The 72,089-nt window shown below is 42.1% G+C and overlaps 2 protein-coding genes and 1 long non-coding RNA gene across 3 annotated transcripts; all 3 read right to left on the bottom strand.

The window, feature by feature from the left end:
- Positions 1 to 20,470: 20,470 nt before the first annotated feature.
- On the bottom strand, positions 20,471 to 32,874 carry NUP35 (nucleoporin 35). Its single transcript, XM_073306098.1, has 9 exons — positions 32,705 to 32,874; positions 31,644 to 31,814; positions 27,662 to 27,789; positions 24,865 to 24,925; positions 24,051 to 24,192; positions 23,436 to 23,505; positions 23,213 to 23,341; positions 21,271 to 21,435; positions 20,471 to 20,801 (listed from the first exon to the last, which is right to left on the bottom strand). Exons 1-9 carry the CDS (start codon positions 32,736 to 32,738, stop codon positions 20,724 to 20,726), a joined length of 978 nt encoding a protein of 325 aa, XP_073162199.1. The 5' UTR covers positions 32,739 to 32,874; the 3' UTR covers positions 20,471 to 20,723.
- Positions 32,875 to 35,914: 3,040 nt separating this feature from the next.
- Positions 35,915 to 45,897, bottom strand: DUSP19 (dual specificity phosphatase 19). Its single transcript, XM_073306097.1, has 4 exons — positions 45,489 to 45,897; positions 44,979 to 45,025; positions 43,061 to 43,213; positions 35,915 to 36,632 (listed from the first exon to the last, which is right to left on the bottom strand). Exons 1-4 carry the CDS (start codon positions 45,712 to 45,714, stop codon positions 36,411 to 36,413), a joined length of 648 nt encoding a protein of 215 aa, XP_073162198.1. The 5' UTR covers positions 45,715 to 45,897; the 3' UTR covers positions 35,915 to 36,410.
- A 9,487-nt stretch (positions 45,898 to 55,384) lies between these two features.
- LOC140895711 (uncharacterized) lies at positions 55,385 to 60,384 on the bottom strand. Its single transcript, XR_012154317.1, has 2 exons — positions 59,958 to 60,384; positions 55,385 to 57,961 (listed from the first exon to the last, which is right to left on the bottom strand). It is a non-coding gene; the product is annotated as an uncharacterized lncRNA (long non-coding RNA).
- Positions 60,385 to 72,089: the final 11,705 nt, after the last annotated feature.

Genomic DNA, 72,089 nt, shown 5'->3' with positions numbered 1-72,089 from the left:
CTTGAGCAGAGCTAGCATATGCATGTCTACCAGTGCTGGGAATTACACCTCCCACCTGCTATGTAGCCATACCTTTAGCGTCAGTTTGCTTTGATCGTTTACATCATCTTACATTTCATGGCTGTTGTGATAAATGAAGGTGGGGGGGAGGGGAACTCCCTTTTATAGACACCCAGCCAGCCAGTTAGCTACAAAATTCCTGTTAGTAGCTGTTCTCTACTTGCTTTACCTGTAAAGGGTTAAAAAAGCCCCTAGGTAATAGGAAGGGAGTGGGCACCTGACCAAAAGAATCATAGAATCTCAGGGTTGGAAGGGACCTCAGGAGATCATCTAGTCCAACCCCCTGCTCAAAGCAGGACCAATCCCCAATTTTTGCCCCAGATCCCAAATGGCCCCCTCAAGGATTGGGCTCACAACCCTGGGTTTAGCAGGCCAATGCTCAAACCACTAAGCTATCCCTCCCCCCGAGCAGCTTGGAGAATGCGGGTATCAATCCCGCTACTTCTTACATGCTAAGTGAGCGCTCTACCATTTGAGCTAATTCCCCCTCTACCGCCAGTAGAGCCAGTGGGAAGGCTAGAACTTTTTTAAATTGGGAAAAAACTTTGCCTTTGTCTGTCTGTTGTCGTTCTCCAGAGAGAGGAGACACAGAACAGCAATTCTGTAAGAAGCTTTAAACCAGGTATGAAAAATCATCAAATCATACCTCGAAACTACTTATCTAAAACCTCAGCTATGTAAGTAGATCAGGGAATGTCTAGGAAGATGCAATTAGGTTTCTCTTTTATTTCTTTATGGCTTGTGGACTCCTCTATGCTAACCCCAGGTGCTTTTGTTTTGCTTGTAACCTTTCCGCTGAACCTCAAGAGAGTTATCTTGATGCTTAATTTTTGTAATTTTTTTTTAAGATCTAGCAAAAAGCCTAATTTCCAGATTTATTTTCTTCCTTTTGTTTTTTTAATAAAATTTACCTTTTTAAGAACAGGACTGGGTTTTTTTGTGTCCTGAGAGGTTTGTGCATATGTTGTTTAATTAGATGGTGGCAACAGCTGATTTCCTTTGTTTTTTTTCTCAGCTCTTGGGTGGGGGTGAAAGGGCTTGAGGGTACCCTGCAGGAATGAATTCCCAAGTGCGCCTTCCTGGGTTCAATGGGTTTTTTTGCATTTGGGTGGTGACAACATCTACCCATCCAAGGTCAGAGAGAAGGTGTAACCTTGGGAGTTTAATACCAGCCTGGAGTGGCCAGTATTAATTTTTAGAATCCTGTGGGCCGCCACCTTTTGCACTCGAAGTGCCAGAGTGGGGAAATCAGCCTTGACAGCTATCTTCAAAAGGAAAAGGACTAGATGCAGTTTGTTTTTGTTATATGAAAGCTGAAACTCTCTTTTCTGGATGGCAAAGACTGGGTGTGCTGCTATTCCCCTCCAGTTCATCATTAGGCAGTATGGGGATTTTTCTCCTATCAGAGAGAAAATTGGGGAGGAAAGCAGTGGTACCATTCCAGGCAATATAATTTGTAACACTCAGATTGCCAACAGTTCCCATTTGGCACAACACAGACAGTGCTTCAGTGATTGAATCATGTTGCGGTTCTGATTGCACATGGAGCAGAGAAATGAGGATAGAGAGAAAGTTGGGGGGAGTACAGTTATGTCATGTTTGTCCACTTAGAACACTACTCTCTTTCAGCCGATGGCAGGTCTGAAAGCAGACACAATTTTGTCCAACCCCATTCATTATATGTATTATGGTATAATGGTAGCTGTATCCTAGGTAAAGTTTCATTACAAAGTTAAATTTTAACAGAAGCATTAAACCTTTATTTGTAAAAATCTTACTGAAATGCCAAAAAACCAAAATGAAATATAAACTCAGAGCGCTCTTTGAATTTTTCATGGCGGTTTGATGATAAATTAATTGATACAGAGAGAACAAGAGAGAGAACAGAACCTGTCCTTTGGCCATATTCTTGCAGCTCATGTGCTGAGTCCTAGAATATCACACCAATATACAAGGGTAGTCTTTGTCTGTAGAGAATTTTATAACTTTTCATCATAATGGAAAATATGCCCACCAAGCTTATCCTGCTGAACGTTAATGTGACAACAAATCTGCCATAGTGCAAACCCCCTCAATAGCTTCCAGGGACCTAAAAAACCAAGAGAGGCACTTTCATCAAATATTCCTGTAAGTTTGGGGAAAGTTCCTTGACCTAGAAAAGAGGAGACTAAAAACTCAAATATCACCTCTTCTTAATGGGGTTTAAATTCTCATTCAATCCATTACTAACACTCCTTCCTCTATATTATGAGAAACCCCAGGCTTATTCACTACTACACCACACTGCCTTTCAGAACAACAAAGCAAGTTAGATTATCAATCTTTAAAGCCGATGCAGCTGATTCTTCTCCCAAAGCCGGGAATAAATCCAGATTCCTGATCACTTATAGTCTACTGCTAACTAGTAAATAGTTGTGTGATACACAGAAAAAGCATCTCTCAAGACTTCCTGCGGGAGCTGGTGTACAGCAGGGCTAGCAATTACTCCAGCAGCTCAACTAGCACAGAATTGTCTAAAGTGGAAGAGGGTCAAACCCTGCTGATGATGTTTGTGCAGGGAATGATATGGCGTACGTGAGTTGCATAGTGAGAAGGCCTCTTCAAAAGAGGTTCTGTTACTGAAAAACAATCATAATCTGTAAATTCTGATATAAATCACCAAAATGACAATATGAAGGTGGAAAGGCATGCCTAAATCTTTCCCCTTAATTCTTATTTCATTTCTGGCAAGCTTTGGGGTGGGTGGAGTGTGTCTGCCACTAGCCCTTGTTTTTGACTTTTCCCTGCCTTGATGATATTTGGACAGGGACTGTCCTCTTCTGTGGTTGAAAAGGGTGTGGCACATTTTGGGTTCATTGCCATATGGCCACATTTTGGCACATCAGTCTAAATAAATAAATTGTACTATTACTAATAATAATTGCATAGCTATTAAAACAAACTAGTTGCTTCATAGTTAAACTTCCTGCATAATTTTATCTATACATTATCATGATAGTGTATATGGATTTAATCAACATACAAAAATCTAGGTTTCTAGATTTGTGCCTGCCTTCCCCTAGATTCACCATTAGAAAGATGCTGTAGGCCTAGATGTGTTGGGTTGTTTGTTGGTTTTGTTGTTGTTGTGTCACATGCCCCGCCCCCGCCCACAGTACACCTTGAATATAACAATTGCAATAAGAAAAATAATTTCAAACCTCAGGGTTTGATATTTCTTCCTAGCCTAAATGAGAATTGCACTTGCTGGAATAAGGCACAAGGCTTGACAGAAATGTGAATTTGCTGTATATGAATAACATAAAAATGAATGTGTGGATTTGAAGAAGTGAAAGAAGTATTAGTAAACGTGAAGTAATGTCCCATTCGATATGCATAGAAATTCCATTTTTAATAATGTAGTCATTTGAAAACAATAGGGCAATTAATGTTTATTTGACTGTTCTCTAGTCTGTGCATAATGAAGCTGACCCTATGTGCAATTTTCACTTCACTATCTTCAACCTGCAAATGAACATGTTCTTATGTTCATGAGCACAATTCAATTACAAAGAAATAGGCTATTGATTTTAGGGACCATTTTCTATTACAGTACCACTATGATGGGTAATTTCAGCTCCCTTTAATGTACTGAAATATGAGACTACATGCTGTTATACGATGTGCTTGGAAATTCCTATGGGTTTCAGCCTACTCCTTTTGAAATCTATGACAATACTCTTGTCCATTGCAAAGGGAGCAGGATAAAACTGCAGGGGACTAAACCAGTGAGAGACTGATCATCCCAAATTCTCCTTGCCCTTAAATTTAGTTTAGGATGTTTAGTTTAGATCCTAAGTATGGAGGACATGTATTTAGCATGCACAGGCTTAGAATATATAGAGGCAGATGGTTAGAATGTAGAGGAAGGAGATAAAATCATGTAAAACTCAAAAAAGTGAAGGAGACAATATAAAAATCAGAGTTAGAAATATTAAAGATATGTTTAAATATAATTGTAGGATGCGCTATAATCATAATCAAAACACTCTTGGAGGAAAATGTCCAGTTAGACTTCAAACATTATTTCTATTTTATTCAAAATGACAAAGAGAGGAATATGCACATTCATGTAATCTCATCATTTAATTCAAAACAGATGTACATTTCCAATCATTTTTTCATAACTCAGTTTGCTGATCAATTTTGATGTTTTACATACCTAGTTAGTAGATTTAGTGCCAAAAAGATTTTTGAGTCTGGGTTTCTTGAAGACTTTTAGAGTTCCAGTAGAAAATGATAGGATGGTCTTATGAAAATCAATTTTGATCAGATACAGTGAGCAATATTTAAGACTTCTGGCAAAAAGATTCCTCATTTAATATGAACATTCTTCTTTAAGTCAAGACTGGAGGCCACAGGGCTTTTTTTAAAATAGGTATATCGAGCTTGGGGAAAACTGAATAACTTACTGAAACTGAAAGAGAAGTGCAATAAGGGAGTACTGAAAAGAGGAGGTTGCCTAGTGGTCAGAGCAAGCCCACTGTCATTGAAGTCTGTGGCAAAACTTCCACTGATTTCTGTGGGAGCAGGAGGAGGCTCCAAGTTTATTCTACCTAGATTCTTAAAAGCCAGGATTTTCAATTCTACCAAGTTTAACTTAACCCTTCATCTTTCAGTGGAAAATACAATTTAAGGCAGTTTGCTGTGTGGGGGTCTTCAAGATGTCACTAAAATCCAAGTTCCTTTCTTCCCTGCAATGACAAAGGTCAGATGGCACTTTTCATACAAGTAAGAAAGGAAGAAAACAATAGGCCAACATGTTTCCTCTCCAACTAGCATATTGTGGACCAAAAAACCAAAAGAATACATTTCATTACTCATAGTTTGTCAAAAAAGTTTTTGAAAACCTGGGAAAAAATGAAAATACCCAATTGGTTTTGTGAAAATGAATTTTCCAAACAGGCCATTTTGCAACCATAATGTCAACCAACTGTAATCATAGTGAGATGCCACGCATTCCACAGTAAACTGGACCTAAACTCTACAGCAGTCTTTGGATTGCATGGAGCAGACTAGAAATTCTGTGGTACTGTTATTTATTTTTAAAAATGCAGCTTTATAATAAACTAAAAATGAAAATGAGAGGTAGGATTCTGAAGAGTAGCTGTGTTGTTTGCATATTAAATTCAATTTATTATACCTTGTCCAACATTGACGTTCGGTGGACTACAGATTTTGTAGGGACAGTCCATAGCTGCACTCTAGAAGTTGTAAGGAAGAAACTGGTAGGATTGGCATTTGTGCAGAGGACTGGCACCTGAAGAGGAAGTTTGGGATTGTGAGAAGTGCATTAGTGGAATGTTTGTACTAAAATGATCAGCAGTGAAATAGTTAATATTGACCAATATAGTGTCACCATTAGGTTTCAGGGTGAATAACCAATTTCAATTAATGGGGTGGTTCACACATCCGAGCTATTGTTTTAGGCCTTTTACTGGCTCAGACAAATATCAGTGCATCAGTTTATCCTTGGTTCGTGTTTGCTTGATTATGTTTGCAACCATATGAGCTGGAAAGATCTTTTTTAAAAATTTAAAAAGGAAGTTGAGATTCTGGAAAACAATTCTGCAGCAAGGGATTGATTTTGACAGACTATACGAGGCTGTGGTGGTTGTTAACAAGATGTTAATTAAATGGCAGACACACAGGAAAAAGACAATGTCCTTGCAAAGGAGGATTTTTCCTACTGAGGATAAAATTCACCCCTACTATGAGCAAAGCCTGAGTAAATGGGTTTCTGTGGAGAACTACCCTGGAGTTGTTGGGAAGTGAAAACAACCCTAAACCTGAATGTAAGAAAAGACAGCAGGATGAAACTAAAATCTGCTCAAAGTGGCAGTCCCCATGGAGTAAAGTCAAAACTATTGCTTGACTGCTGTGGAGACAGCATAATTGCAATAGGGTGTTTTCCCTAAAAAAAGATATCTGAAGATTTAAAGAAAAAAGGTCTTTCTTTGCTATAAAAAAAATAATAATAATGTGCGCTTCATCTACAAAAAGCCAAATTTGCAATTCCACTTACTTCATTGTCTTTGTATCATTAGGCCAGGAATGAATTTGGCCTATTTAAGGTACAAGTCCATTTATATATTTATGAAACAATGACAAAATCCCTCTCTGGTGGCTCTCAAATAATATCAGGATATCGTCTGCTAAGAGTATTTTAGAAGGTCGGATTCTGATGTCCTTTCCCAGGCAAAACTGCCACTGGCTTCAGTAGGAGTTTTGCCTCGAGCAAGGTGGCAGATTTAGTTTTATCTGAGGAAGCACAGTACATAGGCATCAGGCGATGATATACTTTAGTTGTGTTTAGCAGGAGACGGAAAATGTTTTACAAACTGATTATGTTGATATTATTTATGCATTCATTTTTAAAGGTCATTTCACTAAACTAAAGACTTTCTATCAAACTGTTGTTGCCAGTACTTGGCTCATCATTGTTGAACTTGTAACAACTTGTTTTCCTCCTGGGAGGCAAAAACCTCATTCATAAACATTAATACATACAAGCCTGACAGCCAGTGCTGTTAGTACTTCAATGCTTATTAATAGTTATGTACTACGGTCAAAGGCAGGCCTTTTTTTCTTGTCCGATCATCTAAAAATACAGCTTTACCAAAGATGCACAAATTTGCCTGCGGGCTAACATTTCTACTTTATGGATGAAGAATGCTTATTCCATTGACTGTTCCCATTCAGTTCAAGGTTTATAACCTGGTTCATTAATCTTGTAGTAAAGTTTGTGAAGTAGTTCAATTCATTTTACTTAAATATGAACAGGATGGTAAGGAATCTTGGGATTTTTTCCTGTTAACTGTAAATATGTCTCACTGCTATATGTTGTGATGGCAATAACAATTACTTTGTACACATTCAGTTTTGTCTTGAGGGAGATGTTTTTGAGTTGCCAGATGTTTCTGAGTCTTCCAAATGCAGTGTTTGCCTTCCCGATTCTTATTTCCTCAGAACTAGTACCATCTTGGCTGATGGTACTTCCAAGATATGCAAAATTGTTCACCTTCTCCAGTTTCTCGTCTTCAATTTTGATTTTTGTCCCTGTAGTTCCCCATTAACATGACTTTACATTTCTTTGCATTGTATCTCAAAACTATACATGGCAACTTACCAAGAAAGGTATACAAAAGCGGGATGCATTTCATCACAAACTTCTGAGAAGAATATTGGGAATAACATATAGAGAGAGGAAGACAAATGAAGAAGTGAGAAAAATTACTGGACAAGGCACCCCCAAACAAAACAATCTACAAAAGATGACATCAGTGGCTGAGACATGTGCTGAGAATAGAAAAAGAACACTCACCCAATACCGCCCTTGAATGGAAGACAGAAAACGCAAGAAGAAAGATAGGAAGACCACAGATAACATGGAAACTAACAGTTCTGAATGACATCAAGCACCTCAACATGAAATGGGAAGATTAGGAGAGAAGGGCAGTTGACAGGCAAGGATGGCAAATGTGGGTATCCCAATATGAAGCAAAGCATGGGATGGAGTAAGGTCTAAGGTAAGGTCTAACTGTAAATATATTTGGATGCTAAGTAACTCAGCATGTCTGCAAACTTGTCTTTCTCCTCTGGACATCTGGTACCAAAAATCAGTCTTTGTTTATGATGCAATTGGTCTGAAGTCCAATCCTTTGTGGCTACTTTACATAAATAATTATGACTTAAGTTTATAGAGCATTATTCATCCAGAAGGATCACAAAGCATTTTACAAATTGATTTACAAAGCACTGCATAGGCCAAATCTAACCTTGGTCTTTATGCAAAACTTACACTGTTAGCAATGGAAGTTCTGCAGGAAAAACAATGGAAGAATATGGTGACCTGTGCATGTGCGCAAACATTAATTTATCTACTGCTGAAACACAGTTTCCACTTGTAGGAATGATTGCAAACTAAGAGTGCACAGAAACACTTCACAACTATTTAGGAGAGGATATGAAGAATATTTTATATAACCGAAACTACAAGGAGAACATCTGGAAGATATGGACTACCCGCACTGGAATACTGAGGGTAACACATTCCTAAAGCTTTAAAAAACAAAACAAAACACACACTAAAAAACCTTCAATTCCAAAAGTGCTCAGGCGCTTGGTTTTAGGGCTTACCCAAAAAACAGCACCAGCTGCACAGAGCTCCCTAGGACATTAATTTGATACTGCCAGGAGAGAAAACTGCCACCTGCTTAATCACCAACACTACTTCCTGCAGAAACTAGGTGATTTTTGGAGGTCTCCTATTCACTTATTAACCAAGTTTTGGCCCTGTTTAACATATGAGATCTGGAGAGATCACATTCCAAGATAGAACAACTGCTGCCTATTAAAAACAAAAAAAACAAAAACAACAATAACAGTGGAATAGCAAGGGTGTTACAGGTCATGTCCAAGGTGCTTTCAAAGAACTAATCGGAGAGGCTTACCTTGCCCAGCTAACGCCATTTACTTTCTCAAGCCGGAGCTATCAGTCCCTTGCATCAGAGGCATAGAAAATCCAAATTTTTTTGGAGAGCACATAATCTATGGCCTAATGGTGGCCTGTATGGAAAAATAAACATCCTGATGGCATGTCCTGTTTCTTCTTCCATTACTAATCTTGTAGTGTAGCACAGGTGCCATCTATGTTTTAATGTAGTTTTCCTACACACAAACGTTGTGCTGCTTGAACTGTTACAGGAGGGCCAACACCCCCCACACCAGTATGCATGCAATTATATTGGGATAAATGTGCTTATACTGGTATAGCCATTCCTATACAGACATTCCTGGTATAACAGCATCACTGTGTCCACATTAGGGGTTGTACTGGCATAACTATATCAGTAAAAATATAAATCACACCCCTAACTGGAATAGTTACAGATTACAAAAACTGTGTAGATCATAGAATATCAGGGTTGGCAGGGACCTCAGGAGGTCATCTAGTCCAACCCCCTGCTCAAAGCAGGACCAATCCCGAATTTTTTGCCCCAGATCCCTAAATGGCCCCCTCCAGGATTGAACTCATAACCACCCTGGGTTTAGCAGGCCAGTGCTCAAACCACTGAGCTATCCCTCCCCCTCAAGGATCAGACCTTACTTTGAAACTTGGTATATAAATTCTCAGACTAGGAGTAGTAGTTTAAATCTTTTTCTTCAAATAAGTTTGGCCTATTTTTACCCACTCCTAGGTAGATAGCATATAAAATCCCTCCTAGTAAAAAGTTTTACTTCATTTTAATAGTGAACATTTGCATTCTGCTAGTCAATAATGGGTGCACAAAGGCATACATTTGAACAGCACTTAGCCACATTCGGGCAGCACTAACTGCTAATGCACAGCAGTACTTTTCAGCACATACTATATTGCGAGGCAGTCATAAAATTATAATGGATCCCCCACGTTCATTGCAGGTTATTATTATGTAGGTTGTCAATGCTTAACAGCTGTGCAAAACTGCAAAAGTGCTACATCAAATGGGTGACAGAAGAATCACCAGAGTGATCCTACTCACTTATCAAGTCTAAAAGTTCTAGAGATATTTGGAAAGCTATTGGGGGCGGGGGAGGGGTTGGAGGTTGTTACATTTGTTTAGTGCTGTTAACAATATTTTTAAAAGTAAAATAAATGTAAAAAATATATTAAGATTTTATTTTAAATCCACAAAATTCCAAACTTCAACCTTATCTTGGAATTTCCTCATTCTTCATTGTCAGTTCTTTAACAGTGGTTTTTAAATTGTATTTTCGTACGTAACAAACAAAACAGTATGGGATAAGCTATCCAGACCTATAACCATATCATCAATGATATTCAACAGCCTCCCCATCACACAAACTAGCAATTTCAGTATCATATTCAGGCAGTCTCTCTTCTCCCATTTCTAGGCTCTTACCTGACCCCTGTCACTTCATCCTATATGTCATCTCTAAAATTTGTTCTTTACTTTCCAACTCTATCATTAAAATATAAGACCTTGCCTTTGTCACCTCTAATCTACTGAAACTTTGTCTTCACATCTCATAGTGCCGTACTCCACATAATACAAAATGCTCCTGTTAAATTATCTTCCTCTCCTGCTGTTCTGACTTTCCCATTGCTGTTAGAGGGCTTTCCCTCCCACTTCCCTGGTTCGTGTCACGCAAACAGCAAAAGACCAGAAGTCCTTGCGTGATGTTTACTGGGGTTAATTTCCAGCAAGTATGATTCCAATTTTTTTTCTACCCACTTCCTGTTTGCCCCCAATTTATATAGTAATATTCTCAGCTATACCTTAACCAATCATTTTACCGAAATTTAACGAACCAATCCTAACATACTGTAACAATTTACTGAAATTTAACGAACCAATCCTAACATACTGTAACAATTATCTAACCAGTTATATCCCACTACCCTAAAAAGAACAGGAGTACTTGTAGCACCTTAGAGATTAACAAATTTATTAGAGCATAAGCTTTTGTGGGTTACAGCCCACTTCATCGGATGCCATTCTATGCATCCGATGAAGTGGGCTGTAGCCCACGAAAGCTTATGCTCTAATAAATTTGTTAGTCTCTAAGGTGCCACAAGTACTCCTGTTCTTTTTGCGGATACAGACTAACACAGCTGCTACTCTGAAACAACTACCCTAAATTAACTTACATCTCGCAAAATTAATTATACAGCAGACAAACAATTAGAGAACCAGACAGATTAATGACAACAAAGTGGGGGCCATAAAGATAAAATACAAAAATGAGGGTTTCACAACCATTGATAAGTGATTTCTTGCCAGACAGGATACTATCAAACTAAGTTTTCTTTAACCATCCAAAGATCTCTTTCTTTATCTGGTGATGATGGGCACTATCAGGACAGGATCATCTTCCTAACAGCCCAATACCACCTTATTTCAATGTGACAGGTTTGGAATGTGAGTGTGACCATATGCTTCCCAGTTTATGGCTTCCCCTGCTGCTTAGCCAAAGGCTTTAGCCTAAGAACAAGGCCTCAAACTATCCTAGTGAGACAAGGCCCATACACAGGCGGACTGTGATTTTGATTCTTTCTTTTTATACCCCTGTAACTAGCTAAGTGATAAAAAATACACCTAAGTTCTTAAAGTATAGGCCTTTACAGGCAGGCCTGAATATCAATATTCTAACAATTGCCCCTCTGAATCCTTTCACTGAGGTCCACTCACTATAGGTATTTACATTTCCCATCCTCACCTTCAAGGCTCTGCTAGATCTGCCCTCCCTGTATTTCTGCTTAGATGGAATTCCTTCTCCTCTTGTTGCCTATGCTTGTCTCATGCCCCCTTCTGAGTATGCTTTTGTATTCGTTCCCCACTCATTTTCATGCCTGCTCCCATGCATCTCCCTCCCTTGGGCACCAAACAGCTTCCCTCTCATCATTCAAATCACTGCATGCACACTTCTTGCGTGAGGCCATCAGTTATAATTTGCGGGACACTGTTAATGTCTTTCTTACTTGGTTGCAGCTACATTGAGGGCAGGTAAAAGCACTCAAGGTGCATTTGAACACCTAATGAATGTTATTTCTCTCTTGGCACCTGGCTAAATCTGTATTAATGGCCTTTCTAGTACTTAAAACACGATTTTATAGAACTAAAAGGCTTTTTACCAAGTACTGTGCTTATACTATTTTACATTTATATAAAAAGTCTTCGCCCAAGGCACTTTACAAGCCACACATATACACTACCACAAATGCAGTCTATTTTATTGAGGTAGAGAAGTACTGAGGAGGGAAAAGAATGGGCTAGAAGTGGACAACTCCTTACCTTTACAAAAAGGAATCATGGGAAAATTGATGGGTTTGAACAGTGCCTAGCACAATGGGGCCCTGGTTGGTAGTTGTAGGCACTCCTGCAATACAAATAAATAATGTTCAATAGACAGAAACAGCATCTGAGCATAAGAATCTCTCCAGAAATCTCTCTTCCATCTCACTGATAGAACTTAAGTGAGGTTCCAGACACAAGTTAGTTCAAGCCTAATATTTAGACACACAAGCCATCCCCTTTGTAATTTCTTTGCTACACTGGGTAAGAACATTTCTGCTATATATACTGGCTCTGTATTTTCCTTCTCTTTTGCCTACACCTCTGCTGGTCTAGAGGAAATCTTATTGCATTTTTTTTAAAAGGTGCGCTTTTTTCTCATGGTATTGTTTATGCACATAGGTTTAATAGAGCATCTGTACTGGTAAATCAAGATAAACTTCACACAACAGCAGTTAAACCTCCAATTCAATTATAAAGCTAGCACACCGGACAGTTCTAAAAAGCTGCCACAAGGTGGAGATAGTCTGCAACATGAAGTAGAAATTGTATTTTCGGTTAGAGAAATGAACACATACTACAGTTAAAATAACTTTTGATCATTCATGTTGTGTTCTATAGTTGTCCATCTGGGCAAAAAGTTACCACATTTAAAGTTATCTAAAAGCAGGCTGTAAATTTTGGGATGAGAGGTGGTTATGTTCTCATCTATTATCCAGCAACGAACAACTTGCCAGCAAAAAGGACACTGCCAACTAAATTGTTCATGAAATGGATATGAAATAGCAGAGGCTACAGGACCCTACTAATGAAGAATTTAAAACTGTATAGAATTAGGACATAGGAGTAGATATGACAATCAAGCCTTTGACTAAACTGACTCAGTTGTAGCAGCAGGAAAGATTAAACAATATGTTGAATATTTATGAAAAAAATTGTTTAAAATTATAGCCTTGATCACACGTGGGTAGAGCTCCCAGTCAGCACAAAGGCCCATTGAAGTCAATGGCGCTGAATACATTTCAGTTTGCAGGATTGGGGCCTAGGGGGAAACTGACACTGAATATCGATAAGAACAGATTTTAAAAAATTTATTAAAGATAATGTTAACATTATGTAATACATAGGTTAAGACGAGAGTGTCTGAACATCTGGGCATAATGCTTAAATTATCCAAAAGTACAAAGTGTTGTTTGAAAATCATAAAATACCTATAGTACATAATCCACAATATCCCAGATTAAAGTTAATAAATTCAGTGGTTACATTAAAGTATTAGCATCCAACTATTTGGGTACATCACTCATAAAAAGGTCATACTAAGAGTAGCTTGTAGTAATTTTACAAAATGGCCCCTTAATTACAGGCAAGTCAGCTATCACTGTAACTATACTTTTCCATTATAAAGCAGCAGTACTAAGTAAGTCCACAGGACAGGAACAACTCCTAAATTTCTAATGCCAGTTCTCCCTGTAACTCACCATCTGGCCTTGACAAAATAAGGCTGGAGATATTCAAAAGCACCTGTGGGATTTAGGAGCATAAGTCCCTGGAAGTCTCTTGAGACAAGGTAGGTGAGGTAATATCTTTTATTGGACCAACTTCTGTTGGTGAAAGACACAAGCTTTTGAGTTTACAGAGCTCTTCTGCAGGACTGGAAAAGTACTCAGAATGTCACAGCTAAATACAAGGTGGAACAGAATGTTTAGTATAAGTAGTTAACACACATACCATTCAAGGTAAAGCAGCCCATTAACATCGCTGCAGGACAAAAATAGGACCAAAAAAAAAAAAAAAAAAAGAGCTAGTGGGTTAAAGATTCTTATAATAAGCCATAAATCCTGTGTTTTATTCAGACCATGATTTTTAGAATCTAGCAGAGTTACCAATTTAAGCTCCCAGGCTCATGTTTCGAAGGTGTTGAGCAGATTTCCTTTGAGGAAGGGGACTGAGAGCTCAGATATGGAGTAATTGTTTCGGGAAAAGTGTTCACCCACAGGTAATATAGTGGTTTTGTCTTTTATTTTTCTGAATTAATTCAAGAATGTGGAGATTGTCTGGTTTCACCCACATAACTGTTGGGCATTTAGTGCACTGGGTGAGACACACATGTGGTAACAGGCATGTACAGGACCCATGGATATCAAAAGCTTGTATCTTTCACCAACAGAAGCTGGTCCAGAAAAAGATTCTCTCATCCACTGTCTCTCTAACATCCTGGAACCAACAGGGCTACAACACTTTAAATGCACTTTTGAAAATCCTCCCCTTAGCACTCAGGTTCTTTATTTGTAAACTAGAGATGCTTTCTTTTGCCAACAACATATTTTGAAAATGAGCATTTTGTGTAATGTTTTGGGTGTATAAGACATTAGATAATTCTTACTACATTCATAGTGAGCTAGTCTACAAACAAAATGACTACAGCTACTCAGCACACTATGAGACACGATTTAGAAACACTTATTGTAACAAGCGTGTGATACAAATCCAAGTCACTCCAGGAAGAACCTAGATCAGCAACACAACAGCCAAAGTTAGACAGCAGAAGCAAAGTATATTGATTCTTTGATCCTGAGCATGTTTTCTCCCTGCCTACAGAGAGAAGTGAACCAATATCCAACATTCCTAGGCAGTTTTACTGTACAGACAGCATCAATAAGGAAAAAAAAAAGTGTGTGAAGGTGCCAGTCTGGGCAGGAAAAGTCATCCTAAACTTCATGAGAAGCAAGACAACAGAACAGCAGCAGTCAAGAAATTTAAATCTGGTATTTGGAATGGTGTGAGCCATCAAACTGTTCAGCAGTTTAGTTAGTGAACAAATGATCTTGAGGTCTAAGTTCAGTGAAGGTAGGGAGAGTGAGCAAGAAAGGAGATCAGAAGTGAGCAGCTAAATACAAGTAATACACCAAGAATCCTGTGGAAGTCATTTCGGCTTATAGGAGGAAAGATTGTAATTTGCTAGTTGTCAGAAAATAGTTTCATTACCTGTTTTCTGTATGGGCTCATCGTTTAACAGGCTGTTTGGAAGCACAGGCCAGAGAGAGGGTACTGCATTTTGAGCAGGTGTATTGGGGACTGCAATTAAGGAGCAACTGGAACCCAACATACTGATTAACAGTCAACAGGTGATTGCTTGTCCTATTTAGATTCCAACAAAAGGGCAGCTCTTTACTAAGCACCAGCTATTATACACAATATAACAGTTTCCAAAGGAGCACAGGGCTGGTCTAGTTAAGCAGATGAAACTACTTGTATAAAGGTTATTTAAAACTGATACAGTTAAACTAGTGAACAAAGCTATGTGGGCACTTCATATCAAATTAGCCTGAGTCAATTAAGAACAAGCTGAAGCTAAACCACCATTAGCTACTCTTAAACCAATAGTGTCTGTGCTGGATTTTGCACTGGTTTAAGTCAGTTTAAAAGCCAATTTATCTTAAACTGGTGCAATACATATTTAGACAACGCTTAAGGCTGCACATGTTCCACGCTGTTTTATGTTCCCCACATTGCATAAGATCTAGGATGTACCATGTACAGTTGGTTTCTATTTGGGAGTAAAGACTCATGCACCTTCTTTGATATACTCTGGAACCAAGTACAAACTGCTGGGATACGAATATCAGTGGTGCACTGAGCCACATGCTGCCCCAAGCTACGGAAATGTCCCTCTTGAATCATGTGAGCGAAGGGGTTGCCATCAGCTGTAGAACTGAATTCTGAGGAGTTATTACTAGAGCCCAACACTAATTGAAATACATTAAGCTTATTGAGGGGAGAGAAGTTTCCTCTCAGGTACCTTGAGAAAGGGAAATTTACAGAGTCAGGATGAAGTTTGTAACTGTGTGTGTCAAAATGTGATATTGTCAAATAGCTTGAGTTGGAGGAAGATACTAGAAACAAGGATGTAGGAATAGTAGTGTACGGAGGCAAGATTTTTCCCTTTGAGTATACATGGGGGAAAAAAAATCAGCTGTATTTAGCCATCTCTCAATCTAGGATCATGGATCTCACATAATATAGGATGAAGCCTCCTCAGTCCCGGATAGGCCACCTCTCAGGAAAGTCCTGGGTACTGAAGGAGAGTATGTTGGTAATTCAAAAGACGACACTCTACCCTTTGATTCACTATTCTGCCAACACAGCAGAAATAGCTTCTTCATTAGAAAGTCTTGATGTAAAAGGCTCTGGCCCCTTGCAGCAATTAGCTTAGTCTTTGTTCTGGCCAAGTTACAGTTTAGCCATTTTTTTCCACTTGCAATTAGATATTTTTATCTGCTTGTTTCAAACTGTAGTGTGCTGAACATAGAATCATAGAATCATAGAATATCAGGGTTGGAAGGGACCCCAGAAGGTCATCTAGTCCAACCCCCTGCTCAAAGCAGGACCAATTCCCAGTTAAATCATCCCAGCCAGGGCTTTGTCAAGCCTGACCTTAAAAACCTCTAAGGAAGGAGATTCTACCACCTCCCTAGGTAACGCATTCCAGTGTTTCACCACCCTCTTAGTGAAAAAGTTTTTCCTAATATCCAATCTAAACCTCCCCCACTGCAACTTGAGACCATTACTCCTCGTTCTGTCATCTGCTACCATTGAGAACAGTCTAGAGCCATCCTCTTTGGAACCCCCTTTCAGGTAGTTGAAAGCAGCTATCAAATCCCCCCTCATTCTTCTCTTCTGCAGGCTAAACAATCCCAGCTCCCTCAGCCTCTCCTCATAACTCATGTGTTCCAGTCCCCTAATCATTTTTGTTGCCCTTCGCTGGACTCTCTCCAATTTATCCACATCCTTCTTGAAGTGTGGGGCCCAAAACTGGACACAGTACTCCAGATGAGGCCTCACCAATGTCGAATAGAGGGGAACGATCACGTCCCTCGATCTGCTCGCTATGCCCCTACTTATACATCCCAAAATGCCATTGGCCTTCTTGGCAACAAGGGCACACTGCTGACTCATATCCAGCTTCTCGTCCACTGTCACCCCTAGGTCCTTTTCTGCAGAACTGCTGCCTAGCCATTCGGTCCCTAGTCTGTAGCTGTGCATTGGGTTCTTCCGTCCTAAGTGCAGGACCCTGCACTTATCCTTATTGAACCTCATCAGATTCCTTTTGGCCCAATCTTCCAATTGGTCTAGGTCCTTCTGTATCCTATCCCTCCCCTCCAGCGTATCTACCACTCCTCCCAGTTTAGTATCATCCGCAAATTTGCTGAGAGTGCAATCCACACCATCCTCCAGATCATTTATGAAGATATTGAATAAAACCGGCCCCAGGACCGACCCTTGGGGCACTCCACTTGATACCGGCTGCCAACTAGACATGGAGCCATTGATCACTACCCGTTGAGCCCGACAATTTAGCCAGCTTTCTACCCACCTTATAGTGCATTCATCCAGCCCATACTTCCTTAACTTGCTGACAAGAATACTATGGGAGACCGTGTCAAAAGCTTTGCTAAAGTCAAGAAACAATACATCCACTGCTTTCCCTTCATCCACAGAACCAGTAATCTCATCATAAAAGGCGATTAGATTAGTCAGGCATGACCTTCCCTTGGTGAATCCATGCTGGCTGTTCCTGATCACTTTCCTCTCATGCAAGTGCTTCAGGATTGATTCTTTGAGGACCTGCTCCATGATTTTTCCAGGGACTGAGGTGAGGCTGACTGGCCTGTAGTTCCCAGGATCTTCCTTCTTCCCTTTTTTAAAGATTGGCACTACATTAGCCTTTTTCCAGTCATCCGGGACTTCCCCGGTTCGCCACGAGTTTTCAAAGATAATGGCCAGTGGCTCTGCAATCACAGCCGCCAATTCCTTCAGCACTCTCGGATGCAACTCGTCCGGCCCCATGGACTTGTGCACGTCCAGCTTTTCTAAATAGTCCCTAACCGCCTCTATCTCCACAGAGGGCTGGCCATCTCTTCCGCATTTTGTGATGCCCAGCGCAGCAGTCTGGGAGCTGACCTTGTTAGTGAAAACAGAGGCAAAAAAAGCATTGAGTACATTAGCTTTTTCCACATCCTCTGTCACTAGGTTGCCTCCCTCATTCAGTAAGGGGCCCACACATTCCTTGGCTTTCTTCTTGTTGCCAACATACCTGAAGAAACCCTTCTTGTTACTCTTGACATCTCTGGCTAGCTGCAGCTCCAGGTGCGATTTGGCCCTCCTGATAACATTCCTACATGCCCGAGCAATATTTTTATACTCTTCCCTGGTCATATGTCCAACCTTCCACTTCTTGTAAGCTTCTTTTTTATGTTTAAGATCCGCTAGGATTTCACCATTAAGCCAAGTTGGTCGCCTGCCATATTTACTATTCTTTCGACTCATCGGGATGGTTTGTCCCTGTAACCTCAACAGGGATTCCTTGAAATACAGCCAGCTCTCCTGGACTCCTTTCCCCTTCAAGTTAGTCCCCCAGGGGATCCTGGCCATCCGTTCCCTGAGGGAGTCGAAGTCTGCTTTCCTGAAGTCCAGGGTCCGTATCCTGCTGCTTACCTTTGTTCCCTGCGTCAGGATCCTGAACTCAACCAACTCATGGTCACTGCCTCCCAGATTCCCATCCACTTTTGCTTCCCCCACTAATTCTACCCGGTTTGTGAGCAGCAGGTCAAGAAAAGCACCCCCCCTCGTTGGCTCCTCTAGCACTTGCGCCAGGAAATTGTCCCCTACGCTTTCCAAAAACTTCCTGGATTGTCTATGCACCGCTGTATTGCTCTCCCAGCAGATATCAGGAAAATTAAAGTCACCCATGAGAATCAGGGCATGCGATCTAGTAGCTTCCGTGAGCTGCCGGAAGAAAGCCTCATCCACCTCATCCCCCTGGTCCGGTGGTCTATAGCAGACTCCCACCACTACATCACTCTTGTTGCACACACTTCTAAACTTAATCCAGAGACACTCAGGTTTTTCTGCAGTTTCGTACCGGAGCTCTGAGCAGTCATACTGCTCCCTTACATACAGTGCTACTCCCCCACCTTTTCTGCCCTGCCTGTCCTTCCTGAACAGTTTATAACCATCCATGACAGTACTCCAGTCATATGAGTTATCCCACCAAGTCTGTTATTCCGATCACGTCATAGTTCCTTGACATCACCAGGACCTCCAGTTCTCCCTGCTTGTTTCCAAGGCTTTGTGCATTTGTATATAAGCACTTGAGATAACCTGTTGATCGCCCCTCATTGCCAGTATGAGGCAGGAGCCCTCCCCTCACAGACATTCCTGCCTGTGCTTCCTCCCGGTATCCCGCTTTCCCACTTACCTCAGGGCTTTGGTCTCCTTCCCCCGGTGAACCTAGTTTAAAGCCCTCCTCACTAGGTTAGCCAGCCTGCTGGCAAAGATGCTCTTCCCTCTCTTCGTAAGATGGAGCCCGTCTCTACCCAGCACTCCTCCTTCATGGAACACCATCCCATGGTCAAAGAAACCAAAGCCTTCTCTCCGACACCATCTGCGTAGCCATTCGTTGACTTCCACGATTCGACGCTCCCTACCTAGGCCTTTTCCTTCCACGGGGAGGATGGACGAGACCACCACTTGCGCCTCCAACTCCTTTATTCTTCTTCCTAGAGCCACATAGTCCGCAGTGATCCGCTCAAGGTCATTCTTGGCAGTATCATTGGTGCCCACGTGGAGAAGCAGGAAGGGGTAGCGATCCGAGGGCTTGATGAGTCTCGGCAGTCTCTCCGTCACATCACGAATCTTAGCCCCTGGCAAGCAGCAGACTTCTCGGTTTTCCCGGTCAGGGCGGCAGATAGATGACTCAGTCCCCCGGAGGAGAGAGTCCCCGACCACCACCACCCACCTTCTCCTCTTGGGGGTGGTGCTTAAAAAGCTTAAATGCTTAAAAAGCTTAAAAATGCTTAAAAGCGGGCATGTCCTGTGCACTTAAGTGGAGGATATATTTTAGTCCTGGTGAAACATACACGTTTGTGTCGCATATTTTTGACCTTTTCTAAATAAAGCATAAGGTATTGATAAGTGGCACAGTGCACTACTATGTTAATTTCTTAGTAAGTCCAAATTTAAATCTTAATAGTGTTACCAATTCCAATTCATGCAAATTAAATCCACCCATTTTGTTTGTTTGTTTGACCGACACACTGCTGTGTAAGTTCAGGTGGTACATGCAATACGCCTGAGAGACAAATGGGAAGTTCATGAACACATGGGTCACTCAAGCTTTTAAAAAGAACTCAACTTTGCAAACTCTTAACTTTTATTAAGAAAATTTAAGTTAAAAAGTTTAAAAGGCTGTTATGAAAATTTAGAATGGGACTCCAAGATGAACTTTATATAAACAGAGAAGTATTAAACAGCATCCAAATTAAAATTTAAAACATTCATTTTAAAATTGGTAGCCCAAGAAAAATCCCTTATATTACTAGAATACATAGTGTTCATCCTGCAGAAAAAAAACTTACCATCTTTCCAGAAAAGATTAAGAAACATTGTTACATTATTGGGAAACAGTAAACTGAGTTATCATTTATACATTCTCACTTCACTGGAAAGTATAATTAACACAATTCCATAACTTATAGCAAATCAGGACTGACTTTTTTCCTGAAGTCATGCAATCACTAGAGCACAAACAGCACAAGACCACTTGTATTTACACTGATTAGTTTAAGATTAACATCTTAAAATGCTGTGTACATTGCCATCATTTAAAGTGCAAACAATGTCTGCTGAATTCTCCTCTCAGAAGGCATAACTGGTGTGAAGGGAAGCTGAAATACTGCCATGAGTGGTTATACAACTAACCAGGAAGCTGGCAGTTTATTTGTAGCCCTAACTGTGTTTTAGTGTAATACTTTCCATTGCTTGCTACCAGCCAAACATGTATTCCATAGCTTTAGATACAATACTTTCATCTTTCCTTGGGGTTTGTCTGTCAGAAACCACCTAGAAGAAACAAAAACACTTGGTCAGCCAGCATGCATTCATTCTATTTACACACCCCAGCTCTTAGAATTACTATGACTGTAAAAATGGGCATCTAAGGGCATCTCAACACAAATTCAACTTCTTGGAATGGACAGATGAGGTAAGAAACTGGCTTTCTAAAAAAGTCACTCTGAAAGCTTTTTGACAGATGGATAGGCTATGTTGGCAAGTTTGAAAAAACTGCCTTGACAAGTGGGAAAGGAGCAAACTACAGGTAGAAATGAAAAATGAGTTAAGTCTAGAACAATGTGCTGATGTCCCCACTACTCAGCACAGAAAGTATAAATATGCATTCATCGTGTCTTTTTTGGCTTAGTTGTTTCTTTTGCAGTTTACTTTGAGAAAGTCAAGAAGAATACAAATTCCTTTTTTGGAAATCTGCTTAAGTATTTGGTAACCTTTCTCGCTCTCTACCTTCTCAAAATACCTGATAGTCACTAGTGGAAGCTTTATATGCTGTTGCAAGAGGTCTCATTGTAGAAATCCTTGGAGTACTTGCAGGCTGCATCGGTGTGCCTAAGTTTTTTGTCGGTGGCGTGAAGACTGAAGACATGGAGGATGCAGAGCCTCTGTCAAAACTTTCCATCACACTCTTGAAAGAGGGGGGAAAATAGGCTATTTAAATTTTAATAAATTGGAAGCAAATACTAGGTGCATATCAGTTTAATTCCAGTTACTGCAGTAACTGGATTTGATTTGACAAAAAGTAATATCCCAATAGCTCAAGATGCACCAGGACTCTAATAAAGTTTCCACTATGTATTCAATGAAGAGTATGTAAGATATTTACACAGTATAGCAGACACTGAACTACCAGTACATGTTCTATGATGAACATTAGCGCACAGAGCAGCAGTAAGAAAAATGCTTATGTAAAAGAACTGTATGATGCTAGTATAAGCTAGTGGTGAACTAATGATTTACTAGTCTTCAAGATAATGTCATGACCAAATTTGAAAACAGTACAGACAACATGATTTTAGTGATTTATAAATAAACTAAAAGCAAGTCTCAACAAGCTTGTAGTGGTCCAACCTTGGGCATTAAATACCTAAATTTTTGGATTCAAACCTGGGTAGCGTTACCTCAACCCTTCATCCTTCCATGAGTCTACTGCCAAACAATCCCGGGGTTATCTGTAGAGTTAGTGATCCGATGGCTTTTTCCAGAACAAAGATTTATATTTTGGCTTTCAAAAGATTCCCCCTCCCCATTTTTTGATTCTGCAACACAAGACAAGCTTCTTGACAGCCAGCCCATTAGAGCTGGGGCAAGAATAGGTCTCAGTCCTGTTTACAGGATTTTCCGAGCTGAATCGTTTGTTTGCTTACTCCCATTCAATTGTATTTCCCCAGTCTTATTTTATTCCTGCTCATCCCTCACCCCCTTTAGTCTGGTACGTAGCTTAACCTCTTCCCTTTAGATGTTTTACAGCCACGCTTGAACCGCATTACAGCTGACAGCATAGTCAGCTCAAGCAAGTATATAGATGAGACTGCCAAGATGACCAGAGTGCTGCAGGAATTGGTGTTTTAAACGACCAGGTAGGCATGCTTTCCTCTTAGTGTAGGGGAGACAATTACCAAGTGTTGTGACTGTACTGACTTGGATGGGGAGCTATATACTTGCCGAAGTCTATAAGCTAGCCAAAGACTCAAAGTAATAGCAAAAAAATTTCTATATACACATCAGAAGCAGGAAGCCTGATAAACCACCAGTGGAGCCACTGGATGATCGAGATTCTAAAGGAGCACTTAAGGATGATAAGGCCATCGCAGAGAAACGAAATGAATTCTTTGCATCAGTCTTCGCGGCTGAGGATATAAGGGAGATTCCCAAACCTGAGCCATTCTCTTTAGGTGACAAATCTGAGGAACTGTCCCAGATTGAGGTATCATTAGAGGAGGTTTTGGAACAAACTGATAAACTAAACAGTAATCAGTCACCAGGACCAGATGGTATTCACCCAAGAGTTCTGAAGGAACTCAAATGTGAAATTGCAGAACTACTAACTGTAGTAGTTAGTAACCAGCAAAATGTTAATTTTAGTGAATCAAATTCCAACTCAGGTAAATGCATTCTACCCAGCTACATTTCCCCTACAGTTTTAGATGAACCAGCATACTCCCTTCACAGCCCTAAGTGTGGTGCAGCACTGCTGTACACCGTTATAGTTTCCATGTTAAGTCCTCAGATAACAAAGGACTACTACTGATGTATGCCACCTGATTTAACATATGAACCCTTCCCCACCCCCCACTCCCCATCCCCGTACATGCTTCTGGAAGAGGAAAAGCAAGGGACAGACCAAAACAAAGATACCTTATAAATTAATTTGTTACTCCATACAGAATGGATGGCTAACTTACTTTATCTATACAAGGCTTGACTCCGATCATGATAGATTCACCAAAAATCCTTCCGTCTTTGCTTAAGGCTTTCCGGGCTTGCAGTTTGGACTGATACCGAATATGCATCCAGTTTCCTGTATTGGACATCTGTCTCGGTTTTGGTTGGAAGTAGTGAAATTTAGTATTTGAAGAATGAACAACTTAGCATATGTTTTAGAAGATAAGTCAACATAAGACTTACCACATGCTTTAAAATGTTTCCATACTGTGCAAACTGTAGTAGAATATATGAAGCAGATGCTTGAGGAAACCTGAAAGCAAAAGACAACATACTCAAAATGCTGATCAGTGAGAGACTATTATAGAACACACTAAATATTCTATAATGTTTTGCTGAAACTCCTTGGCAGAGTTCCCAAAAGTGCAAGATCAGCTGAACTGTTCATTAAGCACTGATTCTGAAACAGTATTTAAGATACCAGAATGTCCTAGATCTTATTGGCTCACCATCATCTACACTCTTGCATGAAGATAATGATATGCAGATTCCCCACGGAAGCCACTTTAGCAGATGTATTCACTTGCTGTCTCCTGGCTTTGAGAATCGAGTCCTATGATTGCTAGTACCCCAACACAATGTCCTATTGCTGCTTCTTGCACTCCCCACTCTCACCCACTTCCTAAGAAGCAAGTTAAATTTCAGTGTACTGTAGTCTAGAAAATTAAAGTAATTAAAACTCATGCATTTTTTCAGTGATGTATAGATTGTACATCTCCATGTACAGGTACTCAAACAGAATAGCCAAGTATAAGGACTTTGCCATCAGATTTTAGAAAAATGCTGCAGATCACACACCCAAATACAGTTACCCAGGTGTCATCAAGATGATCTTCTGAGGTTAAGGAATCCCCTTGAGTGTAGAAAGGATCCAGCTGAGCAGGAGACAGTGTAGTCTTTCTGGGCTGTCCAATACTTGCAGGACTAAATACACCTGTGGCTGTTAAATTGAAATAGGATTGGTTTCAATGAATTGCTACTGTAACTAAGCTAGTCAGAGTAGTGTAGAAAGCTAGGCACCTAAGAGTATAAATTTGATATGAAGATTATTTTAGTAGGAAAAATTAGCCGATTTATTTTCATAAACACAGTAAAACAACATTAATTCACACTTCAGACTAGTGAAATTTGCAAACATGTTGCTAAGCTCTGTGACTGAGCTACTTACCACACCTTTGTCTGCTGCTACTAAAAATGGGGCCAAATTCTGATCCTACAACTACTCTGCAGAGCCTATTATGAGAACAAAGAACCCAACAGAAAGCTTTACAAGAAGCTGCTGGGTTCATACAAGGAAATGAGGAGGCTTTAGAATGGTGGCACCATCTGTCATCCTCCATAGCATTCCTTAAGAACAGCCACCTCTGCCTCTGTGTTCAATACAGCATGGAGAAGTTCTACTGCAAGGAACAGATGAATAACTACAGCTCCTTGTTCTATCTGCAGTACTCTAACAAACAAGGCAGTACTTTCCTGCTCACATTTGTCACTTGCAAGCGGAAAGAATGCTACTTATTTGCAAGGCAATTTACAAAAAAAGTGAAAGCTCAGACAGAGTTGGCCCTCTACCATGCTAACAAAAGTATAGCAAGCAGTTTGACAGGATGTCTACCTGTTCCAGGGGTTGCTGGCATAGCTCCAACCAATGGACTCTGCGTTACAGAAAAGCTGGGCTGCATTAAAATACAGAAAAGTAACAAGTCATAGTTGCAGGTACAGTCTTTTCATAGTCAGGAAAGACCGGTTTTAGCCCACTTGATAAAAATCAGGAGAAAAGGTTAAATTTTTGCCCCAGTATCAATTTAAAGCAAACAAACATTCTTCTTCTTGCAGTTAGTGAAACAACTGTGCAAACCCAGTAAGTGGATCCTGACATGCAATAAAGTTACTGAACATTTTGCTTCGGCATTTGTTTAAATTCATATAACTTAGTAATTCCTTGTATATCCAAATAACCCTCAATTGGTAGATAATGAAGAGCTTACTTCACTGTTTATCCTTGTGGAATAAAGTGCAATTGCCTATGGGTCTTCTGACTAAAAGTATCTAACTCCTATTCTTTTACACAGTGAACTCCTCTAGTAACTATTTCACATGGGGGAAACATTATGAACAGCATACTGCTTACAAATTTGTTCAGAAGGCTGTTGTCATTTAGACAGCAACTGATCATCATACAATAGGGACATCTACCCACACCACAGATTTAGGAACCTCTGAACTACTGAAGTAGTCAGCTTTCCTATAAAGTCAGCAATGTTTTGCCAAAAATGAATAAGTATTTTGCATCTATACCCAAAGACCTTTCATTATTTTGAAGAGTAAACATAACTTACCACAACGGCTTAATAAATATTCACAAAGAACAAATGAGAAGCCTCCCTTGTGTCTATCAGTTTTTTAAGTTAGTTATGTCCCCTTCCCCTCACTCAGTTGTAAGCTTCGGCAACAGCTGCGGTATACCAACACTACTCAGTTGCATTACCTACCCTTGAACGACTTTTACCCTATGCTAGCTATTCTCTTCTTTCCCCCTTCCAAACTGAAACAGAGTATTTAGAAGGTTAGGTCTCTTAAAAGGAACTTTCAGTGTTTTAAGTAAAGGCTTCAACAATGCCCTTTCAACATTAAAGCAGCATGTTTTTTCTTAAATATAAAATACGATTAAGAAAACAGAAGTACTTTTAAATTTAACAGGAGCTATTAACTATAGTGACAGAACTAGTACGCATTCTATGAAGTCTCCAGCCCTTCAGTCTACATTAGTGGCTTCTCCCCTTCATAAAATAACTAAGTTTTCAGTTTATAAGATCCTTATGCCAGAAAACATGCCTATGTTCTATGCAGGACCAAGTACACAATCAACAGAGTAAGTCAGTTCTCTTTAGCAATAGAAGAGAATTTTCTAGTGAAAGTATTTGCTCTCTTATCATTATGGATCAAGAGGCTGACTGACAGGTTACTGAATTGACCCTGAAGTCTTACTCTGGCCTGTTAGCATCAGAAACTGAAAGTTTAACCAGGCATTTCACTCAACAGAATTTAATTGAAAAGCATGAAGATGACTTGCTATTGCTGGCAGTGCCCCCAATGCTTTGACAGAATACTGCCATCTCATTTACGCTAACTTTTTGTTGCATTATTGATACCCCCCCCCCAAAAAAAACAAAACAAACCTTAAAATATTTTGTCTTCCTGTATTTTAAGTCTTCATTAAGCTGCGACAGACATATAAAGATATAGGAGGACTTGTGGCACCTTAGAGACTAACCAATTTATTAGAGCATAAGCTTTCGTGAGCTACAGCTCACTTCCTCAGATGCATATCGTGGAAACTGCAGCAGGCTTTATATATACACAGAGAATATGAAATAATACCTATTCCCACCCCACTGTCCTGCTGGTAATAGCTTATCTAAAGTGATTTCCAGCACAAATCCAGGTTTTCTCACCCTCCACCCCCCCACACAAATTCACTCTCCTGCTGGTGATAGCCCATCCAAAGTGACAACTCTTTACACAATGTGCATGACAATCAAGCTGGGCTATTTCCTGCATAAATCCAGGTTCTCACATCCCCCCCACCCCCATACACACACAAACTCACTCTCCTATTACCAGCAGGAGAGTGAGTTTGTGTGTGTATGGGGGTGGGGGGGATGTGAGAACCTGGATTTATGCAGGAAATAGCCCAGCTTGATTGTCATGCACATTGTGTAAAGAGTTGTCACTTTGGATGGGCTATCACCAGCAGGAGAGTGAATTTGTGTGGGGGGATGGAGGGTGAGAAAACCTGGATTTGTGCTGGAAATCACTTTAGATAAGCTATTACCAGCAGGACAGTGGGGTGGGAATAGGTATTGTTTCATATTCTCTGTGTATATATAAAGCCTGCTGCAGTTTCCACGATATGCATCTGAGGAAGTGAGCTGTAGCTCACGAAAGCTTATGCTCTAATAAATTGGTTAGTCTCTAAGGTGCCACAAGTCCTCCTTTTCTTTTTGCGAATACAGACTAACACGGCTGCTACTCTGAAACATATAAAGATATGTAACTTCTGGTCTGACTTGACTGTGTTTTGTTTCAAGAGAAATTCCTTGTTTTTATATTTTAACCTCCAAAGTCATATGGAGGAAGAGGGAAAAAATGAAAGGAGATACATGCTAATATTGCAGTGCTTGTTTGTCAGACTAACCAGCTGTCAACCAGACTGAAGTGAAAATTGAGTTAAGATAAGATTCAGAAGCTGAAGCCCCTCAGTAACCAGAGCATGAGAGGCATTCAACACTGAAATAAAAATTGTATGAATCAAATGCCTGCACCCAACCTGGGAAGTAAAGACATTCACTACCTAGATTAACTCAAATTTTAGTTTAGCTTTGCAACTAACCTTTAAGATTACCACTTACTGGTTTTCTTGAGGTTAGAGGTGTAGATCCAAGTCCTGGACTAGATAATTCATCATATATACTTCTAACAGGGGGAGCACCACTTTTATCCTTATGTGTAGGAACTACTGGTTGTGGAGGAGATCCACCTGCAATGGAAAGGAGCAAGCAGAAAGCCTATCATTTCCATGTACTCCACCAGATTAATTTTGAAACTCTAGTCTTTTGACATTCAAACTGTTAGCAATCATCTGATCATAGACTGCCTAGTTAGTTTTCTAATTGTCCCCCCAAGAACACCTAATATCTATAAACTAAGAACAGACTGTTTAACCACTTTGTTAGACAGTTTTCAGTGCACTTGTTTCAAAATCGGATATATCAGAGGGCCAGATTTTGATACCATCACTCACTCCGAGTAGCACTTCAACTCCTTCAGTTGTCCCTATTGAAGTAAATGGGACATTTTACAGAGGAAAGTACTACTCAACATGAGGAAGGGTATCAGAACCCAGTCCCTAATAATTACACAATGGTCTTCCAGTGAAGTAGTTGGAAATGATTTGCTGCTTATAACATTTAAAGTTATACAGAACACAGCATGAAAAAAATACTGTATGGCACAACACTATAGCAATAGGGGAATAGATACGGTATCTTCAAAGATTATATGATGCGAGTTTTGATTACAATCCACCCGATGGAAGTGAAGTTACTTTAAATTTAGCATTTTGGTTTGCCTTTCTGTGGATGCTGTCGGAGCGTGGTCCATGTAGTTTGTCAGAAAAATAGTATTAATATACACGTTTTAGTATTAAGCTCGTAATACAAACATCCCGACCCTAATTTGTCACATGGTTTCACTGTTGATGCTTGGACAACATATGAAATGCTAGATGCCTAATGCATCTGGACATAGTACAATAGCAGGATTTGAGGACTGTTTGCACTTAGGTTACTATAGTATGAGTGTACAACAGGATAATCACACATTTCTTAAAAAAAAGTCAAAAAAGGTAGGTAGTGAACTACACTACCTAAAGACATAAGACTACTTTCTAGGATCAGTTTACAACAATTGCACTGATTTTTGCAATGTCAAAATTAGAAGGACTTCTAAACCCATCTAACCTAAATCAATTTAGATGTTCCTTTTCATTTTCTTCTGATTTCTAATGTTATTTAACAATTGTTTTTCCACAGTTACCTCTTGCTGTTTTATGGCAGAGTAACAATGTAGTATTCACAACAGTCATTTTATGTTAACCAACTTCACTACAGCATGAAACAGATTTCATGAAAGCTTAACCAACAACAACAAAGGGCCACTGGAGATTAAGACATCTATATGAGTAATCATCAAGGATTTTGAAACATTAAGGTGTGCATGCAATTAAACTCTCTCCTCTCCAATTTGTAATATTTGTGTCATGTCATAAATTAGATTGTACGCTCTTTGGGGCAAAGACTAACTGCCTATGAATTTATACAGCATTAACCAAAACAGGGCCACAAATCTGACTGGAACCTCTGGGTTCCACCATAACACAAGGATATTTAGTAGGAGTAGCTCAAGAAATTAAACTGATTCAAAGAACCTTGATGCACCCAAGAGAACACTTACATGGGCGTGCTCAAGTCAATAATGTCTAAATTAAAAGTTCTCTGGCTATCCAATTCAAATGTATTTCTCAGTCCTGCACTACAAGACTCCCTATATACAAATGAATTATTTGTGAGCCGCAGAAAGCGGGGGTATATCTACATGGCAATTGAGAGTTTTGATGGGGATACATCCCTCAAGATTTAGGCAGAAGCCCTACTTTCACAGTCTAGCGGGGTGTCAAATCTGTGGTAATTTATTCTCTGTTGCAGTAACTCCTAATTTCAGAGGATTAAGTCAAACCTATCTTGTTATTCTAAATTTGTGTTGGTAGAGTTTGTATTTTTAAAAAATCAGGAGCCCCGAGTCCTTAATGGACAATGCAGCATAAACCTCTGCAATTTCTATTTATGAACACTTAAAAAAAGCTAATCAATTAGTTTAATAGCTGAAAGTAACAGCACATTTCAGTCCAAAGTGATATTTAGACAAGTTATACTGAAATATTGACACAATAGCTCAAAGGGGACAGAACATGTCAGTACTGCATTCTGCACCTTTAACCCCCTCCTCCATAATGGAACCTTTGCCCAGTGGCACTAGTGTACTACTCACACTATACCCACAGTTGATTCAGTGAAACAAATACTTCCTACTTCATCTGGGACATTGAATACATTGATTTAGAGATTAGAAGCTGGTAAATGTGTCTAAGGAAGGGAGAAAAGCTGACACAGTATTGCATTCTTCTGGGTAATGCAACCCCCCACCCAGTTATCAGGATGGAGAACAGAATCACACAATTTTCCCAGTAGCCAGGAAAAGTAGATATATATTACTACAGGCCTATGTAATCAAACATTTTCCCATATAGGCCCAATTTAACTTGACAGCCTTCACCTAATGTAGCTAATAGGGACCTCACAAAAACATTCAGAGAGACCCCTGACATATCCTGAAAAGGATTTTTAGTTCTTCCCCAACGACAGTTATATCTACGTACAATTTCTCAGGCAGATTTAATAGTACTGTCTTCCTTAAAAATACTGTATTTTAAATCAAGAGTTTCCAAAAGCTTCATTTTATTCACAACAGACCACTGCTTTCATCGAACAATTTCCCAACAAGCAGAGCAGCTACTTTTACCAGCAATCTACCTGTGGGGAAACCAAACTCCCTTTAGTATAGATTGAATTAGGGATGTAAATATCTTTTAAAACATTAACAATTATATTGTTTAACCAAGGCCACTCCAGACGGCCCAGAGCAGGGTGCTGTTCAGTCCAGCCTGATGTAGGCAGCAGAACTACCTTTTTGACTCCATGATGGTGCCATCTGTAAGTAAGCCTGCTTAAGGTCTTGATCACACATGCCTGGTCTACAATTAAAATTTAGGTTAACACAGCTATGGTGCTTGGTGTTGTGAAAAATCCACCTCCAATGCTGACCATCATAGTTACCTAACCTCTAGTGATGGAGATACTTCCATCGGCCTAGCTCAGGGGTCTCAAACTCAAATAACCACAAGGGCCACATGAGGACTAGTGCATTGGCCCAAGGGCCGCAACACTGACACCCCCCCTTTGTTGCCCCCGGCCCCGCCCCCACTCTACCCCTTCCATGATGCCCCACCCCACCTCTTCCAATCCCTTCCCCGCCCCCATTCTAACCCCTTCCCCAAAGTCCCCACCCCAACTCTGCCCCCAGGGGGTGCAGGGTGCGGCAGGGGCTCAGGGCAGGGAGTTGAGGTGCAGGAGGTGTGCAGGGTGCGGTAGGGGGCTCGGGCAGGGAGTTAAGCCAATTCCATTTCTTCATCCTCTTATAAGATTTTTGCTACTCTACCTAGTTCAGTATTGAAAACTCCTACGCCTAGAAAGTCTTCAGATGTTCATCAAATCAGTTATTGGAGTTACCCTATGACCAGAAAAGCGAATTTGGTCACACTTTGCTAGAGCTATTTATGCCAGCACTATACTATTTCATATAGAAGTTTTTTTCTCAAGTTACTTCCACTTTACCAATTACATTAATTAGTACTTTAAAATGTTTGACCATTTATGACCAGTCAACTGACCAATTATTTTTGACAAGTCAAATGCCCGACCTTAGACTGATCTTATACCAGCAGAAACTCACATTGTACCTCTGAAGGAAATTTTGTTAGATTGAAACGGTCATACTTAAATCACCATGAAACTTGTTTAAGACTTATTTGCAATAACTGGTTATTCAAATGCAACTGAATATGTTTGAGGCCATCTTTAGCAACTACAGTTTGGAAAACGATAGACTCAAATTTGTAACAAAAATCACTGGATTGGTAAATCAAAGCTAGCCTTTTTTTAAATAAAAAAAAAAGACAGCTGCTTCTACAAAAGGCTTCATAGTAAAATTATTCACCTGCAAGTAAAGGAGACCTCATTTCCATCACACCAACAGAAGGGCCACTTAAAGAGCGAGGTTGTGGAGTCATTGGAGCTGGTAAATCGCCCATTAAAAATCCAGGTAGGAACTGAGCACCAGCTCCTGGCTTTGGAGAGGTCGGGGAACCAAGAGTCATTGGTTCAGCTCCTGCATTAGTAAAAGAAAGTTGAAGAATTCAGAAAAGTTAGTGATTCAGCATACCGCAGTTCCTAAGGATAAAGGATCTGTCTGAAGGAAAGCTACAAGGAAGTTCAAATTAGTGCTGTGAAATTGATATGAAAGAACTTTTCTCATTACGGATTTACTTTTATAATCAGAAACAATACCAGCTAAACCTGCATTTTCTGTGACCACAGCAGCTGTGCTATTTCTTATCACTTTAAAGAAACATGCACCAACTTTACTTTTCCTCCTCGTTTCATTCTGCAGCACAGAGCGCTCCCACCGCAGGGATGGAACCAGGACCTTCCAGGTCCTCATGCCAGCTCCCTCACTGGCTGCCCCGCTGCGTCTCCCGGCGCGGTCACGCCCCCGCCCGAGCCCCCCAGCTGCCCGAGCGACAGTCGCTGAGGGCCGGATGTTTCAAAGTAACGAAGCCCCTAACTCCCACGGACCGTTGACGGTCTGGCCCCGCGCTGCTGTAGCTTTTGTGCGTCGCTTTCATGACGCGACGTGCTGAGCGCGGTTACTGGCACCGTCAGGACAGGAGGGAAGCGCCCCTCGGCGCTGGGATCCCGCAGCCCTGGCGGGACCTGCCCCAGGCCCGCCACGCAGCAGCAGCTCTCCCACCGGCAGCGCTAAAAGCCGGGACACGGGAGAGCCAGCGCGGCCATGCGATACGGTCACGGGCCAGGTGGAGAGCGCGGCCGGAGCCGCATACGGCGGAGAGCCAAGGCCGCTGACACGCTGGTCCCGTCCGCCCTGACCAGGCCTCCCCCACGAGCTCCGAGGGCTGGCAGTGGAGGCCTCCCCAGCCGCGACTTGCCCCGCGCCACTGGCCCCGGCAACAGCCGGAGCCACCCCCAAGCCCTGCGTACCGGCCGGCGGCAGCTCCATGGCGAAGGCGGCCATCACGCTGGGGGCCCGGAACTGTGGGAAACAACAGCAGCAGCCCCCGCGGCGATCACTTTCAAATGGAGCGGAAATTCGGCCCGCCGCGGGGCGCGCTGGGGTGCGTCACTTCCTGCCTTGCCCTGCAGCCATCTCTTGGGAGCGTGACTTCGGGGCAGGAAGAGGCGTGGTTACGCTGACGGTAGCGCGCTCAGTCAGCGACTCGTCCCTGACCACGCCCCCATCCCCACCTCAGGCTTCTCCCCAGCACGGCTCAGGTTCCCTCGTCCGCGTTACCCCAGCAAGATGACCCCTTCCCCCAGAGATGGTCACACCCAGCTCGCCCCCATCACCCCCAGCAACCACCACATGGCCACCCTGAGACTGTAACACACCCCGCAACCTACCCTCACCTCCTTGACATTGTAACACACCCAGCAACCCTCATCACCCCGTGAGACTGTAACATACCCAGCAACCCTCATCACCCGTCAGACTGTAACACACCCAGTAACATCCCCATTGCCCGTGTGAGACTGAAATACACCTAGCACCCCTGTGAGACAAACACACAGCAACACCCCAATCATCACCTGTGAGACTGACCCATCAACCTCCCCTCACCCCCATGAGTATGTAACACACCCAGCTACCCCCACCCCCCTCTGTGACACTGTAACACACCCAACAACCCCCCATCACTCCTGTGAGACTAACACACCTGACTACACCCATCATCCTCTGACTGTAACACACCCAGCAAACCCCAGTAACCTCTGTGACACTGTAAACACCGAGCAACTGCTGTCCCCTCCCCTGAGATGGTAACCTCCAGCAACCCACAGAAGACTAACACACACACAGGAACCCCCATCACCCCACACTCAATGAGATTGTAACACACACACACACACAGAGCAATCTCCTGCATCCTCTGTGAGACTGTAACAGACACACAGAAACCCGTATGACCTCATACCCCTGTGAGACTAACACACACACACAGAGCAATCCCCACCCCCTTGTAACACACACAGCAAACTCGACTGTGAGACTCTAACACACATACAGCAACCTCTCTCCCTAATACGCTGGGAGACTGTAACACACACAATCCCATCCCATGAGCCTGTAACGCACACACAGCAACATACTCCAGATCCCAAGAAACTGTAACACACAACCACTCCAGGCCTAGGGCTTGACTGGCTTGGCCATTTTTTTTCTTTTTCTGGATTTGCCAGTGCTCTAGAAAAATAATTTAATCTGCCAGGTTGTTTTTGTATGGGGATCTAAAGATTTCCATTAGTATCACAATACACTAGGATAGCTAATGTTAAAAGTTTCTGTGTCCAGCTAAAGATGCTGCATTGTTCCCAATTCCACAGTTTAAGCGGTAACATATCAAAACTGTTGAAAATACAGCAGCTGTCTGCCCACCAACACGCAAGTACACCGCACATGTGTGCGAGAGAGGGTTTGAGTTATGCAAGAGGGAGGAGATGTGTGAGGCATATTAAATAATGGAAGATCAGGGCGACGGTGCCAGTGATCCTACTACATCCCTGGGGAAAAAAACAGCTTGCATCAGAAACTGCACATTCAGTGAAAACTGGCTAAACAAAACAGACTACAAAGACTGGCTCGTAAAACGTGCTGATAAAGCAAATGCCTGTTTGTTATCAATGATGTTCTCAATCTTATCTATATGTGTTACTAGATACTGTAAATGACTTGAAGGGGGAGTTGCGAAGTTGCCTTGTGGTTGGAATTACATCTAGGTTTACCCTTCTGTCTCCACACAAGGTAACTCTACCTACACCCCCTCTCCCAGGAGACTAACATCCACAACAGCCTCTCCCACACCCAAGACTAACATGCACAGCAAACTGCCACCCCCAGAAACTGTAACACACACAGCACCACATACACCGCGAGTAAGGGGGCCAACCCTCCAGGATTGTCCTGGAGTCTCCAGGAATTAACAGATATAGACCTAGATCTTGCAAGTGAGTCCACTCTTGAACTCATGTGAAGCGTCACTGACTTCAATGGAACTCCACAGGGGCCCAGGATTCCACTCATGTAGATCTGCTTGCAGAATCAGGACCATGGACTTTTAGGACAAAATAAATCCTACTGAGCCTTGAGAACATTGCTGACATTACTGATAATATGCTTGAGATACGCTTTCTGGTTTAGCTTTTGATAAAAGCTCCTACTTAGATTAGTTTGCCAAAAACATACATATATGAGACACTAATACAATGGTCACCATTTAAAAATATCAATACCTACTGCTTAATATAATTAAATATACTGTGACATTTCCTAAACCCATTGTAGGAAATACTGCAAGTCAGGTTACTGGTGCCCAAAGGCAGGCATGTTATATACTTATAACAAACCTCTTAGCTCTCCCTCATTTTTAAATACACATTTATACTTGACCCACCCAAATCCTGTGTTATTTCATTTCTACTGCAAATTAAGAAAATCAGAAATGTTGAATCACGAAACCAACAATAGTGCCTGTGGTAAAGAAATTAATCTTTTAATGCTTTTCACACCTATTTATTCTTGAATTTCTCCCTTTGAGTTGTTTGTCAAATATGAGAGCTGGCAGGATAATGATGAGATGAAGAACTTTAAAGAAAAGATTACTAATTGTTTGACCATCCTGCCTCTTTTAGGTATCTCAGCTTCAACCTTCTGTTTTTGGTACTGCTTCTTTATGTCATCTCCATCTTCAGTTTTAAACCAGTTTATATTACTGGTTTGAATGGGTGTAAATGAGGGCAATATTTTGTCCTTGTTCTGTAAGGAAGTGTACACAACATTGTGGGTTTTAAGTCTGTAACCATATTCTGGGGCTTACAGAGAGTGGACAGCTTCAGGGTAGAGCACATTGGAACAGCACCCTTTGAAAAAGTAAACTCTTTTTTGAGCAGACCTAACTATACTGTGTGTTGCAGGAGATAAAGAGGAAGAGGTAAGTTTCCCCCTCCTGTTTTGGAGACTAGTATCACTGAAAGCTCCAGCAGGAAGCACTTTCTTTATTCTTAAGGAGGCTTGTGGCTGGCCCCTGAACAGGATGCAAAGGAAGAGAAGGCTCCTTACTGTCTGGCTAACCCACAGAATTCAGTAAAAATCTGTTTGCCTTGCAAGATCAACTTAAGAACAAAACAGAGGCATTTTGTTATAAGAACAGTTTATTATCTAGATTTTACAACCAGCTAGAATGGATAAAGATTGGACGTGGTATTAAAGTAGATGGGGGAAACTATTATCTGAGCCTGCATTTTATTTTATTTTTCTATTGCTACTTTCACAGACAGTTCAATGAAAACCTACCATTCTCTTCTATCTGATATTTCAAACAAACCAGAACTTGTTTGATCATTTTCTCACCACTCTGGGGGAAAAAAATGTGTCCTTGGGCCAAATTATCTCTGAAGTCAGTGGAAGAATATCAGGGGAAAAGCTGGTCTCTTAGCAACTTGATGTCTGGACCAACAAGTGTAACAGTCCATTGAGACTAAAAAGCTGAAGAATTAACTGTGTGGGAAATGTATTTACCCTCCCCTCATACATAGATCTTTAAATTCAGAAACGACAGTTTAAGGTATGCTATGTCAGCACATTTGTTACAGTATAACCACACAGATAGTTGCATGCATTTCTCTCATTTTCTCATTTGTGATCATTTATGCTTTCATTTGCCTTTTTACTGCACTCTTGGTACTTGTGAAGCTGCTCCATGAAGCCAGGATTCGGACAGATAGCAGGTCTTGCATTTTTCACCCAAGAAAATGCTCTAGCAAAATTGAGTCCTTCTGAATTAATTAGAAAACCAATGATGATTGCGGCAGCACGAGAAACTCCTGCATTACAGTGAACCAGCACCACTCTATCCTTCAAGAGAAAACGAAACACATTAGTCATTTGAGATACCGTATTACTATCTATTATACAGGCAGTGACAGATTTCATATAACATTTCCTACTGTTTATTTTGGTTTATTAAAAGCACCTTGTCTAGCTCTAAGCATTGTATAAATATCAATAGCTACAAACAAGGATAAAGTGCCCTAAACAAAAAACTTTACGGACCAAAGCTGCTTCACAACAGCCAAGTAATAACATAAGTAGCCTCTTTTGAAGGTAAGAATCTCCCATTCTATACAAAGATCCTGAAATCAATTACACTTAAATCCCTCAAGCCATTCCTCTTCACTCCCTAAAATAGATTCCTTGCAGCTTGCCCTGAAAGTTAAGAAATCCAGGCTCTGTCAGACTAATGGTGTTGGGGAGAGCAAGTCCCAGAGTCAAGGCTCCCACAGGGAGAATGCCCTGCCACCAGCCCCATCCCTTTTAAACTAAGGAGCTGCCAATTTCAACATGGGTCTGATTTGTAGTGTGGAGAGGAACTTATCTATGTTTTGTAATCAGGCTAAAGACAAGGAAATGTGGCAAATTGTGATTGCAAAAACAGAGGCAAGTGTTTGAAAATCCTGCAGGTCCAGTCCCACATTCCTTGCACACTCAACACTCATTCATCATTATTATTTAATTGTATTATTGTCGTGCCTCGGAGCCCCAGTTTTGGACCAGGACACGGTTGTGCCAAGTACTGTACAAACTGTGAGGACTCTGGGTAGGCTGGATCAGGCTCATGAATAGCTCTGTCAAAACAGACCTTAAAGAAACATATGTAATGAATAGAAACAAATTTGCTATCTACTCTATTTTGTACTTTAATTAGGCATACATGACTAGAGATAGACCTGAGGTGCAAAATTCTGACCCTGATCCAGATCTGAACTTCCCTCAGGTTCACAGGGGTTCATTCTGGGAGTTACATTCAGGCTTGTCTCTAATTAAATAATAAATAATACTTCTTTTAAATGAACAGCCTGAACCTTGTCTGAACAACATTTTTGAACATCCTGAACAACTTTTTAAAGATGTTGCTGTTCTGATAAAAATAATGGAGATTACTTAACAATTAAAAAGGAAGCCACCATCTAGAAAAATCACAGGAAATACTTTTTATCTTTGGAACTGATGGGAAACCGAAAGACTATCAAAGTTGTTGTAAAGCAAAAAAAGTTAGTATTTACCTTACACAAACTTTGTGATGCCTGCAGCTTAGTCTGTGACCTGGCAAGAGGTCCAGTCATATGAAATATCTCATTTCCATTGAGAAAAATCACTAGCACCATTTGCTGAATGAAGACACTGAAACTGTGACAGACCTCTTAAAAGTATACATATATTCTTAATCTATATTCTAAATACCCGAAGGCCTGGTTTGACAGCCCCTTATTAATGTGTAATAAGTCAATGGAAGTTTCACTGGGGAAATAAGACCTTGTAAATGGCAAGGTTCCCATCCAGAAATTATTATATTAATTATTATTATTATAGTATCACCTAAGGGTCCCAATCAAGATTAGGACCTTATTGTGCTAGATGCTGTACACACAGAGTAAAATTATGTTTCAAAGAGAATACAAAACAGATCAAGTGTGGGAGAAAGGAATAATTATCCCCTCTGTACAGGTGGTGAACTGAGACCAGAGAGATTAAGTGACTTGCCGAAGCTTACACAGCAAGCCTATGGAACAGCTGGGAATGTAATCTGAATCTCCTGAGTCCCAGTCTACTGCCTTAACTCCAAGACCATTCTTCCTCCCAACAAAATGCACATCCTCTTTACATTGTTTACAGTCTTGATTAACTTTTTCATATTCAGAGGAGTTCACTTCCTGGTCATGCACTGTAGCAGTGTGGTGAGCAGCTATTTTTAAAAGATATACATTTAAACGCACTGTGAGAATGTCAATGGCAAAACATATATGAGATTGCTCTTTAAGAAAGATTTTATGAGATTTTAAAACCTACATTTATTTTATTGCTAATAAAACAGTTGTTTTCTGTTCCAGTGTGCCCAGTCACAATTCAAATTAAACACTAAAAACCAATAGGCCACATTCTGGTCTCAGTTACACCACTGTAAATTAGGAGTAATTTTATTGATTTAGTGGAGTTATTCCAGATCTACACCAGCGTAACTGAGATCACTATCTAACACAAGGCTTTGAGGAAGTTATCAGGAATTAAGTTGGTAAAAATAAACAATGAAAAGGGGTAAAAATATAAACCAAAAACAGAAACAAAAAATCAGATTAATTTTTGCTAAATCACTGTAATTTCTTTAGAGTCTGCATTTAACTGATGCATCATTGAAGGGATTCAGTTTCTTCTTCTTTGTGCTAATACTCTATTGTTGCTATGCAGTTTTCTTTTCATGAGAGCTATGCTGCATACTGCAACAAATCAGATGGCTACATGCCTGGACTAGAACCAAGAACTATTAAATATGAACAAACATATGCAAAATCAATAACCCACATTTCATGATGGGCCACCTTATTCTTCCTTGCTATAACTCTACAGCTTGCTTGAACTTGGCACATTAGTCTTATTAATTTTGCATTCAACAGGAATGCAGCATAAATGTGAAAAACAGAACAATTCATATCTGCAATCTGAACTGGTTTATAAGGGTACAGTCCCATGTTCCTTTCAGCCCAGTTCTCTCCTAACCCAGAATAACCTATGTAAGAGACTGCAAACACTGCAATTTTCACTGCTGAATTTCCTTGGAATTTTTCAACTAGGAAAACACAGATTGCTCCTTTCAGGAGCAGCTATGGTTCCACATGTATCTTCGGGCCAGGCAGCTGGAGGAGGTGGCCTTACTGGGGATGAGAAGCTGGGACAAAGGCATAGGGACTCTGCATGGCTTATAATAGATCCCTGGAGAACTACCATGTCTGGGGGTGGGTCCTCTCATATGACAGATAAGGCAATTTTCTGAAATATCTTTGGGAGATCTTACTCAATTAAGTTTGCATAGCTTTGGAGTCCATTGTATTATAAATACAAAGTTTATGTACTATTGTGGGATTGTATGTAACTTCTCTAGGGGGAGACATGGTCAGGGTAAACCCTGGAAGTACAGTTGTAAATATGTGGCAGACAAGAACAAACTTTTGGGACAAAGAAAGTTAAAAGGGGTTTCCTAGGTAACCTCTAAGGGGAGGTTTATGCAAATGTATCTACTCCAGTTATACATGAACACAGCCCTTTGAAGCTTCTCCCTGAAGTGCTTTGTCCTGAAACTGTGACAGACCTGATCACCTGTTACATGAGGACAAGATCAAGGCCCAAACCGTATGAAGGAGAGAATCAATGATTTATTGGTGTGCTTGTTCTGAGCTAAGAGTTGCTATGAACTGCAACAACAGAAAAATCCCTTGGTAAGATTTGAAGGATTACATGGATGGTACCTGCCAGAGCCCTTGTTACAGCTGGGATTTTATCTGGTGTGTTTATTGGCATTCATGTAGGCTCTTTTCCTGTTGCACTGAATTGTGACTCACTACCTTTTTCTTGCGGGGAATGTACCTCCCCAATGCAACAATGTGGAGAGATCTTCACAAGGAAACCATGGCTGAAATCTCCTCCCCAAGACCCCTGCAGGACAGGACTGATCTGGGCTAATAAATTTAAAGTTATACATAGTAGTTATTAAATAAAAATATCACACAAAGACATTTAAATTAAGTCCTATCACCATTTAATCAAAGGATGGACTTTACATGGGTCACCTAATGTGCTTTTGAAAGTCTGCTCACTTACTTCAGTACCTAGTTGGGAGTTGAGCTCTTGAAAAATCTACCCCAGCTATGGATGCTGAAGTCTCTTGATAATCTGATCCCATTTGAACCAAGAACACAATAGACCTCAGTGGTTGTTAGTTTGGGACACTCAGTCCTTTCTTACTAGCTGTCAGTGAATTTACGAACAGTGCAGTGTTTGTTTATATTCTCTAATCCAGAAATTCTTAACCTTTTATTGAATTTTAACACAGAGTTCCTCATGGTCCACATTCCCCTTCATTAAGGCTCCCATTAATCTCCCCTCCCGCAGGTGACCAAATAATAATTCTTTAGCAATTACAGCAATTGCTTATTTAGAAAAGAAATAATAGGAGAGTTTCTAACATATTTTAGCTATCTGTCAGTGCTGTTTTGCTGCTAAAAATAGGAGGATCCATCACCATGTGACCAGCCAGCTCTCTGCAGACTACCAGCAAGTGCTCCATGGACCACAGTTTATTCTAATCCAGTGGTCTCCAACCTTTTTACGCCCAAGATCACTTTTTGAATCTAAGGGCAACTCATGATCTACCCCGCCCCATCCCCAAAACCCTGCCCTGCTCACTCCATCTGCCCATCTCTCCGTCGCTCGCTCTCCCCCACCCTCATTCACTTTCATCAGGCCTGGGCAGGGGGTTGGTGTTTGGGAGGGGGGGCAGGCTCTGGGCTGGGGCTGAGGGGTTCACAGTGTGAGGAGGGGATCTGAGCTGAGCCTGGGGAAGGGGGTTGGGGTGCAGGAGAAGGTTTGGGGTGCAGAAGGGGGCACGGGGTGCTGGCTCCGGAAGGGGTCTCAGGAATGGGGGTTAGGGTACAGCCTCCCACTGGGCAGCACTTATCTCCGGTGGCTCCCGGTCGGTGGCGGGCACAGCAAGGTTAAGACATGCTCCCTGCCTACCCCGGCCACACACCGCTCCTGGAAGGGGCCAACAAGCCCCTGCGGCCCCTGGGGTGGGGAGGGCGGGGGGCACATGGCTCCACACGCCGCCCCTCTCCGCAAGCACGGCCAATGGGAGCTGCGTGGGCAGTGCTTGCAGGCAGGAGCAGCGCATCGAGGGAGACCCCTGCCACCCTCCACGCCCCCCGGGGCCACAGAGCCGCAGTGGCCACTTCTGGGAGCAGTGGGGGGCTGGGGTAGCCTAAGCACTCGCCACACTGAGCTACCACCGGAGATCACAATCAACTGGGAGATCCTCTAGGATCATCCAGTCGATCGCGATTGACCGGTTGGTGACCACTGTTCTAATCTAATCAAAACCTAATCTCCTGGCAGTCTAACACACAAACATCTTGCAGTATAGAAATATTAGTATTGCCATGAAAGGCTTTATAAGAATACCGCTGACTATAGAGAAGTAACCGGAAAATTAACTTCTGAAGTGGAGCAGTGACACTAAGCTGGCAAGTCTCATTTAAGAATGAAATGGAAATCGTAACTGGAAACCTGAAGGAGGTCATTAAGTGAAACCCCGTTTTAGGTAACTTGTAAAGGATATGTCAGAAAGAAAGAACACTATGTGACACAAAAGTGGATGGGGCAATGTTACCTTCCTTTATCCTAAGCTATGTAAATAATGAACATGATAGATCTGGTGGAATAATCCAGAACCAGGTTTGACTGGCAAGGCATTTTCTCTTCTTGCACTGTTAAAGTCAATGGCCTGTATGAAATATAGTAATTCAACATGTAACAGACAGAGAGGACTTTGATTATCTGTAGAGCCTACAACGCTTTTTAATAGTTCTGGCATGAGATGCAAAATCTTTTTTTTTTCCCCCTCTCTACCCTGACATTGCCTGAATTCTTGTAGAAAAAGGAATCAACCTAAAACAGAGCAAAATTCTGTTCCCAGACTAGCTTCGTAGATCTCATTTCTACAGAATGTGAGACCAGGAAATCAGAACTGAGATCAGTTTAGTGCATGTACACAGAACAGAATATCAGAAATGAAAGCTGCCATGCAGCCCTGAGAGTTTTGTCCCATTTCCTACTTTTGTTCTTTTACAGGAATTTTGACATGCAGTTAGACACTGATTCAGTAAAGCAGTTAAACACAAGCTTATGTCTATCCCTGTTCAGTAAATATTTGCTGAACAGGGATGGTTTGCAGTTACTAACGTGTGCTCTAACTATTTTTATCTTGAATTCATAGTTTAGTGTGTTTCACCTTTAAGGGAGGGTTCAAGGGACAGTAACAGGCTGAAGTATCCCTGACAACTGGAAGAAGCCAGCAAAACCCTACTGATTTCCAGGGGCACTGCCAAACTCCCTGCTTCTTCTCTGGTATGTCAAAACACTGCCTCCCTAGTGGATGAATTCTGGAAACTCTACAATGGGAAGCTTATAGAGCTTTATTTTTTCCCCTGCAGGTTTTACTCCTGGAAGAGGGATCTGGACCTATGTTAAGACTTGCTTATCAAAAAGTCACTTATTGCTCTAGATCAAATTAAGAAATACTGCACCAAAAAAAAAAAAGTAGATAACAGTAAATAATATTTGATCACTCTAAGAAAAGTATGATTGATGGTTGTTGGGTTTTTTTTTTAACCAAAGGAAACTGTATTAAGTTATTGCCACATACCCAGGATAACTAATACTATGAAATATTGATTTACCAGCATCTTGGCTTGCTCAATAAACTCAAAACATTCTGGGAAATACGATGTGATGTCAGTCTCAGGGAGATCCAGTATAGAAATGTTCTTGTATATAAAGTCATTGGGGAAGGCATTTTCAACTCCATATGCCACATTTAGGACATGAGTAACCTAAGCCAAAAAAAGGTAGTTTATGAAGACAACAAGCAAAATGGACAAGAACAAAAATAGCATTATCTATTAAGCGGACATCAGTTGGAACATCAAATAGTAGTACTCAATTTTATTCAGACATTCTGTCTGTGTTTCTGACTTGATAAAATCTTAAGTGGATTCAAAAAGATAGTCAAGTGTTAAAATGTATAAAGTGGCATTTCAGTTTTTTTCAGTCCATCTTAACAAAAGAAGAATTACGCATTAAGGTAATGATGATGTTTCAAGTAGAAAACTTCTGAAAATGAACCTTTGAGAAGTTGTTGTTGCTACAGGTTAAAGTCTGCATCTTAGGTTATCTATTTCCTTTCATAAAGAAGGCACCCAAAATCCTTTGCAAACTACTTATAGGAATCCCCTCACTTATCACATAGCCACCTCTGGGGTGGAATGAACCTACTATTTAAGAGTGCATAGCCACAGTATGTAACAGATAATGAAATAATATGAAGAATTCCATATCCAATAAACTACTAAGGGAATTTTTAGGCTGGTAGAATCTGAATAACCAAACTGAATTTGGCAAGACTGACACCTTGTAGAAAGGAGCCATGGGATCTTGAATGACTATGATTAGGCAAAAACATCCCAGCTGAATGTGGAGAGGGGCCCAAATTAAATTAAGGCTGTGAGGGTCTTCTGCTCCCTGGGTGCGCTGACTGGTGCTCTACCAGACCTTTGCCTGCTAGCAATATTAGGCACTCTGGGGAAAGATCTGGCCAATAGGCCTTCACCCTCATGCTGAATCATATAATGGAAGAGCTACTGCTTCCCCACACAGGGATGAAGAGAGAACATCTGTTCGGCAGGGGATGAAGAGAGAATATCTGTTGCCCTCACCCTAACTACACCAGCTAGCGTAAGGGTTTTAAACAAAAGAGGGGGATAGCAGAGCACAGGAGAAGAATAGAAAAAAAATTAGAGGGATAAGAGTATAAATGTATTGGGTGCTCCAAATATATTAGCCAGCCCTACAGCTGAGGAGGCAACACCTCCATCAGCAAACTATCTCCTAGATTTATGCTGGGACATTGGAGAACCGGTTAACAGTGCACTTATTGAGTCACCAGCATTGCTTACTGGAGCATGGGGCCTCATGGTACAGCAGGTACAGACTAGGCAGGACAGGGAAAAGGTGGCCTTATGCCATTTTGGCACTGTCTGAATTCTGGCCTGGCTGGAGACTACTCTAAGTTATGGCAAGGTGGCAGAAGGTTATCCATACAGTCCCTATACTGCCAGGGTATTGCCCTGCAGCAGGGGAATGCCCCCTGGAGTACATTCACTCTCATTAGACCACCAGAGACCTAGAAAGGGACCAAAGTTGGGGAAAGATTCAGGACCATATGTGTCCCATCCCCCCCTTTCCCCCCCACTTGAATATCTCCCATATGAACACTGAGCCGGCTCATTGACCCTGCTTAGTATCTGAGGACTGATGAAAACACAGTTTGAGATGCATATAATCTGTTCTATAATAAATCAAACTTTAAACAACAGCTAACCTTGACATTTCATGTTTCTTGTGAAACCCACAAACACCCATCACGACTGTATGCATGGATCAGATGCAAGCTTTTGAGTAGCAACCTCATTAAACTAGATATAACATTTTTAAAGGGAAAAGTCAGAAAACTAACATTCTCTAATGATTAAAAAAGCATTCTCACTAGCAAGTGTTAAATATAAGACAGTCTATAGTCATTATTAGGCAGTTCGTTACCCCATATTTTTTCATTGTCTCCAGATCCTGAGCAGCATCTTGTGAGCCTGTAAAGAGAAGGGACTCATTATCACACTATTTTCATAGAGCTGTCAAAATATAAACAGACAAAGCAAATATCCTACTTAATTTTAAAACAAGTTAGTTATTTGTTTCCCCCTGGGGAAAATGAGTTATTTTAATAATGCAATCTAAATATGTTTACACTGTGAATAGTGACTTCTCATCCGAGTTTAATAAATCCAACTTTCCATCTGCTTAACCGGATAAAACAACATGAGCAGAAACACAAGAGGGCAAGCATAAAGAAAGTCATATTTCAGTGTGAATGCAAAGATAGTAATCTCTTGGAACCTGATCCTGAATGGTCCTGAGCACTCTATGGAAATGTGCATCGGCGTCAACTCCAACTGACTTTCGTGGGAGCTAAGCACCCCTGGCTGGTGCTCAGGACCGTGCAGGAGCAGGCATTTAACAGGGATGCAAATTTAAATTCAAACGGTCACTCACCTAGCAGCAACCAGGGCTTAATAACGCCAACCTGCAGGTCCAAGCTAAGGTCCTGAACGTAACCACAACCGAACCCATCACTTGGCTCTGCTTCTTCCACCACCTGCATTCGGGCATCTTTCCATGTCTCTGTAATCCTCTTCCCCGTTAAAGTTGTTACCCTTGTGCATTGCTTCTTAAGATTTTTCCTGGAGAAGTTTCTGATTTCCTGAGTCAGTGAGTGCATTACATGAGCAGGCAACTTCCAGCTAGCAAGTAACGCAGGCAAACCTAGCAGCCTGTAACTCTTCTTCTCCTTCTCGCTAACCTATGGCACGGTCTGCACCGAACGCGCAGGCTCCTTGCGGCTTGGAGTGGGCAGGCAGACGAGAAGGCTACCACCTTAAGCCTCAGTTTTCTAAAAAGGCTGTGCAAGACAGCTTTTGATTGGTCATACAAAAGCGTTCCCCTATTGGTTTACAATCTCTTCTTCCTGTTAGTTAGCTGTCAATCCGTGGCACTCAGGGCACCAATGAAAAATAGCTCTGTGCAATCATTATGTTTTCATCTGACCACGCTGGTTACTTGTCTGTATTCTAGTTGCTTTTGGTTAGTTGACTGTGTCCACTGCTACAGAAGTGTTATTTGTAAAATAGTTGGGGAAGCTGTCAAATTGGATTGTGATTTATAATGTTTTAATTTAAAATATTTTCAGATGAAGTCAGGGCTTGTCAACATTCCAAGTCCACAGGCCTGGAGACTGAACTCCGCTATTTTCCTGTGTTACAGAAAGGTGGGCAACAGAGCTGGTTGGGAAGTGATTTCTTTCTCCATGAAAAATGTTGACAAGTGTAGGGGAGAAAATCATTGGGTTGAAACTTTTCTACAAAATCGTTCAGGTTTTCACTGCAAAACTTTTTTCCCTGGGTTTTGGTTTTTAACAGATCAGTTTTCAGCAACATAAAGCCAAAAACTTGGGGCAGTCGAGCAACATTTTTTTATTTTAGTGGAAACTAGTCTGACTAACTGAAATGTTTCAGGTTTTGGTTGCTGGAGTTTGCGGTTCTTTGCTTTCCAAGAGAAACTCAACCAATTTCTTCAAAAATAGCCATTTCATGTGGAAATTTGCTTTTAGACAAAAGCCCCATTTTTTGTCCAATGAACATTTTTGACCAGGTATGTATGTGAGCTTCTCCATACTGCCTCACCAGTCTGTAATCTGCCTGCTTTTAGAGTATCATTTTGGTTTTGGGAGTGAACTACATCCACCCTGATTGTATTGGCCCTGTCAACACTGGTTCTCCACTTGTGAGGTAACTCCCGTCTCTTCATGTGTCAGCATAACAATGCCTGCATCTGTAATTTTCACTCCATGCATCTGAAGAAGTGGGTTTTCCACCCATGAAAGTTTATGCCCAAATAAATCTGTTAGTCATTAAGGTGCCACTGGACTCTTTGTTGTTTTTGTGGATACAGACTAACACAGCTGCCCCCTGATACTTGACATTTTGTTTAAGTTGCTGTTGCTGTCAATGGTTGGCTGGAGATATATATTTTTGCTTGTATGCCCTGACTGCTAAGATGTGCATCCAGGTAGTTTGTATAAATTAGGAGAGAAGTTCTTTATGACAGTGTGTGGCCAAGGATGGTTCCAAAAAAAAAAAAAAAAGCTTGCAGAAACTACTGGTGTTAATTTGCAGTGTAACCTGGTGTCTGAACCATAATAATTTAAACAGAGTCTTCACTGCAGCTCCAACTATAGTAATTGGAAAAATCCCATGGCTGCAAGAAAGAAACCCCTAAGAACCAAAATGGAATAGTTATGAAGACTGATTTTATATTTCAGTATTTCTCTCCAGAATCTTATGGAGCCGACACCAAAAACATGAGCAGGGTGAGACTCTTTTGCTTACAACACTGATGTAATCATAGTGAGAGATAGAAATGGGAGGGGTAAGGATGTTCTCATCTCTGATCTCCCCCTTACTCACTCTCATACACTCACACAAATACACATACATTTTCAGGCATTCTGATTGGAGGGTATATTTGTGGGGCTGTTCTGCCCCCGGACAAGATTCCACACCATAGTTTTACCATTTATTTTAGTTGGGCCAGGGTAGCATTTCAAATTCTAAACTAATTCAGGAAATAAGGACCTAATTTTGCAATGCATACTTAAGCAGGCCCTTTGAAATTAATGGAAACCCAGGAGTAGGGCTGGAGCTGGACATTTGCCTGTCCTAGGAACCCCTATCCCCAAAAGCTGTCCTAGGGAGGTGACTGGGCTGGAGCTGCATTGGTGTTTTGGCTCCTGGTCCCAGCTTATGATGTGGGGTGCCTTTAAAGGGGTAGAAAAAAACCTTTGGTGAGAGGGGTTGGGCCAGAAGTGCCCCTAAAAAAATCAGCCCATGTGACCTATGACATCTGCCTTGTGTGCGTGAAAGGCCTATTTATGTGAGTAAGAGTCTGCAACATTGGGCCCTAAACCTTTTAACCCTCCATCTTTCTGACTGAATGAAACCAAAACAAAAACCCTGCAAGTGTTTACCATCCAGGCTTAACATCTGATTCAGAGTCTCCATTTTGAGTAAAGGTATTTTGGGGAGGGGGGGTTAATATAAACTCAGCCAATGTGTAGCTGACTAATTGAAGGCATGTCTACTGTTAGGAATGTGTATAATTGCTGCAGCTGCAATTAGCCACCAGATGTCAGCAGTACTCATGAAATTGCTGTTTTTAGTTTATGGAAAGGGATGAATGTGCTGCAAAGTGTGCGTATATGAACAATATAGTTGTCATGCTCTGGGATCTGCATCATGAGCACTGGAGTCATACAAGATGTGGTATGACTTGTAACTATGGTAACTATTTCAGCATTGAATGCCTCTGTGAACAAAAGTCCATAAATAATCTAATAATCCATACCCAGTTTTTGCAGACAGATGATCTAATCCTTTGAGGTGCAGAGCACTTTCTGCAAGCTGATAAAATGCCTTCAACTCCCATTGAAGTCAGTGGGTGTTGCAAGCATTTTGCAAGATTAATCAGTTACTGTGGCAGAGAGAAAAATAGATTTTTAAAAAGCCATCTTGATGCCCTGGCTGATCCACAGCATTGATAATGGACTTGTGTGAACCTGCAAAGAGAAACATATCAACAATGAGTATTGTTAGCGATTGTGTAATTCATATTTGTTTCATTTTCACATGGGTGGCTCAGTTTCACTCTTACATTTTCTAATGGTGGATTTCCTCTCTCTGTGTTTACAATGACATTAACTTGATTCTATCTACATGGTTCAGTAGATCAGTGAAGCAGTAGTTTACAGAATTGTATAGAGTAATTGCATATCTAATGCTAGGGCAAGATGGAGGGCAATTCAGAGCATAAAGAATTAGAAGGCATTAATCCCCTTCTAATTTTTTGAAGTGCTGAACTGTGGCCAATATGCTGTTTGATCCAAGACGAACTATTAAAACAGAAATGTTAAAGCACAGATTAAAAACAATCAAAATATATTAAAACATCATAAGTTACCTCAAATTCAGTGTATATTTTTGCAATATTAGATGGCCTTGTACTTTGTCTAAAAATAAATGAACCATGTAACTACTCCTTTCACTGCAGAAATACTATTTGAGTTTTCAACTCCATGAATGTTTCTGATTCATGCAGGCTAAAGATTAATGACTGTGTTTGAATATTTTCACCTAATGGTAGGTTTTTATGTTCATAGGTACAAGCTTTACTTCCCTGTGCATGATGGCACATATTTTTTATGGAGCTGATGAATGTGTAAGATTTTGTTAACAGCTGAAAAGTTTGTGAAGTTTTATAAATTGGACTAAATTTACATAATAAAAAGAAACCCCTTAACATTGTTATCATCTGCTATTTAAATGGCAGTGTTTCTAGCCCATCATTTACTGGCCAGAGTATGAAGAGTGTTGGAGCAGGTTGTTTTTTAAAGCCCACGGTGGTCCAAAACTTTCAAAGAAATTATTGTCTACTTCAAGAGATCTCTCCCTGGAAGGAAAACAATCTACAGTTTTTAAGGCCCAGTAGCCAGCCCCTGCTCCTGATGGCAGATTAAGATATACACTGCAGAAAACACATTTTCAGAGATCAAATTTAAAAGGAGTTCTCAAATTTAGTAAAATGGAGTGCTGAAATCCATGGGTCTTCCCTCTGGTAAGCCATCATGGGTCTGCCTGTCTCAGTGCTGAATGCACCAGTTGGCATTCAGCTCTCTTTTCCTGAGAGCAGAAACAGTTAATTAACATCAGTAATGTGGATTTTTGGAGTATTTGGGCCTTGCTACCTAAGTGGAAAATCACAAGGACAGTACAGTCTCCTTCATTGTTAGTAAGTTCAACGAGTAAAAAAGGACGTGTACAAACAGAGGGGCATATGTTAGATATTAGTCTCTATTTAAAAAAAAAAAGTTAACAAGCAAATAAAACTTCTCTAAATCACCACATGATCTTATTGTTATCACGCTGGTATTTCCTCCCTCAGCTCTTCCCTTTGGTTTTTGTGAAAGTAGAATGAATTATATTGAAATTATAATTCATTAAAGAAATGCTGCTTGAAGAGTTTGTTGAAATATAGTTGTCAGGAAGAGAAACATTGAGGAGTGTGAAACAATGGGACCTCAAACTAATTAACTTCGAGCTCCTACTGAGCTAGGAGATTGGTAAACGTTAGTATGCAAATAAGATATGTATGTATATTTGTCAGTTTCTGCTTCCTTTTGTCTCCTATGTTAAATTGGCCTTGGCTTATCTGTATAAATAAGTTAGCTTGAGCTTTTGCAGAAGGCTCACATATATCTGGGTGCATTGGCAAAGCGCTTTGCTAATAAACAGACTGGTCTGACAAATTCAGTGAGTCTTGAATCTGACTTTGACATTTTCATCTCCTCCTGTGATCCAGGTCTTCATTTAGGTCCAGATTCTCCTGCCTTTACTCATTATAAATAGTATCCCATCAGTGTGAATAAAGGGGGCAGAATCTGACCCTTCGATTGTAAATTCTTCTAGGCAGAGACTCTGCACATGATTCTTATATCATGCTGGTGTAAATCAGAAGTAACTCCCCTGAAGTTAATAGAGCTATACTGATGTAAAACGAGCATAAGGGAGATCATCATGAGACTTTCCAAGTAGCTGACTTGGAAAAGCCAGCAGTGCAGTCTGAAGAATCAATATGGTAGATGATTAAAGTTTGCTGTACACACAGAATTAAAGAGCAGATTCTCCTCTCACTTATAACATTGAAGACAAGGGGAGAATCAAAGCCTAACTGATGGTTTACCTATTTGAAATCTTAGCTCTTGTGGTAGGATGATTTAAACTGCATTCCCTGTGGATGGACCATTCCCCATGGAAAATCCTTTTATGTGTTTTTAGGGAAGTGGAAGGAGTGGATTAAGACTAAATAGGTCCTACCACCACATGTATGGTATGGTATGTTTAGTCTTGAGAAAAGAGGACCTGATAATCCTCTTCAAATATGTTAAGTGCTGTTATAAGGGATGGTGATCAGGTGTTCTCCATATCCACGGAAGGTAGGACAAGAAGTAATCAGCCTACTCTGCAGCAAAGGTGATTTAGGTTAGATATTGGAAACTTGCTAACTATAAGGATAAATAAGTACCAGAATACGCTTCAAAGGGAGCTTGTTGAATCCCGGTTGTTGGAGGTTTTTAAGAACAGGTTACACCAACACCTTTCAGGGACAATCTAGGGTTACTTGATCTTACCTCAGCACAAAGGGCTGGACTTGATGACTTTTTGAGGTCCCTTCCAGCCCTACATTTCGCCCATCAAAGTCAATGAAAAGGATCCTATCAACTTCAATGTGCTTTGGATCCAGGCCCTTACTGGGTGCTGACAACATGTTCAGTGCTGTACAGGCCACCCATTAGACAGAGCCCGTCCAGAAAAAATTACAATCTAATTATTTTGGTCTTCTTTCACCACTACCCACAATACACCAGTTTACTTCTAAACACTCCAATGACACTGTCTCTGTGTTGTGCTAGACACTTTCATCTCACCACAGGTAACTGAGCACCAGTACATCCTCTTGGGACTGGGGAACAGTTCCTGTATCTGTCTCTCCCTGATTCAGTGCCTCTTACAAAAGTTCAGATGAAACTGGCTTCATGCTATCTTCAGCATAATTCTTTGGTTCATACATTTGGTTGTTGTTGGACTAGATAGTCCTTGCATTAAGTCCCTGCTGGAAACTCCTTCATCTGTATCTCCTCATGAAAGGTCCCAATCTCTTCACCAGTCTTTCACATCAGTGTGATAGCTTGAAAGGTGATACCCCTAGTTTGTGAATGAAGACTTTCTTCCCTGATCTTCTGGAGGTGGAAAGACTTATTGATGTCAATGGAATTTACGTGCCTAACTCCCTTAAGCACTTTTTAACACCCCACTGGGCTCCTATCTGCATCCTTAGATTCCTAAAATACCTTTGGAAATCTGGCCCTAAATTCCTCTGCCTTTTTCCAATTATATGTTAGCAACCGTATTTATAGAGTATTTATGCTCTAGCATGTCATAAAGTTATGATGCACAGCAGCAAAACCTGATAGTAGTATATGTAAACCATTTATATATAAGACCTATAACCATAATAAATCATTCTCAGTCCTTATTATGACATTACAGCAATTCTCCATTTTCCAGTCAAGTGATTAACACAGATGGAAGAGCCCAGCATTCTAAAAGCTAAAATTTCCATAGGATCACTTTCCATTTTAATTACAAAAATATTTTTTCGCTCTACAGCTCTGCCTGTGTGTTCCAGCAGAATACATTCTGCAAAAGACCAGAGTAAACTCACAACTAGTCTGTAGTATTTATGGGTCAAAAACCACCATGATAAGTTAGCCTTTGACGATGATGATAACGTATCAGCAAAGGCACGGTTGGATTTTTTGTTTTAAGTCTTTGGGAATTGCTGGGGGGAGTGAGACGTCACAGAGGCTTGGCCCAGCCTCCCCTTTGGTGTGATGGAGGGGCCGCTGGGTCAAATTTCAGTGAATGGCATTGCCACCTAGAGCACAAGGTCACAGAACCAGTCCCCCCTGCCAATGTGCATACATTAGACGTGCGCCATGTGTAATATGTGCGCAGTTGCGGGCACCATTGTATGCAGAAACATTTCAAGTGCAATTGAAAGTGTTTGGAAAGCAAAATTTCCATAAAGTTAATAATGTTGTCGAAGCACATGGGACATTTCAAGAAAATCAGGTGATGTGGCAGATGGTGATCAGAACACCTACATCCACCATAACAGAGATCAGCGTACAATGACGTATCCGGCGAGTCAAATTGCAAAGTACTGGCTCTCACAAAAGTCACAGTGATTTCAATGAGAGTTTTGCCTAGGGCCTGAGAAAGGATTTTAGAATGTGGTCTTTTATTTTTGCTAATATTGTAAAAGTTTATGCATCATAATAAATACTTACAAAGTTCTGTGAAGTGAGGAGGCACAGCCTTTCAACAGCTACAGTCCTGGGTTCAGTTCATGACATGGGTCAAAGATGAAGTAAAATATTTTAGCCTTACACTAGTATTTTTGTGAACACTATACACAGAACCGTCTGATGACTTGGTACTAGACTTCCATATCAGACTATCTATATCTAATGAATGGAAAAGCTAAGATCTTGCAGGTCGGGTCTGTTAGGTATGATGCCATCCTCCCTGTACAGGAATGACCCATATTAGAGAGTGGAGACACCATGTGATTCAACTCACAGAATTTTTTTACCATTTTTCCATTGGGGGAAGGAGCAGGTGTACAGATGCTCTTGGTCACCAGCTGATCCTGAGGTGTAAGGTTCCATTAGCCTAATGGGACAGCACCCCCAGCAACTCCTTCACAGACAGTATTCTCACTCATTAGAAGGTTGTTCTGCAAGATGAAGCTCAAGAATAATCCATTCCCTATGTAAAAATAGTCTACATAAAGGAGGAATCTTTGCCCTAAATTAGGAATTTGTTCACGTGAGTTAAATATGCTATGAGATCCAGGGTTCCATCATTTAACACCCAATATATTATAAATAACACCCACTATGTTTTTCATAGTGTTACACCTGCAGGCTATCAATTTTGTAAAATGTAAAACCCGATTCAGTTGTCTTTCCAAATAAAAAGTGAATTTTACAAAGTGTAAGGCCAAAGATGAAAGGTTTCTGAAAACTCTAGATCCAGCAGAAATAATCAGTTTCAGAAGATCATCCACTGGTAACAGTTAAAAACAGAACTGGTATAAATCTCAGAATTAATTATTTTCATTTCTTTAAAAAACATAATAAAATATGTATTACCATTTCACACATTGCTTTTTATCCAACTGTGAATTTTGTTTAAATTGAAAAAAATATTTAAGATGCACAAAAATCAGCCCTTTAATTTAATTTATGAAAACAGTATTACATTTAGTTCTTCAGTATCTAGTGCTCTACTTAATATGCCCGTGTATGCAATCATATAACGTTCCTCCAGGGAATAAACCACTAGATTATCAGCACTTTTTAAAATTAGAAACTCAGTCTCTCTGCAGTACAATTACAGTAGTTAGATTACCAATAGCAGTACTTTCTGCAGCTTACCGGAGAGAACAGTTATCTAAGATGCTTGACTAACAAAGATGATGGATCAGAAAAATACCCAAAAACTGTTCATGGTGAACGAGCTTTTTTCTTTTTACACAAAATATTGGGTTTAAAAGTAAATAATAAAGCATGTAAAAATGAGCAAAAATTATGTTAAAATAATTAAGAAGTAAATCTTAGCAAAATAGACACTTAGAGTAGGATATAATTGTTTAAAGTTTCCTCATAACCAAGCTCACATTTGTCTTCGTTCACAGTACTGATCAGCTCTAGGTTGAGGAGTCGAGGATCAGCTAGTAATAGGGCTGAACGTATTAAGGGTGTGACCCTGTCATCAGCTCTACTACCACAATCCTCTGTGCTGTGTGGAGCACATCAGCCTCAAAGAGGCTGTAGTAGGGTTGACTCTGGCAGCACTTGAATGGGATGCTGCAGGAGGCAGCGTTGGAGACTTAGTAGATGTCCTCTCCAATACGTTGCTGAGGAAGAAGGTGGAAAACTGTGCTGCTGTAGGTGCTTTCTTACCAATGAGATATAAAGTGACCTAAACTGGAGGTCCTGAACACTTAAGGCCATTACTTGTGGGTAGGTTTCCCAACCCTCCCAGTTTTGCCGGAAGTCTCCCAGAATCTGGCTCTGTCTCCCAGAGGCTACTGAAGCCAATCCGGGAGATTTCAGGCTGCTAAAAATCTGGTGGTGCAGCGGGGTTAAGGCAGGCTCCCTGCCTGCCCTGGCCCTGTGCCGCTCCCAGAAGCAGGCAGCATGTCCCTGCAGCCCCTGGGGGGCGGGAGGGCAGGGGTCTTCATGCGCTGCCCGCACCCCGAGCGCCAACTCTGCAGCTCTCATTAGCTGGGAAATACGGCCGAAGGGAGTTGTGGGGACAGGGCCTGCAGGCAGGGGCAGCGCGCAGAGCCCCCTAGCCCTCTCCACCCCCCAGGGGCCACAGAGACATGCTGGCCGCGTCCAGGAGTGGTGCACGGAGGGGGCAGTGTGTGTAGCCCCCTGGCTCCGCTTACCTTGGGCAGCTCCCAGTTGGCGGGGCTAAGGCAGGCTTTGCCCCCGCAGCTCCCATGGGCCACAGTTCCTTTTAAATTTGGGGTAAGTTGGACAATAAGGGCCTGTTCACTGGCTTTGGCTAAGACTCCTTTGGACCATTCCAGTGGTGCAATGGGACTTAAAGCTATCTTAGAGAGACAACTGAGGATTCCCCAGAAGAAGGGGAATTCCTTGGTTGTCCAAAGTGTGGCGGTTCAATGACAAGACAGCTCAGAGCTTTTAGCAAGCAAGCGGCTGGTCTGCTAACAGGCTTCCCTTTATTCTTTCTCTCCCCCCGCGCATTACATTCTCCAACAGATAAAAGGAATACACTGGCTTTGTTTAACATTCTTATTTACCAGTTTCTATCTACCGCATTCCTTGCTCTCGGGCCTTGAGCCCAGTCCTGGGAGGCTTCCCACGGTTCATGTCATCTGGGCGAGATTCCAAGGTTGATGCCCTTGAAAGGAGCTGTGTGTGCACAGGTCCAGCACAACACTCCGGGTGTGCCCTGAATGTTGCCAAGCGCATAAACCTTGTATGAATCCTACATCCCCTCCTTTTCTGTTTATTTGTGCTCGGCCATCTCATGGTAGCCATCGATTTGCTTTTGCAAGCCAATTAACTCCCAGATAGACAAGGTCATAACTCGTGGAGCCTGCCAGGGCGGTTCTCGACAAAGCCTTAACAAAAAGGAAATACATTGCACACAGCAACAGCAAAAAATAAGCTCAAGAAAGTAAAGTGTAATTGGCCGGGCCCCAATTAGCCATGCTAGAGTACTGGGAAGAGAGGTTAGTGTAAGCAGCGAGCATCATCTTATTTCCAGTTTCCTCAGGGTGATGACATACTGGAATAAGGCACGTACCTAACAATTCTTCAGCTGCTACAAAATCAAATAAACAAAAGTGGGTAACATTTGCTATTGAAGCCAATCTTTCCCATAGGTTATATGTCATTCGGGCTCGTAACGGAGAAAGCGCTCCCGAGCCAACCCCTACAGGAAATAGCAGGCACAAAAGGCATACAATCAATACAGAATTAGCAGTAATTTGGGCAAGAATTGCCACAAACAAAGTCTCAGAAGTCTCTGGCTGTTGGTTTGCTGCCAGTCTTCGTTGAGCCGCGGCAACCAATGCTTTTACTGCTCCCCATGTCACGGGCTGGCTTGGGATGCTACGCCTCCTCCGTTTCCGTCCCGCCATTGTCGACCTGGGAGGCATTGCGTTCTCCTCCAAGGTCAGCTGAAACTCCGGTATGGGGTTTGACAGCCCCTGGTGCCACGCCATGCTGTTTCAGTGCCAGTCGCACACACCGGGCCGGAACCCACAACGGTCCTGCAGGGAGAGACACAGCAGCATATCCCCGACCCCAAGTGATTAGAGGTACTGGGCCCAACCATTGTGGATCGGGCAGCTGACGGTAATAGACACGCGGTCTTTCCAGTACCTCGGATTTGTGAAAATGCCAATCCGTGGGGGTCTGCTGATCTGCGTTCAGCGTTAAATTATTTAAAGTGAACAAAAGGATATGCAATTGTTGCTGAATGTCTCCTAAGGTTCGGAGACGCAGCTCCCCTTGCTTTAATTGTTTGTCGAGCAAGGTTTTTAGCGTGCGATTTGCACGTTCAACAATGGACCGTGGAATTATAAGGGATCCTGTGTGTGAGACAGACGTCCCATTGTGCACAAAAGATGGAGAGGGCTGTGGAGCAATAGGCTGGGGCATTATCTGTTTTTATCTGGCTCGGGCGACCCATAACAGGAAAACAGGCTAGCAAATGGTGAATAACTTTGGGATTGGCTTCCCCACGCTGTGGGGTCGCCCAGAGGAATCCCGAATAAGTATCAACTGAAACATGTAAAAACGAATAGGGACGGAATTGTGGCACGTGAGTGACATCCATTTGCCACAGCTGATTCGCTGCGGTACCTCTGGGGTTAATGGCATAAGAAAAGGTAGGGGCAGCAGCGGCACAGTGGGGGCAGGAACGAACAATAAAACGTGCATGATCAGCAGGAATGTGAAACTGCCGGGCCAAAACAGAGGCAGACTGATTGAAAAAAGGAATGGCTTTCAATGGGGTCAGAAAAAAAGGGAATTTACCTGACCACGTAATGCGCGATCGGCACGCGCATTGCCTTCAGTGAGTAGCCCAGGCAGAGGGGTATGACTGCAAATATGAGCAACAAAGTAATGGAAATTACGAGTGGTGATGAGATAAGGACAAAAACAGGCGAAGAAGGTCCACATCGACCTGAGGGGTAATAAGGGCAAGGGGTAAATGATCAATTACCTGATAAACATAATGCGTGTCCACAATCAAATTAAAGGGACAATCACCAAAAAGTTAAAAGGCCAAAATAACAGCAGCTAATTCCAAGGACTAGTAAAGCTCTCCAAGCGCTGTGCATGCAAATATTATTGTACAAGTGAATGAAGCGCTTTCAGCTTTTCTAGGGGGAGGGGCCACTGGTCAATCCATACGGGCTCTAAGGATTGCCATACTAATGGTAATGCGGATGGCAAGGTGGGTGAGGGAGGATTTCGGGCCATTATATATTAATATTGAGGGTGGTGTCCAGCTTTGTAAGTAAGTCACGGCCCCAAATATTGAGGTGGACAGGGAGTACAAAAGGGCGGATTGTAGCAAGGGCACGGCCTCCTGGTTTAGAGACCGTGACCCAAGACAAACTTTGGCGCCCGGGTTTGCTACCCCCAATCCCCCACAACTCTTTAGAAGGAACTGTTGGCCAACTGACCGGCCACTCCGGATCACGAATCACCGTAACGTCAGCTCCAGTGTCCACCAGCCCTGTAAAAGGAACATTATTTAAGAGAAGTGTTAACAGGTTTCGAGGGGCGGACTGACATTGTTAGAGCAACAAGTGGAGAGGACGTGTTGTGAGATGGCGACTGAGCCAGAGTTGATCCAAAGCCGCCTCCGCCCCGGGCTCGATCCTCTTCAGCTGGCACCTGATAGGGGACTAAAATCAATTGCGCAATTGACCGTCCACGCGTGAGCGACTGCGGAAGATGGGTCCACACCTGAACCTTAATAACGCCGTTGTAATCGGCGTCAATGACCCCTGGGATGACAAAAAAGCCCTGTTTCCCAGCGTGTGAGCAAGGGAGAACCAGACCCACAAATTCGGCAGGGAGAGGTCCTGTCACCTGGGTAGGTATGGCACAAACCTCCCCCGGCAACTGAAAATCAGCGTCCTCCTGCATAATCAAATCAAGCCCTGCACTTCCGGCAGTCGCCGCCTTCATGGAGTCTATGGGTTTTAAAGCAGAGGAACAGTTGTCTGAGTGGGAAACACCCCCGTTTCGCCCTGGGTTCGGGGGGAACCCGTCATGCGGTTTCCCGACCTGCTACGACACTGATTAGCCCAGTGATAGCCCTTCCGACACTTGGGGCACTTCTTTGAGGGGCGGGCGGGAGCCGTCGATGAGCGGCACTCCCGCTGAAAGTGACCCTCCTTACCACAGCGGTAACAACGCTTCCCCTCCTTCCCGCTTTTCCGCAGGGCGGCAGCCAGAACTCCAGCCTTATGGGCTTGGGTGCCGATGTTTTGGCACGCCCGCAGCATGTCTGACAGCTCTAGAATCCCAGAGGCTTGTGCCGCCTGGAGAGCACGGCGGCAATCCTCGTTCGCATTCTCAACTGCCATTTTTAACAGGATCTCCTGAGCTGCTGCAGGGCTATCCACCTGCCGGAGAATAGCCTCCTGCAATCTGTTGGTAAAATCCATAAAGGACTCTGATGCACCCTGACGGATACTGGCAAAGCTTTTGGTAGGCTTGCCTGAATCCGGGACCTTCCGGAAAGCATGCTGGGCGCAGGTGGAAATAATGGGGAAGACGGCCTGAGGGAGTTGAGACTGCATCTGAACAGTAGCAAACTGGCCCTCCCCTGCCAACTGCTCATAAATGATACCTTGCTCTCTATATACCTGGGCTTGGCATTCTGCCATCTGCCGAAATTCACTAAGCCAAATAACATACTGACTAGGTGTCAGCATCATGCGCAACAGCGCCTTCCAATCTTAAGGGATCAGGGTGTACCCAGTACCTAGCCCTTCAATGAGACCACGCACATACGTGCTAGTGAGGCCGAACTCGCGGATCGCTTTCTTTATGTCTCTGATCACCGAGTAGGGCAAACTGACCCAGTTTGTAACCTGGTTGCCCTGGCCATCATCCTGCCAGGTCACCGGACAAACTGAGACCAGCTCAGCCAGCTCCTCTGCTGTAAGATCTGAGCGAGTCTTCGCTGCGTGAACCATTTGTTGCACCAGCGAAAGCCCCTGAGCAGACGCGGATGACCCTCCGGGGGGCCCCGGAGCATGGGGCTCCACAGGGGGAGGGTGATCACACACCGGCTCCAGTGGGGAAGGGCAGGGAGGCGCTGGTAATAGAGGCCCTGAGGGCGAAGCAGGGGGAGGGATGGTTGCAGGAGCGGACGGGGGTGGCGAGATCGGCAGCCCCTCTATTGGAGTGGGGGGGGGCTGTCCGAAGCGACACGCTGTATCGCATCGCGGCAGAGGTGCCAGGCGTGTAAAGCCTGCACGGGCGCCTGAGGCTCTTTGTGCAATGTCTGGCCCAACCGCTCCCAGTCCGCTAGCTTAAGGGTTCCGGCTTCAGGGTACCACGGGCATTGGGCACTCACCTCCTCTAGCAGGAGAGTGAGTTCTCGAGTGGGACAGTCATGCTGAGCCTTACGCAGCAAATACTGTAGCTCACTGCGGTGGTGCACTTGCAAAGCAGAGAGGGAGCTTCCCATACTTACCACAATGAAAAATACTCACCGGGATCCGCAAAGCGGATGAGTGATGCATCTGAAACCCTTGCCGGGCGAGGTGAGTGCTGAGGGCCCCACGTTTGGGCGCCAGTTGTGGCGGTTCAATGACAAGACAGCACAGAGCTTTTAGCAAGCAAGCGGCTGGTCTGCTAACAGGCTTCCCTTTATTCTTTCTCTCCCCCCGCGCATTACATTCTCCAACAGATAAAAGGAATACACTGGCTTTGTTTAACATTCTTATTTACCAGTTTCTATCTACCGCATTCCTTGCTCTCGGGCCTTGAGCCCAGTCCTGGGAGGCTTCCCACGGTTCATGTCATCTGGGCGAGATTCCAAGGTTGATGCCCTTGAAAGGAGCTGTGTGTGCACAGGTCCAGCACAACACTCCGGGTGTGCCCTGAATGTTGCCAAGCGCATAAACCTTGTATGAATCCTACATCAAAGCATGTGTAGTTAGTTCTATGTGACCCATTTCTCCCCGCTTTCACCACATCCATGTACAAGACATTCCGGCATGGGAAGAGGGCTATTACAGAGGTTGAAGGGATTGGGTTGGAGCATTCTGTACTCTGGTGATCCTGTGCTAGCAGAATGGTCTCTAGGAAGTTCGATCCAGCTACTGTAGGTTAGAATGGTTCTGTGGCATCTCTAACTATTGCCAGCCAACCATGAGACTAGGACAGGTGGAAAGGTGACTTCAAATCACGTCTGCTTCCCCCACGCAGGCTTTGCCAAGTGTTAGCTTGGTGCAGCTGAGGATCCAGCCCTGGATGTCTAAGAATAAATGGACAGTAATTTTGTATATGCAGGTCCCAAATTGAAACAACAAGCAAACCAGCACACACAACCATAACCGTGTGGATTTTGTGGTTGTGAAAGGTGCTAGCTTGATCGTTATGAAACTTGAAATCCTCCATAGAACCACAAAACAGGTACAGCATAGTTAGCTGCAGTTAGATTGTAAGCTCTTCAAGGTCTGGATCCTGTCTTTGTACACATATCTACATTTATGGAGCTATGTTAATAATAATATAATAGTAAATGCTTGCCTATGCTGACTTACCATGGAGGGACCAGCTCTGTTGGTGAGAGGATAGAACACTCTTCATGCTCATCCTTAGCTTCTCTGCCAATACTGCCAACATAGTGGCCATTGTTGGTGGTGCTTTTGTGCAGTGGTCACTTGTCCTCTAGAAACTTAACAGAGACTAACAAGAGGCCACCAAGCAGCTTTCAGATGGTAATAACTTTCAGTCACCACCAACTTGGCCTAGATACACTAAGGCTACCAGCATGGGCAGAAGTGGCTGGAATGTTTTTGTAAAATCCCTAGTGTAGTCATGACTTTAAAGGGTCCTACCCTTACAATAGCAGGGGCTTAACAAAATAGAGAGTGTGTATTTGAATACTATGATCTGCCTTTTTGGAAAAGGATAAAAATAATATGGCATGCTGCCATTTTGGGGGGTGTTTCTTTATGCTTGCAGTTTTGTATTTGGGACTGCATGTACCTGGCCTCTGTCATTCCCTAGAGGAGGCCCAATGTTTCTACTACATCTGACCCTAGGAATCAGCAGTGTGGGACAAAAGGAACAGCAAAAGTGAGTCCTCCAAGCCTGCCTAGAGAGGCCTTTCTGGAGTAGCCATCCAGGAAACTAAACAGACCTGGTACTCCAAGGGCTAGAAGGGCTAGCAACACCCAATCAGAGCCCAGAAGGCCCTGATAAAGGGAGTTGCAGGGTCTTAGCAGGGCAGTCCCTGACTGGGACCAGAAGAGTCTGGATGGGTCTCCCTCTTTAGCCAAAGGAGTGTGGGGCTTAGCCATAGTTTATCTCTGGCCGCACTTGCATAACTAAATTAGTAGGAAGAGAGGTACCTGAGACTGTTGACCCAGGGATAAGGATGAAGATAAAGGAGCCCAGGAAAGTGGCAGCAAGAAACTGAATTGAACAGTACATGGCTGCTGTTTATAGGGTCCATGGGATGGACCACGGAGTAAGAGGTGGGCTCAGGCTCTTCTCAGGCCACAGGTAAAGTAGTATAAACCCAAAGAAGGACACAGGGCTTGTCTGGAAGTCCAAGTGAAGGACTGAATTTAAAGAACACAGAGCCAGGGATGAAGATCTTAGTGAGGGCAGGTAAACTGTTTATTTGTTAGACTCTTTGCTACTCCGGAAGGGGTTGATTTTGACTGTGTGGCAGCTGAGCCACTGAAGACCAAGCAAGATCAACAACTTATAGAAGTTCCAAAAGCAGGAAAAGGACTGCAGCAGCATACCCAGCTGCAAGGAGGCACTCATCAGGTGAGCATCCCCTTCACAGTATTTATAACAGACATTTAGTTTTGAAAAGTACTTTTAGCTGAACCATGTCATTGATGTAACACATTTGTAGACTGTGACAAAGTGGGAATTTTCTTAATGCTTTGTTTGAATACTGTGTGTGCCTCGGTTTCCCCTGTGTATTGCACAAGTATCTAGCTGGTGGGTGTGACGAGTTCCCCCCAGGGTGCCACCTGGAACTGGGGTACCACTGAGCCCCCTCGCCCACCAGCCTGGGCTCCCTCTCACACTGTACTGTTGTGACAAGCTGCAAAGCCCTCCAGCCTGCACTTTCACCAGCATACATACAGATAGGGACACACCCAGCTGCAGTTACATGCAGGCTTTCTGACCAGCCCCTGTATAGGAAGGCTACAGCTAAGGCAACTCACACCTCCTCAGGCATGCACCCCTCTGGAGTGTAAACCCAAAATTATACTGTCTTGCAGTGCACAGGGAACTGTACAGCGTAAGCTCATAAAATTCGCCCCCTTCCTCAATGTGGAGAGGAATATGCAACAGCCTTTGCTCCTGAGTCATGATTCCCACACACTTCACTCCAACTCACTGGTTTAGATAAAGCAAAAACAAGTTTATTATCTACAAAAGATAGATTTTGAGTGACTATAAGTGACAGCAAACAGATCAAAGCAGATTACCTAATAAAAAATGCAAACTAAGCTTAATATACTAAATAGATTGGATATGAATAGCACCCTAAGAGATGATACAAGCAGGCTGCAGATTCTTAAGGGGCAAGCTGCACTTGCTTTACAGCTTGGAATCCCCAGGTGTTTCATTCACAGGCTAATAATCTCTTTAGCCTGGGTCCAGCACTTCCCCCAGTTCAGTCTTTGTTCCTCGGGTGTTTCCAGGAGCCTCCCTGTGTGGGTAGAGAAGAGCCCCAGATGAAGTCACTCCCTGCCTCATGTAGCTTTTGCATATGGCAGGGACCCTTTGTTCCCAGCACTTGGTTCCCAGACCAGACTGTGGAAAAATACTGACATCCCAAGATGGAGTCTAGAGACATGTGGTCGCATCACATGTCCTTGTGGAGTCATAGCAGCCACTACTTGGAGGCTGTCTGGAGTGATGTCAGGAAGGCTCACCAGGTGGGAGATAAGCTCCTCCTAAGGCCTATTGTTTTCTTCCTAATGGCCCATTGCCCTGAATAGGCCCTTCCCCACCCACTATCTAGAATGAAAGCATCTTGTCTAGTGGGTGTTACCCAGCTGTAACTACATTTGAAATACAGTTACATAGTCAACATTCATAACTTCAGACACAAAAATGATACATGTATACAAATAGGATAATCATATTCAGCAAATCATAACTTTTCCAATGACACCTCACATGACTCATCTTGCATAAAATATAATTATGCCATACTCATATCATATCATAATAATATCACTGTGAAGAATATGTGGTGCAGTGGGACAAGGGTGTGTGATCATTACAGAGACCCTAGAGGGAAGGTCTGACTGCCTCTAGCTGCCTGTGCACAGACAATAACTTGTCACTCTGTATCCTGGCAACGGCCGGGGCTCCTCTGCAAAAGCCAGCCAGCTGAGAGTTGGAGAAAAGAAAGAGGTGGAGACCAGGTCACCTCTTTGTCTGGGAAAGAGACAAAGGACAGAGGAAGGGCAACTGGGCATGACTGAGGGTGGGCTGCTGAAGGCTAGTCAGTCTCCTGGTTTGGGACTCAAGGGAGAGGCCCCAGGGCTCTGGGCTCTGGATCCCCCTTCAAGATGGACTTTGCTGAATGTTCCTACTTTCTGTGCTAACAAGAACTGGTCTAGCTATGTTCCAGATGACTAATACATCCTTCTGTTTTACAACACTGGCTCACTGCTGACTGTGAAATTGGGGGTTTATGGTCCCTATGTGGGGCACGTAAGGCTTCTCCGGGTGTCCTATTCATGTAGACTCACTGCGAGGAGCTCATGGCATGAAAAAAGGGTGCTGAATGCTCAAAGGTCAGACCCTGGAGGCACTGAAGCCAAGGAGGCTTGCTGTAATGAGAGTGTGCCCTGAGGGGAGACACACTACAAGAGAGTCCTGTCTGAACTTCATTCAGAGCACTTCCAGAGCACCGAGCCTGTGCACCTGTGACATAGACACACACTGGTATCTGACCATCCAGCTATAATAAGGACAGCAGTCTAAATGCCAGGAAGTTTTTCTTATTATATTTCAAATCAGTTCTTGGCTACATAATACAATTAGATCATAATTACCATTTCCTATATGGAAGAGTGAAACTGGTGTTTTTCCTCTTGCTACATTAAAATGTCATCATATTATGTGAAAGTACTCTGTCAAAACACTAGGAGAATTGGTTTGAAAACCTGTTATTTCTGCAAAACTGATTAAGATACAATGGTTTTTGTTCTTGCTGCTGATATCCTGCCCCTCCCCTGATGTTATGACTTTCCTACAAACAGGAAAACAGATAAAAATGATAAAGCATATGTCTTATTTGCTTTATTTATATATATTTAAAAGGAAGCTTCACCTTACCATTGATCACGCACAGCTTCTGTAGCATTAAAGGTGTTAAGATTTAGCCATTGTAAGCATTTTTTAAATGTTTATTAAGAAAACATGAGAAGCAGCAAATGCCCCTTTCCAAGATTCCTGAAAATAAGAAACTATCTAACATTTAAATTAGGTCTTTAGTTACAAGCAGAATAGAATCTATTGGCAGAAAAAATATCTGGATGGTAAGAAGAACTTTCCAAAGACTTGATATAATTATTAATATACACAAAATACTGATTTGCAGTTTATCATGGATATAACTGTAACTGTGAGCAACTGGTACTGACTGAAGAATTACTTTATGAAGGTGCCTAGACAAAGTGGGAAACTGGAGAGACTGTGGAGGAGAACTGAGACACACACAGAATAACCAAAGAGGAGACTGGAGACTCAAATAAAAGTCAATGAGGAGAGGCCCAGATTAGCTGATGAATAAAATAAATGAGAAGAGTGGAGGTAGGCAGCTAGATAACTCCCACAATATCATTGCAGAAAAAAAAGAGGAGATGACCACAGCATCTAATAACTTATCTGTACTGGAATGTTACATTGAATTAACTTTAGTTTCTTCACATTAAAGTTCCTTGTGTTCACACACAGTTTTTAAAAAATAGAATTATTTGGCATTGAGTCATGGTAATTAATCCTCGGAAGAGAAGTAATTCTACTTTGCAGTGAGTTTGTATGGATGCATTCCTAACTATTCTAATTCTAGTAGTCCTCCCACTGCTACTCCTTACTGCATTGCTTCACACCTGAATTGTCACCAGCTGAACTACCTGAAGGCAAGGAACAAGAACCGGACATCCAGTAATGCTCTCACTACCTGTCCATACGATGAGTATCTGGACTGCATTTTTGCAAATGATACCACCACACTGAGGACATTTTTCTACAAAGCATCCCAGGCACTATGACAAGTACATTAGAACCCATGTATGAGATCTGACCAGGAGGAGATTTTTCTGGGTAGCCATGAACTGTAGATTTGAGCTTTCCCAAAAACCCCCTACATACAGCCGTATTGGAAATGATGTGAAGGAAAGGTCTACCAACAGCCAGCCTGAAAATGCCACAGTAGGGAACTCTACTAGTAAGTCTTGCACTGTGCACTGTGTTATAATACAGCTGTAAATCTCCTTATTTAAACAACTTTTTTCTGGGTACTAGCTCTCTTCTGACACCTGCTCAGTTTTTAACACTCCCCACCCAGTGTATTAAAAATGGTGTCTATGCTGGAGCCTTAGCATGGTTTTATTTTTCTAAAGTATCAAATCCCACAACCATCAGCCAGCCACATATGCAGCCCCAGTCCACTGTGGCTGCCCCTCACCCACTTCCCACTCAACACGTTGGCACAATGTGGGTTAAAATCAATCACATTCTATAGCAGGCATATTTATTGTTGCAGCAGAGACCGAAACAGAAAAAGCAGTAGAAAAAATGTACTTTAGGTTATAGCTGTAGCAATGCACTAAGATTTTAGATACTATTAAATTTTGTGGTAAATTGCCAAAATCAGGAGACAGAGGCATTCCAGAATTCATAGAGATTGCAAATCATTTTTAGTTATTTCCTCAGCATTGTTAATTCTTTTTCTTCAAACCAATTACTGTAAACTTTTTTTGATTTCTGTAGCGCACTTTGTGCTAATCTAGAGGTGTTATAAAAGAGAAACGAAGGCAAAGACAGTGCTCTATTTTGGCACCCACATTGCCTGGCAATGCAGCTTTCTTGGGGCCACTCATAGAGCTAGTGATTTCTTTCCACACCTGCAAAAGCTGCAAGAGGATACCATCCTGGTAAATAGCAATATTGTATATCTTCAGGTTTTGCCCATTAACTTTGGTCTCCCTGGAAATGGAGGAGAACAGACTAGAAAGATTTCCAGTGCACCGTGTACTGAGAAGTCTCTTGACAAGCAGCCTGTGTGGCACTGTCATCACTACTGGAATTGGAGCCTCCTAAATGCAAGGACTTCCCAAAGATCACAGACTCCTCAAAGAAGTTGTCATAAACATACAGCTAAGGGTAGCATAAAATCCCTCCTTTACCTGTAAAGGGTTAATCAGTTTCATGAACCTAGTTGGCACCTGATCAGAAGGATCAATGAGGAAAGAAAATACTTTCAAATCGGGGGAGGGGAGGGGGGAGTTTTTGTGTGGGCTTTTGTTGTTCCCTCCAGAGACAAAGAGAGAGACCAAGCAAGTAATCCAGCTCCTACTGAATGATACATCTAAAATTACAGAAATAGGAAGTAATAGCAAGGAAATGCGTTAGATTATCTTTTGTTTTAGCTTGTGAATTTTCCCTATGCTAAGAGGAAGGTTTATTCCTGTTTATTTGTAACTTTAAAGTTTTGCCTAGAGGGGAAATCCTCTGTGTTTTAAATCTTATTACCATGTAAAATTATCTTCCATCCATTTTACAGAGGTGTTTCTTTTACTGTTTTTTTTTCTTTATAATAAAAGTTCTGCTTTTAAGAATCTGATTGGGGTTTTTAGTGTCCTAAAAACCCAAGGATCTGGTCTGTGCTCACCTTGTTTACTCTCAAGCCTCCCCAGGAAAGGGGAAACAGGAACTCCAAGTGGTCCTTTTCCTAAATCTTTGTCTAACTCACTTGGTGGAGGCAGCGATACCATTCCAAGGACAAGGAAGAATTCGTGCCTTGGAGAAGTTTTTAACCTAAGCTGATAGAAATAAGCTTACAGGGTCTTTCATGCGGGTCCCCATATCTGTACCCTAGAGTTCAGAGTGGGGAGGGAACCCTGACAGAAGTCATCTTTGGTACCGTTTTCTTTAGGATGGTAACCGTGGCAACAATAATTCTATTAATAGATTTTGGGAACTGGTTCATCTCCCTCAACCTCCAGGATGCATACTTTCATGTAACTATGCACCCTTCCCACAGACGTTTCCTATGATTCTTCATTGGCAAGAACCACTCTCAGTACCATGGAAATGAACAGGAAGAGGTAAACAGCAGTGCGGGGACCCCTAGTTTGAGGTGAATGTCAAAGTTCTGTTCTGCTGTACTTGGGAGTGCAGAGACACCCTGGCATCCTTCAGCCTTTCAGCCATCCTGAGCATCTTTACAAAGGTCCTCTCAGCCCATCTTCGTCAGATGGGAATAATTGTCTCCCCCTGACTCCTCAAGGGTTGCTCCTTTGTTGAGATTCAATGTGAGCCAAGCATGTCTTGATGACATCTAGCAGAAGACACAGAAGTATATAGAAGTACAGGAACCCCATAGGTTCACCAAAAGAGGTCATATAAGATCCTTACTGAAAGCCTATGTTATATTGGTCATCATAATTGTTGCAATAGATTAGGTTAGACAGCTTTCTGTCTTGATGATCAGTGTAAAATATATATAAACGCCTCACATATTTCCCATGTACTAGGTATATAAAATGCTAACCGATTAACCGATAAGCATCAGTCTTACCGGTAATGTATTCAGTTACTGTTTAAATGCCTAATGTGCACACTAAAAATGCCGCAGCAATACCATTTCATAGTGTATATGTGTCAAGGTTCCTTCCCCACTCTGAACTCCAGGGTACAGATGTGGGGACTAGCATGAAAGACCCCCTCAGCTTATTCTTACCAGCTTAGGTTAAAAACTTCCCCAAGGTACAAACTTTGCCTTGTCCTTGAATCTTATGCTGCCACCACCATGTGTGTTAAACAAAGAACGGGGAAAGCGCCCACTTGGAGACGTCTTCCCCCCAAGCCCTACACCCCCTTTCCTGGGGAAGGCTTGATAAAAATCCTCACCAATTTGCATAAGTGAACACAGACCCAAACCCTTGGATCTTAAGAACAATGAAAAATTAATCAGGTTCTTAAAAGAAGAATATTAATTGAAGAAAAAGGAAAAGAATAACCTCTGTAAAATCAGGATGGCAAATACCTTACAGGGTAATCAGATTCAAAACATAGAGAATCCCTCTAGGCAAAACCTTAAGTTACAAAAAGACACAAAAACAGGAATATACATTCCATTCAGTGCAGCTATTTTACCAGCCATTAAACAAAAGGAAATCTAACGCATTTTTAGCTAGATTACTTACTAACTTAAGGAGTTATGAAGAGCATTCCTGATCTGTTCCCGGCAAATGCATCACACAGACAGACAGACCCTTGGTTCCCCCCCCCCCCACCGCCTCCAGCTTTGAAAGTATCTTGTCTCCTCGTTGGTCATTTTGGTCAGGTGCCAGCGAGGTTATCTTAGCTTCTTAACCCTTTACAGGTGAAAGGGTTTTGCCTCTGGCCAGGAGGGATTTTATAGTTCTGTATACAGAAAGTTGGTTACCCACCCCTTTATATTTATGACAGTATGGAACTAGGTTCCACATTGTTAGGAGTTGGGAACTGACATCACACTTTGGGAGCAATAAACAACATCATGTAGGTGATCGTGATTTTTGGTAACTACTGTTCAATAGTGAAGATGGAGCGATCGAAAAAGAGTAATGCCTGGAATCATTTCACAAAAATAACAGAAGACACCATTAAATGTAAACTCTGTAATACAGAGCTGAGGTATACAAACAGCAGTGGAGCAATGCTGAACCATTTGAAGCTGAAACATCCCTGTTTCATGTGAAAAAGAAGGCAAAAATCAAACAACGCTGACAGCATTTGTTTCTGGCAATTCAAGAAAATTCAACACATAACATGATGAAAAACTAGTGGAGTTGTTGTGCACCTTGATCACTACAGATATGCTGCCTGTAAGTATCATTGAGGGTACAGGTTTTCGTGCATTGATGAGTTTTGTAGAATCTGAATACCGTGTGCCTGTGAGACAGACTATAACCTCGTGACTAGAGAAGTGCTATAAAGACTGTGTGAAGTCTGTCCAGGAAAAATTGGAAAATGCCATTAAAGTAGCTTTCACCAGTGACTGCTGGACATCATTGTTACCCAGGGTTCTTTCAACCCAAAGCTCTCGGTAACTTTTACTCTGTGCGAGGTGGTGTCAGAAAATAAATCAAGGTTGACAAGACTGTCCGACCGATAGATGGCTGGCACAAACAGGACAACACAAGAGTGCTTTCACTTAAAGCTAAGCTTTACTTAGTCTCAAGAACTTACACACGTCCACAACAGGTTAGTAAAACACCCCCAACCCTCGATAATTAACAAAGCTGAGTGTGGCTCTTGAGTGGCACAGCGACAGTCTTCCATTGGCCAAACTTCCATCTGCCGGTGGGGACCACAAGATGTGTCCACAGGTAGAGTCCAACTACCTCAAATTTTTTCCCCTTATTTATACATTAGTAATACAATACATATCACTTAAAGAAAACTTGTTGAACAAGCAATTTTAAAGGTCAAGCAAGAGGTTTCCTTCTGATCATCAATGAACCAGATGTGTTTTTTTCAGTGTGCATGCTTTGAGGCCCTGACAGACACATTCCAGGGGGCACACATAGACAAGCTTCCTGTTTTTCTAAAATACATGTATCAGCAATTTCAACATTCTTATCAGGAAGGACTCGGGGTCAAGCTGCCCTTTCTGTGGCACCCAAAACCCCCTCCCCTCCTGCCTTGGTTAAGGTAAGGCCACTGCATGGCCAATTTACAGCCTGCTGACTTGGCTACTATTAGCAATAAGCAATAGTGGTTTCAGGCATTTTACAGGTTTGCCGAAATCTCCCCGTACAGCATTAACTACAAAAAGCTACATGATTGTCACTTGCCATTATATTGAAAATTGGGAGCGTCTATCCGCAGTTCTACAATCCAAAAGTATGGTAGAATGACATACAGTAGAAAACCTTGCTGAAAAATTAAACACTACAGTGGAAAGATGGGGTCTGGCAAGCCGTGTCTTTGCATGCATACACAATAATGCAAACAACATTGTGCTCACCAACACATCAAGTTATGTTATATAGGAATCTGTCGATTGTTTTGGCTATACTTTGCAGCTAACTATAAATGATGGGTTTTTCTTCAAGTAGTGTGGATCGTACTGTTGCAGCTGCAAGTAGACTAGCTGATACAATTTTAATAGTTTAAGTGGTTACTTTTTTAAACGCTATTTACATCTCTACCATGTGTGACACACACACACACTAAAATATTTTCTCTAGATCTGTAGTTAAAAACAGGTCACCCAAAGATAGCATATCTTGCGACAAACTCCTCGACGCACCTACCTCTATAGTGGATCATTGTGCATTTACTCCTGGAGGAATTCTGAATGAAAAAATTAAAAATTCTGCACCCAATATTTTAAAATTCTGCAGAGACACCCTGGCATCCTTTACCTAGGAAGTAAACTGACAGTGGGCTTCCTTCATGAAAACAGGTTTCAGAGTAACAGCCGTGTTAGTCTGTATTCGCAAAAAGAAAAGTGAGAAAGCGGTTTCAAGTGAGTTTGTGTGTGTATGGGGGTGGGGGGGATGTGAGAAAACCTGGATTTGTGCAGGAAATAGCCCAACTTGATTATCATGCACATTGTGTAAAGAGTTGTCACTTTGGATGGGCTATCACCAGCAGGAGAGTGAATTTGTGTGGTGGGGTGGAGGGTGAGAAAACCTGGATTTGTGCTGGAAATGGCCCAACCTGATGATCACTTTAGATAAGCTATTACCAGCAGGACAGTGGGGTGGGAGGAGGTATTGTTTCATATTCTCTGTGTATATATAAAGTCTGCTGCAGTTTCCACGGTATGCATCCGATGAAGTGAGCTGTAGCTCACGAAAGCTCATGCTCAAATAAATTGGTTAGTCTCTAAGGTGCCACAAGTACTCCTTTTCTTCATGAAAACAGGATCCCACCAAGGGAAGGTCATGCCTGACTAATCTAATCGCCTTTTATGATGAGATTATTGGTTCTGTGGATGAAGGGAAAGCAGTGGATGTATTGTTTCTTGACTTTAGCAAAGCTTTTGACACGGTCTCCCACAGTATTCTTGTCAGCAAGTTAAAGAAGTATGGGCTGGATGAATGCACTATAAGGTGGGTAGAAAGCTGGCTAGATTGTCGGGCTCAACGGGTAGTGATCAATGGCTCCATGTCTAGTTGGCAGCCGGTATCAAGTGGAGTGCCCCAAGGGTCGGTCCTGGGGCCGGTTTTATTCAATATCTTCATAAATGATCTGGAGGATGGTGTAGATTGCACTCTCAGCAAATTTGCGGATGATACTAAACTGGAAGGAGTGGTTGATACGCTGGAGGGCAGGGATAGGATACAGAGGGACCTAGACAAATTGGAGGATTGGGCCAAAAGAAATCTGATGAGGTTCAATAAGGA

Source organism: Lepidochelys kempii, chromosome 11 (assembly GCF_965140265.1).
Source record: "Lepidochelys kempii isolate rLepKem1 chromosome 11, rLepKem1.hap2, whole genome shotgun sequence".
In the NCBI taxonomy this organism is placed as follows: Eukaryota; Metazoa; Chordata; order Testudines; family Cheloniidae; genus Lepidochelys; species Lepidochelys kempii.
The sequence above is the reverse complement of the archived record's forward strand: the minus strand, read 5'-3'. Positions and strand labels throughout refer to the sequence as shown.

Excerpts from the sequence above, each read along its gene's own strand:
- NUP35 (XM_073306098.1), bottom strand. The coding sequence starts at position 32,738 with ATGGCCGCCTTCGCCATGGAGCTGCCGCCGGCCG. Across the intron at positions 24,193-24,864 it reads GCCAGCAACCCCTGGAACAG|CCACAGGTGTATTTAGTCCT; the intron begins GTAGACATCCTG and ends TCAATTTAACAG. Across the intron at positions 23,342-23,435 it reads GAAACATTTTAAAGCATGTG|ATGTCCAATACAGGAAACTG; the intron begins GTAAGTCTTATG and ends AAACCGAGACAG.
- DUSP19 (XM_073306097.1), bottom strand. The coding sequence starts at position 45,714 with ATGCACTCACTGACTCAGGAAATCAGAAACTTCTCCAGGAAAAATCTT. Across the intron at positions 45,026-45,488 it reads TAAGCCCTGGTTGCTGCTAG|GCTCACAAGATGCTGCTCAG; the intron begins GTGAGTGACCGT and ends TTCTCTTTACAG. Across the intron at positions 43,214-44,978 it reads AGACAATGAAAAAATATGGG|GTTACTCATGTCCTAAATGT; the intron begins GTAACGAACTGC and ends TTTTTGGCTTAG.